At 41.1% G+C, this 72,089-nt stretch overlaps 1 long non-coding RNA gene across 1 annotated transcript; it reads right to left on the reverse strand.

Moving 5' to 3' along the window:
• Positions 1–14,489: 14,489 nt before the first annotated feature.
• On the reverse strand, positions 14,490–29,255 carry LOC116869281. Its single transcript, XR_004383019.1, has 3 exons — positions 29,100–29,255; positions 16,317–16,380; positions 14,490–14,624 (listed from the first exon to the last, which is right to left on the reverse strand). It is a non-coding gene; the product is annotated as an uncharacterized LOC116869281 (long non-coding RNA).
• Between the last annotated feature and the right edge of the window lie 42,834 nt (positions 29,256–72,089).

A 72,089-nucleotide genomic window follows, 5' to 3' on the forward strand; every position in this document is an offset into this window, starting at 1 on the left:
ACTCAAGGACATCCCAGTGGACGAGTGGAAGGGATACCTGGGACACAGTATGGGGAGCCGGGCAGGGTGGGCAGAGCTTCCATGCCTGCTCCCCGTGTGTGGTCTTTCCAGTTCATCAATGTGCTTTTCAACCCAGAAGCTCCCTGAACCCCATCATCCTGGGATTTTTATGGAGGTTTCATTATGTGTGCACGGCTGATTATATCACCGGCCATGGATAACAGAACCCAACTTCTGGCCCCTACCCCCACCCAGGAAGTCAAAGTTGTGGGTAAAAGTTTTAGCCCTCCAATCCCGTAACTCCTCCCCCAGGAGTTACCTCATTAGCATACAAAAGACAGTAAATTCCAAAGGTTTTAGGAGCCTTGGGTTGGAAGAGATAGTGGACAGAACCCAAATACTTTTTCATTATACCACAAAATCCCACTGTCAGTTAATAGTGTAGCTACATTTCAAACTCAGGTCTGCCTGTGACTGAATTCCATGTCCTTCTCTTACAACAAACTTCCTTCTGATGAATCAAATCTTTAAAAAATTGGAATGAAAGACTATATTAGTGCAAGATATTTTAGGATGTGCACCAAGTAGAAATATCCTGTGTCAAAATCACATCATCTGAAAAATGGTAATCAAGAAAATGAGGCTTGAGAAATTTGTTTTCCTTCTGAATAATCGAGCTCAGTGCTTTCATTGTCATATTTACCCTTCCTTGGCTAAAGCATGTCAAACAGGTAAGGCCTTTGTTCTCTATCAATTGTTGGTTTCTAACTGCAGGCTAAGGATCCAGTTGATACTTCACAGTAACTTTCACATTCATCATTCACCACAGATCCACCCACAGACACTCAATATTGGGGGTTTAAATACTGCACCTTGCAAACACTTACTTACAAAAAAGAAATAGGTTTATCAAACACACACACACACACACACACACACACTTTTAAACACTTAATGAACAATGTTCATTAGATCGATATAGACTGAGTTACTTGCATGCCAAAAAATACAGAGTGCTCTGTGTGGGTCTGTTCCTGTTAGCTGTAAAAGTGTATGGAAGATATTCTTGGGATGGGAACTAAAGCCTTTTTGTGGTACTCCATTTTCTAAGAGTTTTTGGTAGAATGACTAACATAGTATCCAGTTTAGCAGCGAAAATGGGTTGTAAATTTCCATTCCAAGTTTTTCAGCAACAATGTAATTTATACCATTTGTTGAGTTCCTTTGATGCCAATTACTAATAACTGCAGGCACTTTCCAAATCTTTAATTCTTGCTACCAACTCGGAAAGAGAGATGTCATATCCACATTTTACAAATAACAAAACAGACCCAAAAGGTTGAGAGGCAAACCACGTGGTAGCCGCGTCTTTTTACTGCAGCTTGCTAATTCTACATCATCTCCTTAAGAAATCTTCCCCAATCAACTTAAATGTCTTTTCTGAAAAAGGAAAAGATAGAAAGAAGGGAAGGCAAGCAAAGACAAGGGAAAGGAAAGGGGAGGAAAGGGGAGTGGAGGGAAGGGAAATTTTAGGAAGAGAAGGGAATGGAGGGCAAGACAGGGCAAAACAACAACTATAAATCAGAGTATTTGGAGAAACAGCTAAAATTTCTTGTCTGTTCCTCACTACAGAATAGAGGTCATATTGACACTGCATCTCAACTCATAACGTGCTTTGAAATATCTTGTTCATTTGATCACCACATTTACTGAGCACCTCCCTATATATTATAATAGGTAGGGAAATTATAGAAGCAATCAAGGATGGGCTGTCACCTTTATGGAACTCACAATCTAAGAGTCAAGAGTATAAATGCATGGAATAGTAGGAGACTTTCCCAAAAAGCCTTAAGGACAGATGTCTCTAGCTCTAGCTACGGAGCCAGAAGGTAGACATGTAGGAATTGGACAGACCCATCCATAGGACAGGGTCTTCCTCTTTAACCATTCTACCTCTGTAAAGACAGCAAAAAAGGACAATGAACACTGAAGGTTCTCTATTTTACATGGTGCTTGTCTACACATAGACTGTGGTAGATTCTACTTCGAGACCATTAAGAAAGTTGAGACGTTCCTCCTGTGGCCTCTTAGCAAGGTAGTTGATCTTGATCCTAAACACGTTGCCCTCACAGGATCCATACTTCAAACCCTGGATCCCTTGCTGACAATGAAACATTTTAAATCCAATCTTCTGCAGATAGATATACATCAAGAATGGATTAGTGTTTGTTTCTGTTCCCACAGCACAGTAGCAGGCACCTGGCAAAATGATATTGAGAATAAAATCATACTTCATTTTCATAAATGATTTCTTGATATTCCATTTCATGAAGCCTCCATATCTACTTCTAAAACCAAGGTGACAGACAGGATGCAGACATTGAAATGATAAACGGTTGAAATGAAACCTTCCCAAGGGTGTGCGGTAGAGTACCACGAAAAGGGTCCAATTCCCAGCCCAACAATGTCTTCCATACAGTTTTGCACCTGACAAGAATAGACCCACAGAGAGCTGAATCTGGCAAGGTTTATGTTGATATTTAATCCCCTAATTCCAAGAACAGTTGTGTAAGCCCATAAAAAGACATTTTTGTCCCCTTCAGACAAACACGAGTGATTTTAGTCATTTTAGATAGTGCTTTGAAAAATACTGCTACAGTCTGAATGCTTATGTCCCTCCAAACCTCACGTATTGAAATCCTAACCCCCAAGGTGATGGTACTCTGGGAGAGGATTAGGTCATAAGGGATAAAGCCTTCATGTAGTGCCCCTATAAAGGAGGCCCAGATAACTCCCCTGCCTCCTATGCCATGTGAGGATATATGAAAAAGTTGGCAGCCTGCAACCCAGAAGTGGGCCCTCACTGGAAATCAACCACGCTGGCACCTTGATCTTAGACTTCCAGCCTCCAGAACTGTGAGCAATAACTTTCTGCTGTTTTTAAGCCATCTGGTCTATGGTCCTCTGTCAGTGCAGCCAGAACAGGCAAAGACAGCATCCTAGTACATGTCTTGAGAAGGACCAGTAATTCCCTAAATGTCCTCGTGTCTCCTAGCATACAAAGAATGCTTCGTGATTGGTGCTATAGAGCAACATTACCATAGAGAAGGTGTCAGATAAGGTATGACACATGTGAACTTCACATTCATATATTGCCATAAAAATCCATTGAAAAAAGAAAAGTCAATAGGGGCACCTGGGGGGGATCAGTCAGTTAAGTGTCTGCCTTCAGCTCAGGTCATGATCCCAGGATCCTGGGATGGAGCCCCACATCTACTTCCCTGCTCTGTGGGGAGTCTGCTTCTCCCTCTCCCACTCCCTCTGCTCGATGTTCTCTTTGTCACAAATAAATAAATAATCTTAAAAACAAAACAAAACACCAAAAACTCAATGACATTTTCTGTTCTGTATGGACATCTGTAGGGCCATATAATTACACAAAATTCAAGGAGAAATTTCTATCTCCTATTACTCTGTACTAAATTACTATTGGTTCCCTTGGTACTTAAATAACCTGGAATTCATTCACCGTAAGGCTTAGCTGGCTGGCTCTTTGTGTACTAAAACAAACATTTATTGGATAGCTATTACAACCTAGGCCTTGTGCCCAGTGTTAGGACAGAGAGATGAATAGGATGCAGTTCCCACCCCACCTGTAGGTGGTCACAATCTAAAGGGGCTATCACACACAGGCAATTTTCAACACAATGTGGGAGACTCAAGTACAGGGTGATGTGCTGTATATGGTGGAGGGGATATGCTGGCAGACCAGCCTTAAGGGTAAGAAAAGCCTTTCTGGAGGTAAGTCCAGTACTGAACCTGGTCAGGGACTAAGGCAGAGTGGTAAGTGCTAAAATCAATGTGATTGACTAAGAAGTGGTAATTAAGTAAAATATACTCTTATATTTTTAACTAGTAAAATGACTTCTACAATAACTTCAATGGAGTCTTGAATTTATGACCTTGGTCATAATAACCTTGGCCAAGTAACTTAGTCTAAACTTCAGTTTTCTCATCTGTGAAATAGGGTTTATGATGCCTACCTCACAGGGTTTTTTTGAGGGTCAAGTAGAATTACGTATATAAGTCATTTGGTACACAGTAAATGCTCATTAAATCGAAGTTCTTAATTATAATTAACATTTATGAAACCCTCTTCTTGTCTTGATACATGGAAGTTGCCTGTTCAACTAAAAGCCTGATTCCAAGCTATCTCGATCTCAGTGTAGTTCCATTTTCCTCAAGCTCACTTAAGAGGAACCAGCTAATAACTCTCCTTAATGAAGAAAAGAACACTCGATCTTTTGTGTATGTGCTTCTGATGCATGCTTTTCCATAATATTCACGGAGAGATTTCTTTTTCCAAACACTGTGGCTCTATTCTTGTTGGCCTCCAGAAAGCATGTATTGTTTTGGGATGCACAGAACGGACAGGAATATAGAAAGCCAATCACCTATATCAACTGCCACTAGCCATCAGGGTAAGGGAAAAGATACCTCCCCTGCTCTGTAAAGTGCAGACTAATGAATTAGCCACTAAAACAGACCAAATGAAATCTGCTATCTTAGGTCTAAGCAATCAGCTATAATAAAGCTAAGTGGTCAGGGAAAACATGGCAAGGCAGTAATCATGCCTAAAAGTAACTAGAAGAAAAACTGAGCAAGTGTCTGCCAAATAGAGTCTGTGCTTTTTTCAAGAGGCCTAAGTTTCAGTTTGGTGGTGATTTATACAAAACCCATTCGAATGGACACACAAGGTCAGCCTGGTAATCAACTTGAAAAGTCTGAAATCAATATTTGTAATTCAGGAATGGTAAACAAAGGTATGGTACACAAGAGAAGTTAAACATGCCACTTTATTAAGTATAAGAAAATAATTTTTCTAGAAGCAACTGAAATTCAGCTCCTACTTAATAAAGGCCATGGCTGTGCGGCAGAAAGAAGGGAAGAGTTAATCCCTGATTGTGCCCACATGTGCAGTGGCAGCAGAAACTGGCAGAAAGAGCCCCAAACTAGCCTTGAGTACTATTCTTGTCTCCACGTTCTCTAACTGTGGGCTCCCTGCCAATAACTGCTTTTGTGAAGCCACTAGGAGCTGCTGACTGGTTGCATTTCCTTGTTCATCCACAAGCTATATTTAGAGTGACAACCCTAGGAGGTTTGGGGGACCCAGAGATGGGTCAAAGGATACTGTCCCGCTCAGATCAACTGTCACCTTGTAGGAAGCCTCTGCTGACCCAGACCAAGACTCAATGTTGGAGCACAGAGATGGGAAGATGGGAAGAAGGAAGGGAAAGAGGTACCTCATAGAGACTCAAAACTATGCCAGTACTAGAGGTAGGTGCTCCCACTTACATGACCTCATTTAATCTTAACAATTATGCAAAGTAGATATTATCCATTTTTCATGTCCTGAAATGCTGGGTAGCTTGGCTAACGTAAAAAATTAAGCAGAGATTGAAACCTAGGGGTCCAAAGTCTCTGCCTTGTCGTGCCACGTCTATGGCTCATTGACACTGCATAGAGCGCCCTCTGGTGGTGGGGGGGTACTTCTAGCCTGGAGGCCTTCTCTAGACCCTATCACCTAGAGACCCTGAAAAGACCTGTCCCACCTCCCTGGTTAAATAGGCCAGGAGACTGCTGGGTTTGAAAGGAACATTGAGGCAGCTGGGGATTTCTGGGCTTGCCTCAGTGGTTCTAAGTACCTTAGTGTGCTTGACTAATACTCCTATTTGTTAGGAATATGAATCCTTTCAGGAGGGTGGCTGTTTAGATAAATATAAATCATTCTTTCTTCATAATCTTTTCTGTCAAACAGAATTAGTGGGTCACATCCATCTTACAGTAATAAAACAGGCTGGTGGACAGTGTTTCAGGGAAAAGGAAGAGAAACATAGAACCTTGCAGTTTCCAAAGATATCAATTCACAGAACATAGTTCTCACAGAACTGGAGAAACAAATTTATTCCCATTTTACAGAAGCTGAAAAGATTCAGTGAATTGCTAAAGATAAAATGGTTAATAGGAATCATGCTTTGACTAGTTTTCTGACCTCAAAAGTTATGCCTTTCTCATTAAAATACCACTCTCTAATTATGTTAAATAAAAAACTACCACCTATACAAGAAGGGGGTTGGTGATATAAAATTAAGCCACTATCTTATTCTAAGATTTTGGTCATATAAGGTAAAATGGAGGAAAAAGAAATCATTTTACCCCAATGGAAGGAAAGACAGGAAGGTGAGTGGTCATACACAGGAAAGGCTTTCTGTGACATAAGTAGCAACTGAAATGAGTTTTGTGTGAAAGACATCAAGAGTTCAAATCAGAAATCAGGCAGAGGAGCAAAAAAGGCAGGTTGGGGGAAATCAGAAATCTGCCTGCCTGCCTGCCTCATTACAGATTGTAATGAGAACAAATCATGGAAGTTAGTGCTAGAAAACCTGACTAGATGAACTGGAATGACCAAGCCAGGTAAAAGCATTAGGCCTTTATTCTACCAATGATGATTCTGAGCAAGGGATAAAATGATCCAACCTGTCCAAGTCTGGCATTATTAAGAAGGGCTGGTTGAAATGGGGAGACATTAGTAAATATTTAGGAAAACATTTACCTCAACACAGGTAGGGCAAAAAGGGAGTTCTGGCAGGAGTGCAACACTGGGAACGTAAGGTAGGGAGAAATTACATATGCAGAAAATCAACAGAACCCTGTGACTGAGCCTGAAGGCTAGGTGGGGGGTTGAATTCAAGAGCTATCATAAGGGGTTGAAGGCAGCTGATATAAAGGATAATTGCAAAACTATGGAGGAAAAAGACAACAGGAAGAAAAACTAGTGTGGAAGGAAACACTGTTAGTCTTGTACATGCCGAGTGTAAAAAGTTTTGATTGATTATTCAGACTAAGATGTGAGGTAGATCTGGAACACGGGAAGAAAGTCAAAGCTGGAGACACAGGAGTCAAATCATGGGGTAGAAAGAAGTAGATAGAACAGCCACAGAAAGAAACAGACAAGAGTCAAATGCAGAAACCCAACAACCCCTAAAGAAAACGTGTTGAAAGAGGTAACGGAGTAACTGTCAGAGGAATAGAAGAATATGAAGAATTCAATGCCACAAGATAAAGCGAACAGGAAGTACCAAGAAGCAGCTGATGGCCAACTGTAACAGTTCCCACAGACATAAAGGAGGCTGTGGGTTCGGACTAAACTTATTAGATAAGTTTCTGGTGGTCTTTGAGAGCAATTTTAATAGAGCTGTGTGGGCTTACACCAGATTGAAAGAGGTTGCAGAGAGAGAGAGCGAGCAGGAAGTGGAGGCAGGGAAAGTGTAGGCTACAACTTTTGGGAAGCAGACAGCCTGAGGCTCATAGCCAACCATCTGGTTCAAAACTACCTTTCCAACTTTATCTACCATTTTGCTCCAAGAAATAATTTTCTCCATACAGCCTTGTCACTTGTCTATCACCTGACCACCCCAGACTCATTTTACACATCCTGCTTTTTTGCCCCTTCCACCCCTCTGATCTCCCTGCCCATGTGAGTCTTTTGCATTTTCCAAGACTCATGCCTAATGCCTAATGCTTCCATGGATTGTCCTCCATCTATTTTACCTTTACTGATTTCTCAGGTGTGAATACTACATTTCACTGTAAATAAGTTTATACTGCTACTTAAATAATTTGCAGATGAAGCAAGGGAAACTTATACGTCCTCATGGAACAGAAAGCAAAATCATCAGCCTTTCACTGTAAAATTTAGGCTCTGACAATGGAGTTGAGCAAGGGATGGAGGAGGCTTGAAGGAGAGATGATGAAAGAAAGGGGATTCCATCAAAAGCTGATGGAATAGGAACAAAAAGTTGATAGAACAGAAAAATACAGATTTAATTAATTATAAAAGTCATCAGTAAAAAAAATAAACACAACAGTACAATTATAAATTTAGATAGGAAGAAGTGGGGAGGTATGCTAAATCTTACTGCCATAGGGAGCAATAAATAATATATAATGTTTATTAATAAAGTGGTGAACACATTTTTTTTTTTTTAGTGGTGAGATCATAACTATCAGAAGAACTAAAAATAAAAGCAGTTAAAAGAAGTTGGCTCTGGGTAGTAATAAGACTGGAAGAAGGACCCAGCAGGTCAGGGAACTCTGTTTTAAAATTGTAGTCTATTCTGTTATCATGTTTGTCCTGCTTTATACCATGCACATGTAGTATTTTGATAATAAACTATAAATAATTTTGTGTATTTGCTATTTTCTAATGTGTCCTTCCTTCTCCCAGATTATAAACTCTTCCAAGGAAGAGATTCTGTCTTTCATATTCTTTACAATGCTATTGTGACACATAGTATAGAAAATAGAAGTTCACTCTGAGGAGTCCCATGCCACAAACCTTTCCAGGTATCTGGTATTGCCTTCTATGAGCCCTTGACTGCCATGGTCAGGCAGAACCACCTGGTCCAAACAGGCATCTAGCCCAAAAGTCAGAGCAGTACTTCTACTTGGGGCTTTTATTTGCTGTTCATGATAATTAGCTTATACACAGCTAATATACAGCAAAATCCAGTTTCCATGTAGTAAGATTCTGGTACCAACTTCCAAATCCTCCTTAGTAAAAGGAGGTTGAACCTTTAGGCCAAAGTATCTACAAATAGCATCTGCCTAGTCTAGTTCATATGGCTATTGGTTTTTTGCACTCCCAATCTGTTCTCATCCCACCAGAGAGCCTAGTAGGATGTTGTTTCTTTGTATCAGAGCTCAGACTGCTAATTGCAAAAATATTTCTCTGTCTCTGTTTGCAAGGAACAAAAGTTCCCATTTTAAATCAACAACACAAGTCATTTATATCACTAAGGAGACCTTGCTTTCCATCAAACCCATTTGAAAAATGCCATTCTGTCTCGTCCCCCTGTCTAGGCATTCTCTACTCAGCTACCCTGTGTTGTTTGTGCCACAGGGGTTGCTAGCAGGGAGATCTTCACTTGCTAGCTCTTTGGTGGGAACTAAAGCTTCCTGGTTGTATTAGAACTTGAAGCTGGCTTCCCACTGGGCTGAAGTGTAGCATCCTTGTGTTTTTCCTTCTTCACCCTCTAAACTCCACACCCACCTGCACTCCTGGACCTTTTCTGTTTGGCTAACTTGTGCCTGATGCCATGTAAGTTTCATGCAGAGCAGACATACAGATATGGGTTCCATGTATATTGACAGCAACAAAGAACCAAGATATAGAAAATGATCAGCCCACTCCCCCTACCCATATTAGTATTAGTAAATTGTTCTACACCAACTCGGATTCCATTTCCTGGAAACAAGGCAGAATTTCCAACATTGAAATGGATGTTTTAAAACAGAAAGAAATGCAACCCTACACTAGAGCAACAAAAAACTTTCAAGATACATTTAATTTAAAATAACATATATACCATTTGTTATACAGTGCAAGGTCAATGGTTGCTTGTGTTGTTCGTTATTATTTCTCTGTGTTCCATTTTGATAATCTGGGGACTGCACGTCAAGTTCTAAAACCTGTGGCAAAGACCAGTTAAGCACCCGGCCAAGGTAAGGCTTTAAAATCTGAGGGGCAGCAAGAGAGGAAGGAGGAAGATGGCAAAACAAAGCAATGGAGTGCTGTTATTTGTACAGGCAGCCGCGAAGGAGAGCAGGAGCTACAGATGTGGACGTCCGACCTTTCATTCAGAAAGAGTCTCACCAAGGATGGAAAATAGATCACCTCAGTCTAGCAGGAAGGTTTCAGACAGGTGCGTTGACGGAAGAAGGTCTGGCATTCAATTGCATAGGTAGCTGCACACCAGAAATACATAGCCTTTAAGAAAAGGGAGCAAAACAGTCAGGTCTACAAATAACTTTCTGGACCGCGGAATGGGATTGCAGACGTCAGTAAAGGACGACACGTTAAGAGCTGGCTTCAGTCATTGGGCTCTTATGGTGTGGTCAAGGGCACAGGTCTAGTCACACATAATTTATAGGTCTCAACTTTGCACGGTTCACTTTTCTGTCCCAAGGTGAATGATACCATCGATAAAAAATAATAGCTTTAATATAAAAAAAATTGACAGTCTGCAAATTACTGCACACTGGCTCGATGCAAGGAACTTGCTTTCATTATCTCTTTGAATTCTCAGAGGAATACTGAAAATAAGTTCATCCCATTCCCATTTTACAGACAAAGAAACCAGGCTTTAAGTCACTTATGTAACTGTCTTGCATGTCCCCACTCCCCAAAAGAAAAACTCAAATCTTTATCTTTCAGACTACAAAGGCAATGCTCTTTTAATGAAAAGAAAGACAGACAATAGAGTAAAATAAATCTGAATTTGCCTCCTGACTCGACTGCTTACCAGCCATCTGATCTTGGGCAAATCCATTTCTGTAATCACAACTACCCTATTCTGCAAAAAGGGACTATAAGCCTTGAGGAAGGGGTGGGTGGGGGGCATTCATGGAGATTAAACAAAGATCATTTATCTTAAAGAACAATTTGTAAATTAACTGGTTCACAGTACTCAATGAAAAACAGTAAATGAATGTTTTTTTCTTTCCTTTTCTTAAGCAATCACAAGAATCAAGAATTCTATTTTAGCATTTTAGTATGATTTTTCAGTGGCTTCAGTGGTAATATTTCAGTGGAAATATACACTAGGTATATGAAACTAGGTGGCTAACATATCAAGACAGAAGGGAAGTGGACTGTAGAGAACTTGTGGACTGTAGAGAACCAGTGAAATGCCTCAAACACAGAGAGACAAGACTAATCAGCGGGATGTCTTTAAAGAGGAAAAATGCAAAGCCACAAGGAATTGGTCAAGGGGAAAATAAGGAACAAAGGAACAAGTGCTTGGCACATTTTTCAAGAAAATTAGGAATTCAAATCCATCTGCTCAATTTCCAACAAAGTTAAAAAAATTCAACAGAAGGCTAGGTCCGCTTTAATAGCTGGATAAGAATTAAATACAAACTGGAAATACCATTTGGCATCCTAATACAGGCTAGGGTGACATCAAGAGAGCCAACGTGTGCCCAGAAATGAGGGTAACCTGAAACAAACCCCGGGGAAATGCTGGAGTAGGAGGTACAGTCAAAGTTATGGGGAAGGGATCTGCCATTGCCTTTTGAATACTGGACCCGGCTTTTTGTAACATGTTGAATGAGGACTGGACTCAACCACATTCTGCCCTTTGATTTCCATATGCCTGCTCACATGTCTGCTGCTTTTAACTGCCAAGAACATAAGCCATCAATTGCCAGGGAGAAAAGTCAAAGAAGGATCTTTTTTTTCTCCTGCATCTTTCAGTTTGGAGTATGCAGAAAGGAACTGATTGCTACAATTCACTTTTATTTTTGTTTGATAGAGGAGAATAATGGTTCTTTGCCCAATTCCTCCCAGTCCTTTCCAACCAGGAAAGAAAGAGAGGTATACCAGTTCTGACATTTTAGTAAAGTAAAAAATGCTCCCCCAAATTAAAAGAATCCTCATTTCTCTAGGTCTTGATGATGTACAGGGTTTTAAAAAACTACTAACTGACCATTTTTTTGAGCAGTCTTAGGTTTATGGAAAAATTGACCAGAAAGTACAGAGAATTCTCCTATACCTCCTCTGCTCCCTCCCAGCTTTCCCTATTATTAATATCTTACATTAATGTAATACATTTGTTAAAGCTGATGAGCCAATTGACATATTATTAAATGAAGTCTATAGCGTACATTGGAGTTCACTCTGTGCTGTACAGTTCTATGGGTTTTGACAAATAGGGATCATCACAGAGCACCACCGTGGTGTTATATAGATAATTTGAGTGCCCTCAAAATCCTGTGCCCCAAATATTTAACCCTCCTTCCTTCCCCCAAACCTTGATTTTTTTTGGTTACAGTCTTTATAGATGTGCCTTTTCCATGGCGTCATGTTGCTGGAATTACACAGCAGAAGTAGACAGGCTCTTTTCCCTTAGCAACAGGCATTCACTTTCCTCCCTGCCTTTCCATGGCTAGTGGTGGGTTTTTAGCACTCTTCACCTACACAAGCAGAGCTAAGTCAAATACACGTAAGTGCTGAAAGGTGGGCAAAGTTAGCTCTGACACTGAGGCTAGAACAAGCCTAAACCACAGAGACCTCTCAAGATGCTGCACATTGTCCTGCAGTTTCTATTTCAAGGGGTAATGATATCCCGCCAAAAACGAAAAACCCAACACCTTCCTCATATCTACCCTAAACTGCCAGAATCCACTTGGATTTCCATTAGAAAAGAGAGCTATTCTCTTTTTCTCATCCAACAAACATTTACTGAGCACTGTGCTTCAGACTTTGTACCTGGAAGCATAGGGGTTTAGGTCGTGATCCCAGAGTCCTGGGATCAAGTCCCCTGAGTCAGGCTCCCTGCTCTGCAGGGGACCTGCTTCTCCCTCTCCCCCTGCCTGGCCCTCCCTCCCCTCCTTGTGCTCTGAACAAATGAATAAATAAAATCTTTAAAAAAAAAAAAATGAGTAAAGACCCAGACCTTACCCTTAAATATCTAAATGTCTTTGTTCCACCTCAGTTTTCTGCATTCTTCCAACACAGTGTTTTTGCCTTGCCCATTCCCTTCCAGAAAAGCTTTAATCATTCCTATTTGCTATATGTATCAAGTCAAAATCTCATGCTAAGCACTGAAGGTTCTACCATATTAACTTACCTAATCATCTTCCATTATTTCTGAAATAATGTTACAATTCTCACACATTCATGTGATGAAGATCTTTTTAAATTTTTATTCTTTTTAATTAGTTTATTTTTTTAAATAGGCTCCACACCCAACATGGAGCCCAATACAGGGCTTGAATTCATGACATTAAGATCAAGACCTAAGCTGAAATCAAGAGCCAGACCCTTAACCAACTGAGACTCTGAGATGCCCTGAGGGCATTTTTTTTTTAAAAGGAGATCTAATTCCCAAGATGATGCTACAGCCATCCGTCTGCTAAGATATGTATATTCCTACATGATGTCTACCATCATCTTTCTTGTTCCAGCTGTGAAGCTTCTCCAGCTCCAAGCTCTTGGACCCCCACCTGCACCCACTGCAGGCCACTAAGGCAAACGTTCCGCTGCCCTGCACTCCATCCATACTGTGATGGATCAGGAACACTCTGAGCCTGCCCAGAACCACCAAGGCACCTCCTACAGCTCTTCTAACCTATTGCCCCAAACCATGCTGGCCCTGGCTTCTCTGTAAGAGCTCCTACCTCCTGGGCTTGATTTTCTGGAAAGCAGGATACCCAAAATGCAAAGTCCCCAAGACTGTTTAGTGGTATACCTGTGACTCACGATTGAAAATTCAAATACGAAACCCCAAACTGGAACACTGCTATTCTATCGTTTTGCATATTGTAGCAAACCAACCCTACAAGACGGAACACAAGAACTTCACTACTGCTTGAGGGGCGTCTGGGTGGCTTAGTGGGTTAAGCCTCTGCTTTTGGCTCAGGTCATGATTTCAGGGTCCTAGGATCGAGCCCTGCATCAGGCTCCTTGCTCCGTGGGGGACCTGCTTCCCCCTCTCTCTCTGCCTATTTGCCTATTTGTCACCTCTCTGTGTCAAATAAATATGTAAAATCTTTAAAAACAAAAACAAAAAAACTTCACTACAGCCTGAAAGGAAACAAGGCAAATTCAGCAGGAGTATGAAGCATAGTTATATTTCAAAATATAATTCCACTATACTTGATCTTAGCCAAAAGGCTGAGAAGCAATTATAATTCTACTAAATACGTAGAAAATTCTGTTTGTTTCTGCATTGGTAAATTAGGAAGAGGTTCTGCTGCATCGTGGTCAGTTTGGCTATCTCCAGTCACCCTTCAATGATACTATTTAGTTTCTCCTGGAACTACAGATGTGCATTACTTGGTTGGGGAGGAGTAGGTGGATATATTTAGAAACATTGAATAATTAAAATCACTTTCTACTTACCTTCTGCAAACACATCTTAATGATAGAGTTCCCTTCAATTCCATTAAAGCACAGTGTTAATGAAATCTGTTATCTCAGCTTCTTTTAAGGAGATATGTTCCCAGTAATTCTATTTTAAGGAGGGCTATCTTTTCTTTCCAGTGCTATTGAGAACACACACACACACACACACACACACACACACACACACTTTGCCGTAATATCTCCAAAAAGAAATGAAGAAATAGTAAAAGAAAGGGAGTTGGGTAAGGAAGGACACCTAAGGGAAGCCACTAGCTCTTTTCCAGTCCTCAGAAAAACACAGCATAAACACACCTTTCTTGCAGTATAATATTTAAATAACCTTAAACATTCCCAATTCACCTTTAGGAGCAACTCCTTGGACTTGTGGCCAGGGTCCCAACATCTGATGGACTCCCCTGCCCAAGGAGCACTAAGGTCACACCTCTACAATACTCTTTCTTGCCACAGTCTCAGCTCAAGAGACTGAGACTGACTGATGTAAACTGTTGCTTACCTTCTGAGAAACACAATGACAGGAAACCACAATGGCCTATTAACACACCAATGATGTGCATCATCTCCATTTCTTCATGTACAAGTTCTTGTTCACTAAGGGACACTGTCCTAATGATTTGTCAGCCCGTGGCGGAACCTCCTGGAGGTGGCAAGAGAAGTATAAGGGGATGTGGAGATCAGAGTTACATGACCCAACACACAGCTTACTGATGGTGATAGAAACTTCTGGGTTCTATCACTGCATATAATCATTTCATGCAATTTGTCCAGGTTCCCGATTCCCTTTGGACTTTGAAATCTGCTAAAAGTTTATGAGAAATAGATAGTGGTAGCCTTTTTTTCCTTACAGCTTGGCTTAGAAATTCCCGGGAGATGTTACTTGATATTAGTGGTGGTATTGGCAGCAACAACGGTGGTAGTAACAGCAGTAAAAAGAACACCTTTTACTATTTTATAAAATGAGCACAAGAGATTCTTTTATCAGATCTGAGATATATCTATCTACAATAATCTTCTACAAAGAAGCAAAAGCTCAAAAAGAGGGTAAGTGACTTGTCTGAAATTACCCCCATCAGTAAAGGTCAGGATCAGAATTCAAACCCAGACACTGGGACTCTAATACCCTAGGTGTTCCCTTGATTCTTCTATAATATGTAGAACCAGAATATTAAAAAAAAAAAATTTATCTCAGTCTCTGATTGAATATGCAGTCTGTTAAAAAAAAAAAAAGTAAGGCTGTTGCTTCATTAATATTTTGCCTGTGAAAGCACCACTCAGTAAATGACCCCACACCATCTAGCATTCGATTCTTGGTATTAGAAAACTCTGGCACAGAAGTTAGCATTAGACCCAGAAAACCCTCACATGAGTTACCATTTTTTCCATTCATATTCAGCGAGATTCAGATTTCTTTAACAAACATCTATGCAGCACCACCGATGAGTAAAGCAGAGTATTAAGTGCCAACACATACACCTTCTTACTTAATCATATTGGTGGATATGGTATGCTGCATTTTTGCCATTTGCCCAAAGTGGCAACAAAGAAAAAATAATATATTTATTCATCAAATAATTTATTTATTTAGCCAATATTATGTACCTGGCACCATGCTGGGCCCTGGAAATGCAGCAATGAAACAAGAGACCGAGACTCTGCTCAACCAAGGTGTAAGTCAAGAGAGATGCACAGTAAAGACGTCAGATCATGCTAAGTGCCAGGAAGAAAAACTACCCAACACAGGGATAAATATTGAGTGGTGGTGGTAAGGGTGACACCATTTTATAGGAAAGGCCTCCCTCTTTATGATATGTAAGCAGAAACATGAAGGCAGTAAAGAAGCGGATCTCTAGAGAAAGCACATTCCAGTCCAAGATGCATTTATTGGAAAGCACTAACTTTGTGCCAGTAGTGGGCTGAGTACCGCACACGTAAGGATTACTGTGGAAGGTCCTGACCCACCAGGAGCTTTCAGTCTACTTGTGGAGACACATCAAGTAAAGTATAGTATACATATTATTATTAATATGGCCAGAGCATTATAAGCAGGGCCAAGAATAGTGTGAGGCAAGTAAAGAACTTCATTTTAAATGAAGACAGGATAAGTAATTGGCTTTTCCTGTTGCCTGGTTTTAGTCCTGCTCTGCATGGCAGCCATTATGAGCATTTGTTTTTTACCCAGTTATCTGATGGTCCTGGGCTTGATAATATCTAAGTCTTAACGAATAGTGGGACATAGCCAAGTTCAGTGCTTTGCCAGAGGCATAGAGCCAGGAAGTGCAGAACAAGGATTTAAATACACATTTCGACATTCAAGACTATGGTTACCTACCTGATCAGAATCTCCTGAAGTGTGTTTGCAGAATAGTAAATCCACAGGATATTAATAGGTTTAACTGGAAAAAATGGATTTAGCAATCAAGTAAGTTTTGTGACTATTCAGCATATAAAATTTTTAATAGGTTTCTTTATTGCAGGACTTTTCAGAGCCTTCATGAATCTCCAGAAAAGAAATACGGTATACAGAATTTCGGGGGTGGAAGGGATTTAAACCAAAGATTTAGCCTTCTCCCTTAAGCCAATATAATTAAAGCAAACAGCAAATAACACCAAGACTAGTATTTCTTCCTTCCCAAAGACAACAAAGGGGCAAGGTCTGCAACTGAAGACCAATACAGATGTCACTTACTGTACATGTTCTATACGCCAGCACTTTACACATACATACATATAGTGTATATTATGCAATATACATTCATAGAGGTGGGTATATATATGCATATGTATAGGATTTCAACTTCATAAGCACCCTGAAAAATAGTTATTTCTCTTTTGCAGTAGAGGGAAACTGAAGGGCTTAAAGAATCTTAATCATTAGCCAAAATTCATGTGGCTCGTGAGTAGCAGACTCTGGATTTAGGGGCAGACTCGGACTCCAGAGCCTGTGCTCCTGACCCCTCCACCACGCTGGCGTGCTGAAGTCTCAGCAGTGTGCAAAGCTGCACCGAAGCCAGCTCAGTGTACCTCTGGTGGACTCGGGGATTTGGATAATAAATCAGAACAGTATTAATTCCAAGTGATTGGGGAAATAAGCCTGTAGAACAAAATGAAATATGACTGTGCTTAATTCTGGGTTTGGTTTGGTTGTTTGTTTTCTGAGTCTAGTGTGTATCCAACTATCTTGCAGATTTTTAGTAATTATGAAAAAATCTCTCATTTCCTAAGGTTTTTTCCATAGGCCATTCTAGCTTACCTTGCCCCCCCACCCCACTCAGTAGAGACTGAGTGGAAGAATCCTCTGTACCTTGAGTCCAAGAGGGTCAGAATTCAGGGTTAGACCAGCCTCACCAAACAAACACGCAACCAGAGACCAGCATGGCAGCAGGGCTGGTGCCAAGCCACAAACACTTGACCCAGTCAAATTTCTTCCATGCTCACAGGGGCTGACCTATTCGTTTGAACTCTATGAGCAACATGCATAAAAATACAAGATGAATATGGAAGGGAGACCCAGGTGGCAGATTCCGTGTGTTATTTTTAGTCAGACCGCCAAAATCTCTTCACCCTCATAAATAGAACGTATCTGGACTCAGCCTTATTCCTTTGGAGAAGCTGATTAAATAAGAAAGGAGTTTTGCCACTAATAGGCAATGCCCAGTGAAAATGAGGCTCTTGTGGCTCATCTCAAAAGGAAAAGCTACAAGAAAGCACTGAATTTGCAAAGAACTGAACCTCATAAATTGTGCACAAAAAGGTTTTGAAGATTCAGATAAAAAGCTCAGTTGCAGCATGACCATCTGTTATTTCTCCCTAAAAGAAGATAGCTAGTAGTTTATAAAAGCAATAAAACAGTTCCAGAGCTCAAAGGCAATAGCAAGGACTTCCAGTTACAAACCAGGGAACACGGAGACTGATGTCCAGCTGAGTATGCTTCCCTTACCCCTCACCTCCTCTCCAGACAGAAACAAAGATTCTTCTAGTAACTGGTATCTGATTCACTCTTTTCTTCCTCCCTCAAAAAGATGATGATTGGACATCAAACCGGCCTTCCCTCCTTTCTTCTGTCAATGTTCACAGCTTAATTCTTTTTATCTGACAATCTTTTCCATACACATTTATCATCTTTGACCTCTTCCTCATCACTGTGCCCCAGCCCCTTCCAATGCGTATCTAGTTTTCTTAGAAGATTCTCTCCTCTCCTGTTTCAGTGGTGAGCCAAGAGTGGAGCCAAACCCTGACTGGTCAGTATGAAAAGGTAACGATATGCTTGGATCAAAAAGAAGCAAGTGGAACTGTGAACCAGAGGCGTGGACTCCTGAAGCTGAAACACAGGTCCTCCTTAGCATCTCCCCTGAGCCTCTGCTCAGCTCCTTCACGTAGCATTACGGTTAAGAGTGTGGCCAAAGACTCGTACTGTTTGGACCACCATCCTGGCTCTAAGTTCACCAGATGGCTGGGTGAGGCATCTGACCTCCAGAGCCCTCAATTTCCTCAATGGTAAATTGTACATAATAATGTGCCTTCCTCACTCAGTTGCCAGGATTAAATGAAAGGATTCGTTTAAAGTGCATAATGCAATGCTTGATATATTTTTAAGTCCCAATTAATGTTATTTGTCATTATTAGCAGAAGCAGCACCTACATTTTTCTCTAATTAAACTGTTCTTATTTGACCTTACCATCCTGTGGTAGTAATTACTGAGATCACAACTTTATTTTTCCTATTGTATTTTTAAAAATACACACTGGCATTGCTTGGCCAATGATCATGTCAAAGGAGGTGAAGCAAGCGGGAGAGCTACGCTCCCTGGTCTGTCTCTGGTTCAGGAACTGACCATTAGCTTCATGGGCTCTTTCAAAGATCTGATTGTTGTCAGCTTGCCCAGAATGGATCCATAGCTAAGGGGCATAACTGACTTAATCAAACAAACTCAGGAAACATTTCTAGAACTGCAACACCTACGTTTTTTAATTGACATAGATAAATGGAATCATGGCAGGGCGAGAACACTTGTGAGGCACGACCACAGAAGCCTCTACCTACAGGCGGACTTATATCAGAAGCCAAATTTTATAGCACTGGGTGTTATATGCAAACAATGAATCATGGAACACTACATCAAAAACTAATGAGGTACTGTATGGTGACTACCACAGTCAAAAAAAATTTTTTTGAATATGCAAAAAGACCCCAAACCCCCTCCCACCTGTCTCCCCCAAAACCCCCAAGAGACGTAGCTGATGTTAACCGGATCACAGAAACTAACCTGAAGCATCTCTCTTCCCAAGGGGGCAGCCTCCTCAGCGTTCATTAGCTAAGCTCCCCGACCAAGCACAGAACCACCTTGGACTCCGCCCGGTGGCTGCTAGAGGCACTCCTTTCTTAGTTCTTTCAGGACTAAGACCCTTCCATCTTCTGTCTTTCTCTTTTGGTTAACATCTTATAGGCCTGGGCCCTATATGGCTTTTTAAAGCAAGCTAGCTTCGCGTATCTCTGGTCTGATCAATTTTATACTAACCTTGCAGTTGTATGCACTGAGGGACATTTTCTTTCTCTCATATACAAGCTTTCAGGATAAGCCTCAATGTACTGACAACATTCAGTCATTCCATTATATTACATGAAAAACAGGCATGTGGGAAGAGGGGCGCTGCTGAAGATGCAATAATGTATCACATTATTTTAAAAGAAAATTTAAATATATCGCATTATTTTAAAGGAAAATCTCAGGTTCCAAGTAAATGTCTTCACAAATTTATCTGGCACTTGCCCTCACCTCTTGCCTCTTTTCATAATACAACATCATGCTAATTTCACTCTCAAGGAAAAGCACTTCTATTCCAATACGCTTCTTTTTAATGATAAAGGAGCTCCTTACAATTGCTCTGGCATCAATGTGGCTCCAAAAGGTAGATACTTGTGTTCCCCACATTTGCACTGAGGAGACATTAATAACATGAGAAAATCTTTATTTTAAAGAGAAAAGTGAAAAAATTAAGCTTAAAAATAATACATGCAGAATGTAAGCAGTATAGCACAGGATTGAGCCATGCTGAGAAACTTCGTGCCTGAGACAGACAGACTCCCCTGCCATGTCCTAGAATAGATATTCAAGCAATGTATCTTCTTGCCTCAGTTGCTTTATCTGTGCAATGGGAAGACTACTTATCTTATAGATTTGAATGAGGATTAAATGAGTTGGTATTAATAAAGCATACAGTACAGGGCCTGGCGCGCACTAATCATTTAATAACTCTGAGCTTGTTATTATCTCCACCATTAAAATATACCTGAAAAACCAGGAGGGAATATATCCAAATTGTGTTAGTATCTGCCGCTGGAAAGTGAGACATGGACACCTGTTTTCTTCCTTTTTATAATGTCCTGTGTTTTCTCCAAATTTTGTTTAATAACCATAGATTAGATATCAGAGCAAGAATAAGCTTTCAAAATGAAAACAAAACAAAACAAGGAACATGACTTTTTTAGGTGGTGACTCTTAGCCTTAAATAATGTTTGTTCAAAAATCCCTTTAATAATACCATTTGAACTCGCTGCCATGACAAACTGTCAAACAGTGGCTTAAAATGCCATATATTTGCTATCTTTTGGCTCCACAGGTCTGAAGTCTGACACAGATCTCACTGCACTAAATTCAAGGTGCGGACAGGGTCACATTCCTCTCAGGAGACTAGACAGCACTGATTTAGACTTATTTGTCCAATGTGGTAGCCGTTAGCCACGTACAGCTATCTAAACTTAAATGACTCAAAATGGAGTAAAAGGACAAATCCAGTTCCTCCATCACCCTAGCCCCATTTCAAGTGTGCAACAGGCACGTGTGGCTACTGTCTTCTTATCAGATGGCAACAACAGAAAACATTCCCATTGCCGCACAAAGCTCTACTGGACAGAACAAACCCACAGGTGAGACTTGTCCCATCCTCCTGACTGGTTGTCCTCCTTGAGCCCTGATGGCCAGCACGGTCTTTCCAAACACAGACTGGCTCACATTCATTCCCTGCTTTAAAATTTTCTTTGGTCTTGGGGTGCCTGGGTGGCTGCTCAGTGGGTTAAAGCTTCTGCCTTCGGCTCAGGTCATGATCCCAGGTCCTGAGATCAAGCCCCACATCGGGCTCTCTGCTTAGCCCGAAGCCGCCTGCCTCTCTGCCTACTTGTGATCTCTTTCTGTCAAATAAATAAATAAAATCTTTAAAAAAAAAAAAAAGTTTTTTTTCCTTTGGTCTCTATTGCCTATAACAGATTTTTTCCCCAACATTTCAAGTTATAAAACCTTAATCCTAACCGTATCTTCTCTATAAATCAGAAAATGTAGCTGCCCCAGTTGAACATGGAGACCTCCACCCCCCACGCACCCCATCCCAGGCCTGGGATGCTCTGAGGAAGCCAAACAAGGATAAAACAAAACACCTCAGCATGGTGTCAAAAAACCCTTCATCTAAATCCAGCCTGTCTGCTCCTCCCCAGAGGGCCTCCTGCAAGCTGCTCACTTTCACTTCTTTTTAAGTTCCTCCACGAATTCCTCTACACTGTGGTGTCCTTTCCTCCGTTCTATCAGCAAGATTCCTCTTCAACCTTCAACCTCCAATTTTGTCATCATCACTGAAGAAAGCTCCTGTTGGAAAAGCATCGTCAGGGTCCCCTAGGCCTTTAAAAGAGGACAGGTGCTCTTCATCTGAGAGCAAACTCCCAGTTTTAGAGGATGTTTCTGTGAACCCCAAAACTACATGCATAATTCTGTGAGGGGGGGGCATTTGGATGGCAGATGCTCCCTGGGTTTCCGACAATTATCAATTGGTTCATGACCCTAAAAGTTTAAGACCATTGCCAGAGAATATCAGGATTCAAACAGGACTCCTTTCAGCACTGTATACTTCTTCTAATCTTGATTTCCAAATATACTGTATTTTTAATTTCCTTGCACCAATATATGACAATACATTTAATTCATCAGTTCTACAGTCTTCTCTACAGGTTAGAAGCACCTGTCCACTCTTCTTCACTCTTTCATCATCTAGAACGCCGGGCCCTCCTACACACACTCTCTGAAAGAAAAGAAGGTGAGGCAGGGCACATCCTGGAGCTAGGAAAATGGCTCTACCATTTTCTACCATTATCATTACCACTGATAATGATCTACCATTATCAGTTCACACTGCGTACCTAGGAATTCTTACTAGCATCTACAGAGCTCCTACATGGGCCAGATGCATTACTAAGTAGTTTACACACAGTACCCTAACGAAGACTCATACCCTTTGAGAAGCAAGTATTATCCCAGTTTTTACAGATGAGAAAACAGCTAGTGAATGGTACAATGGGATCGAAGCCCAGGCCCGTGGGTAAGTGGGTACTGAGATCACTGTGTTCTGGTAGTGTTCCTAGTTCTACCTGAATGATTCCTGCAAAGATCTCACCTAAAGTGTGGTTTGTGATGATCTAATCTGGAGGTCAGGCAGAAAACTGTGAAGACTTGAGCCTAAATGTGAGAAGTGTTCCCTTTAAAAATGGAGGGCAAAGCCAACATTAGCTAATGACTATATTTTTGATCAAAATACATTAGGATTCTATAGATAACGTTGTCACTCTCTAGCTATATAATGTTGGGGATGGTCCCTAAATTCTTTGGCCATAATGTCCTGATCTGTAAAATGGGGATTGGAGAAATACTTGGGTTCTTGAAGAAAAAGTTAAATAACACAGACAACATGTTTAGTGTGGTTCTAAGCACTTAGTAATGATTAAATACGTATTAGTAATGACGGTTATTATTGCTGCTGGAAAACAGGTGGGATTCAGTGTTCCGACTGATTAGTCTCCCTAAATGAGCCAAGAGAGCTGAGATGAAAGTAGTTAGACCACCTAACCCCTCTGCTTCTATACAAGAAGGAGATGAGTCAGAAGAGGAAGACCCTTGCTTTAGATATAAGAGCTTTATGGGAGAGTGACCAAGGACGAGATTGTTTTTATCTGACAACCAGGAGTTTGTGGGCAGGAGGCAGATGGGACCATAAAGCATGTGAGTCCCCAAACAGATTAGAGTTGCTACAGCTGGCTTTACACCCACTGGACTGGATCCCAGATCCAGCTCAGCTCGTCCAGCTCTCCCCAGCACTAGACACATGGGAACCCAACCAGCTAAACCTCTGTTCCACAAGGAAACACCAACACTGTGTCTGATGTCACCATATCCATTCCAGGAAACCTTCCATCCTGGGGCTGGGAAAGGATAATGGCTGAGCGACAAACAAATGTCTACTCTTTCCCTTGGGAACGTGAACCCAACAAACGGTCTCACTTTCTGGTTTTAGGTGTGTGGCATTAAAGAAAGTTTAATGCAGAAGCACTGCACAGGCTAAGAGGAACTAAAGTGTGTGGCTTTAACCTGTAAAACCAGTCCATAAAAGACATTTTACAACTTCTGAGTTAAAACGAGACTGTCCTGAAACTTCGAATGAAGACTTTTCCATACTTACATTCATGCTTGGCATTTGAAAGCAGTACTTAGTCATGAAACACACCTTCCATTTCACCACATTGTCTCCCCAACTGTCTACTCACTGTTCTAAAAACATACTGAACTCCTTCCTGACTCCTAGATTTAGCCCATGGTTGCTCCCTTCCCCACCTGGAATATTCTTCCTCCTTTTCACATATTTACAACTTCCCCAACCTTCACATTTTATCCCAATTCCCATCTTATGTTTAATGTTAAGACTTCCCCCATTCCTGTCATTTCCAGTCACCTTGCTCATACTTGTATATATTCCACAAATACTGAATAGACTCTGTCTGCCAGGCAGGGTGTGATGCACTAGAGACACAAGAGTGAACAAAACAGACAAGTGGTAAAAGAAGACAGAGCAAAAAAGCCTAGAAAACTAAAAGGGAGATTTCCATAGCAAAAGGTAATATCGTAAGATTTCAATCTAGGAAGGACTATCAGAATGAAAAATGATCTCACCAGGTTCCCTGGGAGCAGGGGTGATTCAGGATTGGGTCAGACTTCAGGGTAGAATGTCCTTGAAAAGAACCAAAGTTTGAGAATGTAGTTACTAACGCCCAGTGAAGGAAGGACAGAAATAAACCATGAGTTTTCATGAACACACACACTTCACATGGGTAAGTCTAGAGCTCAAGTAAAGACTTTCTTGTCCTCTTGAGACTTGGCACCATTAAAGATATACATGCCTAACCTTGCCTTCTTTATAAAATGGACAGGTGCTTTAGGGTTCTGGTAGCTACGGTTCTTTCAGTAAACTCTCTCAGTACTAACAATACTTTATCTTCAAACAGCATGGAGTGAATTTTGAAGTGTTTTATTCCGATGATGTCCCTTCAAAGATATCCAGTTATTAAGTTTCTCTCAGGTCATTTTCAGACTCAAGTCCATCACCCGTAGATGGAAGTGAGGACAGCACAGTTGGAAAGAGGTCTAAAGCTGTTATTGTAGACAAACAGCTAGTTATAAGTGCCAGTAAGGGAGAGCTTTTCCATTCATCTTTCCCTGCATACCCTGGTTTGTCACCACAGCACTCATGTCCCTAATCTGATTAGCTAGAGGGGTGTCCAGAAATCCCTTAGCTACAATAGTCACTTGCAAAATCCAAATACATCAAAACAATGATTAATAAAATATATCTATAAGCGTGTTTATAGTCACAGGGGGTTAAGAGGGAAATGAAACAGCAGCTATTGCAAGCTCCTTTCCCCCGGAATTCATAATTTATTTACCTTGTCTGTCCTGCTCCCGGTGTGGCTGCAATCAATTGCATTCAGTGTCAGCTCCTCGTACAACAGTCTACTGTGCCTGCATTTCTAGCTCTACAAGCTAAAAGGTCTACAAATACTTTTTTTAAAATGTCACCATGTACATTTTAGTTATCCAGGTTAAATCTAATTGCTAGTAGAAAATGAACTGGGGGCCTAACCCCACCCTCCACTGAAAGTATATTTAAATAGAAGTGTATTAGTCAGGGTAGGCTAACTGGTGAAAGAACACCAAAACCTCAATGACTTCACATAACGAACATTTATTTCTCATTTATGCCAAGTCCAGTGTGGATACCCCAATCTGGCAGCCCTCCTCGGTGGCACTCCTATAAGTTACAAACTCAAGGATTCTGTTTCCTTCCAACTTCTGGTGCCTGCATCTGCAACATGCAACATGGCCCTCCAGAATTTCCAAGAACTAACAGTGAGAGAGTACTGGGCATGACCTATCAGACACTAATGAACTTCTGGGCATGATCTATCAGATACTTATGAATTTCTGAGCATTATCGATCAGACACTTACAAACTTCTTCCAAAATTGCACAAATGATTTAGGCTCACATTCCATTAACCAGAAAGAGCCACATGATCTCAAGTTAGACACAAGAGCCTTGGGAAAGAAATGTAAACCCCAGCGAATGGCGCTTTCTAAGTCTACATCAGGGACGGAGAACCAGGCTGGTCATCAGCTAGCTACTCTGGCCTGTTGACCAAAGCAGACATATATAAAAAAATCCACATGATCTCCTACCAAATGTCAACTCGTACTGATACTAAAGCAGATATCGATGCACAGCTCCTAAGTGAGGGATCCCAGTGAGACGGCACAAGGTACAAGCTTCAACATAGGAGCTTGGGAAATAGACCTAGATTCAAATCCTAGCCCATCACTTCGCAGCGGTGTGACCTTGTGCAGATAACTTAACTCTGTCTGTGTCTCATCAGGACAATGGAGACAGCAGCAATATTTTATTTGTAGGGTTGTTATGAGGACAATGAACATAAAGACCATGTGAATTAGAACAAAGAGAAGCTTGCTATAGCAAGGAGTTGATAGACATCATCCCTTATATTTAGCAGAGATGCAAAGATAGGCAGGGAGTGAGAGAGGTTTAGAAGGAGAAAAAGAGAAGGCTTCAAGTAGATTTGGCTGGAGGTTGCTGGCATGGGGAGGCTGGAGGTGAACTAACCAGAAGAAGATATTTACTGATTCGTTTGAGAAGCACATTTGACTGTCTCTGGGCGATCTTGAATTGAAAGTGGGGGCAAAAACAGGACATCTGGCAGTCACTGACCAAGTCCTGACTTTAGAGAGCCAACTGCCTAGGAGGCTGTGGGTCACGATTCCATCGTTATATGTGGTCTGGCCACTGTCCCTTTGCATGTTCAATCTCTTGTCAGCTATTATTCTTCCAAAGCAGACAGGAGGCCTACTCTTCTTTCACACTAACAGAGATAATCTGCCCGGGTCTATATGCTTCCAGAAAAATCAGATTTTTTATGTGAGAACCCTGGGATAAAGGGTGAGGAAAATATGGGGAAAAAACTAAAAAAAATATGAATAAAGAACTAAGGTATAAAGGGTGAGGAAAATATGGGAAAACAGCTTTATGTTCTCCACTCTCTGGCAAAGCCAGGTCTACAGTTCCACTGCCAGTGCACAGCAAACCTCTCTGTAGCCAGGTGAAGCCATTATTACAGGGCGGTCATGTGCTCCACAGAGCCATGAATGGATGGGGTTTCCGGGAGGCTGGAGAGCCGAGGGCAAGGGGACACAGTTCAGAAAGGCCTTCACACTGACTGCCTTTCTCCCCCAGTGAGGATGGAACCCTCTGACAGGAACTTACAATAACCAGCAGAGCCTAGAGTTTGCAGGTATCCCCCTAAAATAGTGGGGCAGGGAGATTTTATGGATGGTGTAAATTCTTTCTGAATGGAAATGAAAGACATTATAGGAAGTAACTCTGACCCAGCACAAAATTAAGCTTCTTGGCTTCTGCAAGACCTTACCTGAGGTGGACAGTGTTACTGGATGCGGCTTACCCCTCCCCCGCGGCCCACGAGAGATTCCTGGGAGGCAGGGAAGCTGCTGGAAGATAGCCTGCAGCTACTCAGACTCTAGGGACTGGGGATTTTTTATCATTAATACAGAGACCTGCAACTATGCAAGTGCTCTGGTCTGACCACAGGTGGTGCCCAGGCTCAGTCACAAACCTTAAAAACGGCATGAAGTGCATTTAAAGCCAGCCAGCAGGACATGAGGCAGATGCAAACGGATGTCTTAGAGGTATAAAGAGTTGAAAAATGAGTTGAAGAAAGGAGCTGGAAAAGCTAACTTCATGCTAATACCACCGTCCAAAAACTGAGTGGGTCTCTCTGGGGTTGAGAGGAGGGAAGGGAGTCAGTTACTTCTCAGACCCTGGAAACACACCTAACAGATACTATTTTTGAAATGTTAATTGACACCCTTCCCCAATCCCCAAGAGTTTCCTTTTCCCTTTTAACCGTTTCTTCTATGTTGCCTTCCTCGCCAAGATGCCTGTGCTCACTGCCTCAGGTCAGGGAAAGGAGGAACAGAGAGAAAAATGGAGCCCTTTCTTACATTTGCATTCCAAAAGCCCAGAATCTTCAGGGAAAGAGAGGGGGTAAAACACAAACAAACAAATAATCACCCACCACACTAGACAACAAAGCCCTCTTCTAAGGGAAAAGCTCATGACAGACACAGACATCTGTGGACAGTTGTGCATCCCTTACCTGCAGGCAAGAACCAAGTCTGCCTTTGCAGATGGTCCCAGTTGCCCTGGAACAACGTGAACACGCTGTGTCTCAGGGTGCCATGTGCTGCCCGCTTCAGGAACCCCAACAGCAACACTCGTGGGCACAGTGCAGCCCAGTCAGAGAAGAGCTCACTCAGACCCCACTTTGCTCAGCCCAAGAGAAAACTCTCTCCCACTACAAACTTATGAGGTCCTGGACGTTGTAAGCTCCAGGGATTAAAGGGTGGAGAGTAGAACCCTAAACACCCAGCAAGACTGTTGGTGCTGAAAGAAAAGGTTATACTTTGCCTCCCTCTGACCCAAGAGAATAGAAAACACTTGGTGATTACACACAGGCTTGAACAATCACTTGGCACAGAGGTATGCAGAAAGCATCTCATTAGGGGTCTTTATCAGGGTTCTCTAGAGAAACAGAATCAGTACAGCATGAGAGACAGAGAACATGTAAGTGTATGTGCATGTGTCTGTAATATAAGGATTTATTATAAAGAACTGGTTCACACTATTACGGAGACTGACAAGTCCCAACATTTGCAGGGTTGGTATATAGTTCCTGCCCAAAGGTTAGCAGCCTATCTTCTGAAACATTAATATCATTCAGAAATACCCTCACAGATACACCCAGAGTAATGTCTGACAATTATCTTGGCACCCGCAGTCACCAAGTCAAGTAGACACATATCACCAACACAAGATCTCCATGATGTGACATTTAAGGCCATTTCTAAAACTTAGATCCTAGGGGCGTTTCATCAAGGCATCGGGAGCTTAAGAAGAAAAGGCAGGGATGGGATTCGTTAAAGTTTATGCCCAATCTTTTTTTTTTTAAGATTTTATTCATTTATTTGACAGACAGAGGATCACAAGAAGGCAGAGAATTGGGGGATAGGGAGCAGGCTCCCCGCTGAGCAGGGAGACCAATGCAGGGCTCGATCCCAGAACCCTGAGATCATGACCCAAGCCAAAGGCGGAGGCCCAACCCATTGAGCCACCCAGGTGCCCTGGCTTAGGCTCAGTCTTGCTGGGGGTTGAAGTTTCTTGCAAGGAATGTTTCAGTGTAGCCAGTCTGTGTCTGGGTCCAGTGTAGCACCCAGGCATGGCACAGTTTTATTGTTAAATTATCATCCACCGTACAGCATAAAACAAGCTTTTTAGAGACAAGAACGGCAAAACTTTTCAAGGCTATACAAATCGTGCTTCTTCCATATTTTCTGCTATGCCAATAAGGGTTTGGTCCTAGTTAAGTCAGTACAATGTAGTGATTAAAATGTGTTCCAGACACAAAGGCCCAAAGGCCCAGGTTCAAACCCAGGCTCTGCTTAGACCTACACAATGACCTTTGGTTATTTAATTCTTTGAACCTCCATTCTCACATCTGTAAATGTGGGGATGACACGGCTTATCCTCATTAAATCACGGGATGCCAGTAAATGACTTAGCTCAAATACTTAATCTACATAGTAAGTAAGTGATTATTATAACTTAAAGTTCTTTGAAATGTGCTAGTATCACCCTGAAGTCTTTTGAAAAATACTTACTTCACTCTTCCTTTCTCTTTCTCTTCCACTCCACACCTTAGTCACAACAAAACTACCACTGATTTTTGAGGTTAACAGAGACACTGCTGGTAGAATACTGAGTGATAATTTCCTCAGAAACCCAGGAACTCCATTCAAGGGCAGGACTTTGACTTGAGGCCAAAGAGTTGGAAACCAGAAAACAAAGATAAATAATCCGATTTCCTCCTTCAAATTAAAGCTTTGTGTGCAGGCATGTGCACCAGAAAATACCGACTTAATCAGAAGCATTCAATTAAGATTAGAAGAAGTAAAATACAGCATCAGAACTACGGGACGCACAGTAATCAAGTAGTTATTTCCAAAAAACCCAACCTCATGACAATGCTCAATATTGCTGATGTGTGGATATAAGCAATTCCAGAAGGAAAGATAATTACACTATTCGACAGTAATGCAAATTTTCTCTCCCTATGTCACTTTATCTCCAGCTGTGAGGCCAGAATTTTCCATAGAGAGGACACTCAGGAAGATTCTGCCTTGCCTACTACTACACTTGATCTTAGTCAAAAGGCCAAAAAGAGATAACTATTTCTAAAGATATACTTCTTAATAAATTTTTATATGCAAATTTCGAGTTACATAAAGAAAGTAGGGTTAGCTACAGTTTGCTAAAATTACATTGTCTTAAACCTATACTGGCTTCAAGCAAGGGCTTCAAGAGCCAAATAATTTTGAAAGGGTAAAATAGCAACTAGTTTCTTTAGAGAGAGTTTGTGGATATAATAAATGGAGGAAGATGCTATTTGACTAAATATAATGACAGATTCCATATGCTGTGTCAATGTGGATTCCACAAAGAAATAACACCTTTTGTGCACAAGGAGTTTAAAAGGAGTTCAAAATACTGTGTGAAAGAAGTTACCCAAAAAATTGCATATACTATATGCTCCAATTTACACAAAATTCTAGAAAATGCAAATCAGTAATCTCTAATGACAAAAAGCAAATCAGAGAGGTCTCCTGGCAAGGGAATAAAGGGCACCATGGGCACTAAGCACCATAACAAATGGGCACTAGAAAACTTCTGGAGGTGATGGAAATGTTTTGTTTTCTAGATGTGGTGATGGTTTCACAGGCGTGTATGTTATGCCTAATCTAACTCCTACACTTCAAACACATGCAGGTTATTGTTCTCTAGCTAAGCATAAAGACCAAAAAAACAGAGAATTATGATAGGAGCAGGCACCGTAGCAAGTAGATGCTCCAAAAACGTTGAATATATAGGACCCTCCTGGGCAGAGTCTGCCTACTTCTACTGGTTCTGTGTTCTGTGACTGTTGTATGTGTCCCACATACTGGTATATAAATGTGTATTCTCTGTATGTTGTAATTAAGGGATTTGGATGATCCATGTTCTTCATTAGTCTTTACCATACAATTTCTGATTTCTATGTTCATTGTGTCATATTTTCCTCTATGACTATTTCTTCCTCTGTCCCGTATTTCTTTCTCTTCTTCACAAAATGCATTACAACTGCTGCTAACAGCATCTTCATCTCCCTCTGAGGAATGGCTAAAACTCTTCTTCAGCCTGTGAATCAAGAGTTGCCTTTATATTTCTACCTGAGTGGTGAGAATGTAAGTGCAAACCATGGACAGGCATCTGGCCCTGCTGAGGGGAGACCTACCTAAAATGGAGCCATCACAGAGGAGAAATGGAGCAATAAGTATCATGTAAATCCCCAAGTCCAGATGGGCTTGTGGTTAGGCCTGTCTCTGCACTTACAGTTCTGTGACCAATTTCACTTTTCAGGAAGCCAATGTCACCTGGGTGTTCTGTCTTCCGCCATGTGTCCCCTATGTCCCCCACAAAAGACCAGTGCCATCTGTGGAAAAGCATCATTTGGTGGTCTGTCCATCAGGGAAAGATGCACGGGAAAGTTTAAGTGTAAAGAGGACCTGAAACCACTAAGTGGGCTTCCGTAACTATGAACGTTGGTGTCTCCAGACAAGTTGACAAGCCGGAGGAAGGTCACAGGCATGGTCCCCTCTACTAAACATGTCTGAAATCAGTCTCAGGCAAGATGCGCACAGGAAGCAAAATAAGTGCTACCGGCTGCGTGACTTTAGCCATATTTCTGGAGCTAAGTCTCACTTCCCTCATTTTAAAAGGGGGCTACCGTATGCTCTGCTTCTTGGTTTTCTAAGACAGTTACATTGAGCTATACACTTCAGTCCTTAGTTCAAGGCCTGGAACCGAGTAGGCCTCAAGAACTACTGTTTGTTATATTACTGTCACTAAGACGTCATTAATATTCATCTACACCACAAAGCCATTATGGTTCTCTCCCTTCTCCTCCTTGACCCAAATCCTGTGCCTTCTTCAAGCCCCACCTCCTCCTCCAGGAAAATCTTCCTGGATTACTTCAGTATATAATGCATGGATTATTTTCTTATCTGAATTTCCAAACCATTTATTTTGCACATGTGTCTGATGGCGCACCATACTATGTCATAAACTGAATTCCCAGTACTGGGCTAAAGCCCGTTCATTTCAGCTTGTGAGAACCAAGTGTTAAATTTTCAGGGATTCTGAGAGGGGGTTGTTAAACACAGCCATTTTTAAAAATTCAATTTCATAAAAGTATAATTAAGTAAGTTTTATTAAAAACAAAGGTACTACACTCAAAGCACAACACTTCCCAACTGGTTATATCACATTTTACCATCATCTGTGTTCCTGAGGTTACTTAGGTCTGTGATGTATGTGGGGAGGAAGTACTATAAAATGGAGGATTACCACACATCTCCTTCCAACTCCGCACGCAGTGACATCGTGTGGGTAGCATGCAATCAGTCACGGTGGGAGAATTTACACCACAGGAATCAGCAAACGCCAATCAGAGCTCTCTCTCCACTCCCAGCCCACTGAGACAACTGTTCAACATTTACTGGCATACCACTGGTTTCAACTTTCTCATATTTGTCAAGTGCTCTGAGTTCATTAGCTCTTTGACAACAGGAATGTTTCACATTTCTCTTTGTTCTCTGTGTTGCTCAACATAGCCTTCTAGACACAGTAGGCGTTAAACATTTTGCCACTTATTAGAAGCCTAGAAAGAGGCAATCACTGCACAAAGACTACTATGGCTACATCTATGTGACCTAATGTGTTTAAAAATACACCTTACACAAAAACCTTGTAGTTCTACCACTGCTTGAGTTATAAACAATGAGGAAAAGGCCAAACATGAAAGCAGAGTAAAAATATTATAATGGGACAAAGTAAATGTGCACTGACACACTCCTACCCCGTAACAAAGAGTGAGATCGCTCAAACTCATGTCATAGGGAATGGTCAAAAAAAATCAGTAATGCTCCTCTTAGAGAGCGGAGAAATTGTAGGTGCACAGAGGGTAATAAAAATGTCTTCAAACAGCTGAAAGGTTATCACAAAAGAAAAAGATTGGATATTTTCTGTATTGCACTAGACAATAATACCAGAATCAATGTTTAGATGTTATAGAGACACATTTTGATATGATGAGGAAGAACTGTCCTACAGAGACAACTCAAGACGGATGGAAGGAGAAGGGATGAATTCCCGCTCCAGGGATACCTGAACGCGTGGACTGATCACAGGGCTTGGCACATAGTATTAACTCACGAATGAATAAGTTAATGGGCCAGCAGTGGTTCTCAACTGGAGGCCACTACTGTTCCCTAGGGAGTAACTGGAAATTCACTGAGTCACTTAGTGAAGGGGCAGGAGAGCAAGGCAAGAGATGTCCCCACACAACAAAGAATTCTATTGCCCAAAATGAAAACTGTGCTCCCACTGAGACCTAGCATCTTGGGCAAATCCTGGAGGGGATGTTTTAAAGAATCATGCAGCAAGTGCTCGTCGGGCAACTAAGTTTCAAGCACCCTACTGATCTTTAGGCCTAGCTGCACAAACTGAAGCTTCTTCTTACAAGAGGCTCAAGACTAATGGAGGGAGATGAGGAAGTAAATGCCCAGTTTCAAGAGTGATACATGGCTAATCTAAAAATGTGACTGGGTACTGAAGGAGCAGAGGGTTCTTCTCACTCTTGTAGGACAGGGTCATTTAAAGGGTGGGGAAGGCCTCTGAGAAGTACTGGTGCCTTCAAGTTGGGTTTTCTAGAATGTGCACAGGAGCCCACAACTTGGAAGAAGGAATTCCAGGTGGAGAAAATAGTATGTATATAGGAACAGCAATGTGAGAGAACAAGGCACTAGAAGTCTGGTGCCATTAAAAAGATTTTGTTTTTTGCAACAGTTACATTTGGGCACCTGCTTTGTTTTTTAAACATTTCCCTCAGATGGCACTGCAAGAACCTAAGCATGGCTTGCGTGAAGGTTGAGTACCAGAACTGTTGAGAAAAAAGACTGGGTGCTTTGGGAAATGTCCCTTCCAACCCTGAGAATCTTTGAAACTTTCCTGATGTAAGAGAGGAGAGCTATTATTACCAAGATACCCTCTGATGAGCAGAGCCCTAGACCCTCACCTTACTGTACTCTCCTCTTTCCCCCCATTCCCTCCGCTCCAGCAACATGGGCCTTCTGTCTGTTGCTTTATCACAAGGCTAAGCCGCTCCCCACCTCAGGATATTTGCACAGGCTCTTCCCTCTACTTGGCACACTCCTTCTCAGATACATAGTGGGTTCCTTCTCATCCTTGAGATCTCAACTCAGCATCACCTCCTCAAAGAGGCTTTCCCCGTCCCGCCTTATCGGGAAAGGTCTCATTCCTTTAACTGACTATAGTCTGTCCCCACCACTAGAATTTCAGTTCGAGTGCAGTATCTCCTCTATCTCACTACCCATGTACCACACTGCTAGTATCCAGCAGGTTATTTATGTGCACCTGGGCTCCCATCCTCTAAGAGATAATATAACAGTCAAGAGAAGATAGAGGAGAGCACCTGGGATAGCTGCACTGACAGAAAGACGGCTGGCATGTGTACTTCCGGTACTCCGGGGATGGGACTAGAACTAGGAAACCGTGTCTCTAGAGAGAAAATTATAGGGCCTGAGATACTCAGCTTGGTGAAAAATCCTCTCAAAAGGTGCATATTCTTTTCAAATATCAGGAGAGCATGCCATGGAAAGGGGACCAGAATAACTGAATCAATCCCCACGGGGAAAGACTACGGGACAGAAACCACGTAAGAGAGACTCTGGCTTCACATGGAGGAGGGCAGTTAACAGGCAAAACAAAAGTCAAGGTTCAAAAGGGCGCTCCGGAAGGTTCAGGGTTTCATCAGGGGAGTTTAAGCAGAAACTGCCCAACCAACCCAACAGAGACAAAAGGTCCAAGCCTCAGGCGGGAAAGCAGACGAAACAACTAACATTTGTACATCACCTACTGCCAGCCAGGCAAATTCTTCCAGGTACAGGACAAATATTAACTCATTTAATCCTTATGACAACCTCAGGAGGCAGGTGCTATTATCATCATTTTACAGAACAGACAGAGCTGCAGAAGTCAGCTCACTTGACCATGCTCAACCTGCCAGTAAGTGGCAGAGCCAGCTTTTTATTTTTTCTTTAAATGACCTTTAATGCCTCTTCTAAATTTCACAGTAATTCCTTTTATGCCTCAACTAGAAACGAGTTGACATCCTATTTTTATCATCTCCAGGGAAAACCATTACAGAATGTCCAAGTGTGACCGCCTGACACCACAGAGGTTAAGACGTCAGGTGAACATAACACAGCCTGTGCTCAAAACGGACCTCCAGAAAGTCTGTGCCTGGTGAGGGCGGGGCTCGGCCCTGTCATAACCCCCATATTTCCTTTCATTGTCTATCTCCCCTTACCCTCCCGACCCACAAGGGAAGGGATTTTGTTTTGCTGAGTGCTATATCCTCAGGTGTTAAATAAATACTTATTGAAAACGGAAAGTAAAGCAAAGCAGGGAGGCAGGAAGAAAGTCCGCATCCTCATGGGTCCTCCACCCTGGGCTCTGCACATTTGGCTCTTTGTGGTCCTGTTCATTTGAACCTACCAAGAGAAAAGAAGCACTAGGAGCCTAGATCTCAGACAAACTAAACATGTAGCCCTTGTGTTTTCACAAGAATCCTCTCACAGTCTGGGTTCCACAGTTAAAAGAAAAAACAAAACCAAGCATCTTTCAAGCAAGGTAGCTGAAGATAAAACTTTAGAGTACATCTCTGGGTCACTTTCAAAATCCCATTCTGATTAAATGTAATAAAACAGAGTCAATACTAAAATGTTAATAAAATGCTGTTTTTTCCCTAGTCACTACCATCTAATAAAGGTGTTTTGATCCTATTTATGAAATAAATTATATTACTTAGTACCCACGGGAGCTATTTTGGCTGTGGGAGGTAATCATATTCTAATTTAATGACAGAGGGGAAAAAAATATGCATGACTAAAATAGCTATAACACAGGCTATCCAGCTTTAAGACGACTACATCTTGTAAGGGGCTACAGACATGCCAGTGCTTGTGAAAGTATTAAAATTAACATGTTTAAATTTTTTCATTTACTATATATTCAGTTTTGCCTTCTTCCAGATCCCATAAGCCCACACTATCTTTCTCATGAATATTTAATTTTTTTTCCCTGGGAAGTCAACTCCGCAACCACCCCTCCAGAAAAAGAACTGTAAACAAGGCTGGAGGGAAAAGTGAGACAAGGGAGATGAGGCGAGAGCAAATGCAAAAGGACAGATGGCTAAGAAAAGCAGAGCGTCCCAGAGTCACCCTCCAAGGAAGAGAGAGACAATTAGAACCCAGAAGTGAGCAGATTCACTGTGGAGGCATTTAGCGCTCTAATACCTTATCCAAATGGAGAAGTGGGTTCTATTTTGAGGCAAAGGGGAGGCTTATGAATACTTTATAATGTTTGCATTAGACAGCCTATGTCAGCACGAATAGATTGCATCCTTTGGGTGAGTAAGCCACTCCCTGGTCAGTGGTTAAAAATTTTAAATGTCTTTCCTGAAGCAAACTTCCTGGGGGCAGTTGAGTCACCAATAAGGTGATTTCAAGGCAAATAGAAAACCTTCTTTGGAGTAATAATGAACCACTTCGTAAACACCCATCAGGCCCAAGAGTCTACTGGGCCTCCAAACAGAAGTGAGCGAGCGGAACACCATTAAGTGCAGCCACATCTTGAAGCCGCATGAAGACATCCGTGGAGGGGCCTACAGAGTGAACCCTCTCCTCGCCCACACCATCCGCATCCTCTACCTTAAGCTGGGATGGGGCTCCTAGGAATTGATTTGGTCAGAAAACAGGGGTCGGTATGATTTATTAAAATTCAAACTGCTGAATCAAAATATCCAGAGAGAAGAACATCCATTTCTCACACCCAGGTACCATTAGTGAGGCCAGGCTAGTGCTGCCCGATTCCTGGATTCGGTGTGGAAAACGCGTGCTTTCCCTTCAGATTGCTAAGGGCTAACTAAATTCCATGGTTTTGTTGGTTTTGTTGGAATGGCATTTGGTCTGGGGATATTTTATAGTTTAAGGTTGCCCCCCAGAAGTAGATGCAGAGGTGGCTATCAGCATGTAAGTGGGAGGCAATCCAGGGATATACCAGTAAAAATGCTGACAGGGGGGAGGGGAAGAACAGCAAGAGAGGGGTCATTATTAACAGGTCACCAGGAGAGGCAAAGGAATGTAACCCCACGGAGGAATGTGGGAAGCCTCACACCCCACCTGAGGAAGGAGGAGCCTGTGTTTTCACACGCCGCTCCCATCACAGGCTGCTGCATGAGGTGTGGGGTGAGGAGGAGAAAAGAAGAAAGGCCTCAGTTGCCCAATCTTCAGGGCCTGCTGTGTACGGCAGTGGGGCTCTGGAGCAGGCTCCAGCATCCAGAGGGGTGCCGAGGGGATGAGGAGCAGGTGCCGACACTGGAAGTCAGGCCCAGGGCGCAGCGATATGGCAAAGGGCTAGCGAAAGGGCAGCAGTAGCAGCTCTGCAGCAGGAAAAAAAACGTCAAAAAGGAGGTGAGTGCCAGCACCTTGAGGTGGACAACAGGGAACCAGAAAACATGGGCTATGAGCATCTAACACGCAGATACTGGCCTGCGTTGCTGGTTCCAGCCACAACGTGAGAAAAGTGACTTCTCTCCATTTTTTAATGTGGGGAAAGTATGTGTACAAACAATAAATTTTTTCTCTCCCTGTTCTTCAAAATCTTCAGTAAAAACAACACTATTTACCAATGTTTTGGTATGAGTTGACCCCAGGGACATTAGAATGCCACTGGTCTACATCTTTTCCAGGCAGAGACTGACAAAGGGACAATTGCATCCAGATCATAACCCTGTTTCTAGCACGTTCTTAGAGATCAAAGTTCTAAAACAAGTGACCTGCAGGCTAATTCAGTCTCAGATATAGATGTTGCCCCACTTCCCAAATTTTTAAAAAAAAACTGGTTGCCAATATTTTTTCATGTGACAGATTTCACGTTAAAATTCTGGCCTCCTGCAAAAATTTATCAGAAGTTATTATTCACAGGAATAGTCACCTAGCAACGAACAGCCACATAGTATGCATTATTTAGATTGCCACAATCCCCACCACTCTTTATTGTTCCCCAAATACCACACTGGTACTTATTTTTGCTAGCAAAAATCTATCAACCAGAAATGGAAACAAGTCAAAAGGTAAAAAGAAAACATCACAGGGCACCTGGGTGGCTGAGTCAGATAAGCAGCTGCCTTGGGCTCAGGTCATGATACGGGGGACCTAGAATCGAGTCCTGCATCAGGCTTCCTGCTCCGTGGGGAGCCTGCTTCTCCCTCTGCCTCCCTCTCTCTCTCTCTTATGAATAAATAAAATCTTAAAAAAAAAAAAAAAGGTACAATGCTTGATTGAGCAATACCAGAGAAGAGCTTACTATTGTCTAGTAATCTGTGACCATCTCCTGTATTAACAGGGAATTAAGGTGACTTTCATAAATCTGCATGTAACTTCCTTAAAGGGGAGTAAAACTTCTAGAAAAAACCTGGAAGATAAAATTGCACTGGGAGGATCTGTTTCATAGCTGATTAAAATAGAGAATTATTTCTAAAAAAGAAAAAAGAGAAAGGAAAGCTATCTAGAGTGCAGCATGATTCTAGGAAAAAAAAGGAATGCATACTACTCTGTGGAAGTGAAGAACAATCCTATGTTTAAAACAAAAAGTGTGCATTAAACATGAGGTTTCTAGAGTCCTTGAGGGTGACCTTTGTGCTCAGAAAAGATTAGTCTGATGGTACTTTGGTTTTAAACATAAATATTTGATTTACTCAAGTTACAAATTTAAAAGCCTAGTTTTTCCTTAAGCTTCTCATTTCAGCTTACAAATTTAATTCTATTTATAATCTAGTAAATTTTAGCAACTGCTTCTAAAGGGACTTAGAGGAATATTTAGCTCCATTTATAAACAGTTATTTGAAGCTCTTCAAACATTTTAAAATTCATTTATAAATTTAATTTATTTGATTTAAGAGATTTATTTAATTACTCAGGAAGGTTTTAAGTCAGACAATTGAAGTACTTAAAGGAAATCAAATATATTAAATTTATAAATGTAGCAAATCAAGTTGTTTTAAATATTCCAACACTGTAGATCAATTTAGTAATATTTCAACCTAAAAGCACAAGTCTAAATCAATTACTCAATTATGCATTTTAAATTAGAATTATAAGACTGATTTGTGACTCTACCATATGAAATTTTCTTAACATATTACAAAAACTTTACCAAATAAACACAGGTTTCTTTTTAACAAGAAAACATGTTATGATTCTTTTAAATATTTTTCTTTAAAAAAAAAAAAAAAGGCTTATTTATTTGAGAGAGAGAGAGAGTGAGGCAGAGAGGGAGGTAAGTAGATTCCCCACTGACCAGGGAGCCAGTCATAGTGCTCAAACTCAGGACCCAGAGATCATGACTTGAGCCAAAGGCAAGTGTCGATGCTCACGTGAGTGAGCCACACAGGCCCCCCTTTTAAAAATATTTCTATATTTAAACTAAAACTGTGTCTGGTTAGAAGGGATGAATACTACTTTTCTAGTTAATAAACACTGTTATTGATCTCGACCAGTAGACTCTAGACTCAGGTTGGGAAAAGTGATGGCACATCCTGAGCCTTATTTATGAGGTTCTTCAAACCAAAGTCAGTGGTCACATACCAGGGTCCTAGGATTTTAGTCACATCAGTACTAAATTTCAAACCAGATTAGAGTCTATAACTGTCACTCAGGCGGCTATGTACTTTGATTGGATTACATATTTCTTTGGCACTTAAGATAAACCTCTCCGCCTTTTAAATCTAAAGACCTGTGTCCTCATGGCAGAATACTCATCCTTTTCCTACACTTCCTATCTCTGTCCTGCCATTCTAATGGACTTTAAAATGTATAAAATTTATTAAAATGATGTCCAAATGTATTCTGGACATTTCACATACGCTTCTGTGGATTTGCTCAAGATGTCCAAGGTAATTCTACTGCAAGTGCCAGGTGAAAAGATTATAGCAGGCTCCCCTGCTCAGACATCACAGGTAGGAATTTGCTTTGGCCATGTGGTACATTGTGAGGTGTGCCACACTATGAGATTAAAACCCCAAAAGCTGTTAACATGGATCCCAGGCAAGCTGTAAAAACCCTCAAGTTAAAAATAGAGAACAAAGGGATATATTCTTTATTCTTAACTTCTTAGGAGTCACCAAACTTTGAGAGAATCTGCTAAAAGTTACAGACCCTCTGCCAGACAGACAAACACACAAACCCTTTAGCTCACAATTTCCAAGATTTCATGTTTCCTCTGATAGTCACCAATAGATACCAGGTTAAAAAACAACAACCCTTAGGGGAGCCTGGGTGGCTCAGTGGGTTAAGCCTCTGCCTTCAGCTCAGGTCATGATCTCAGGGTCCTGGGATCGAGTCCCACATCGGGCTCTCTGCTCAGCGGGGAGCCTGCTTCCTCCTCTCTCTCTCTCTGTCTGCCTCTCTGCCTACTTGTGATCTCTGTCTGTCAAATGAATAAATAAAATCTTAAAAAAAAAAAAAACCCTTAGACTAGATGGATCTTTAAAGTCGTTTCCCAACATGGTCTTGATAACCTATCTATCAGTGACATATCACAGAAGTGATATCAGAAATTTAGTTCAAAGGATTGGTTTTCAAAATGAGTAATCTAGAGAGCTCGTCAGAGTGAAAGTAGAGTAGAGTTCAGTAGATATTGGCTAGGGTAATTTTCTTTCTTACAAAAGAAAATTTTATAGTCTGCCCAAGTTTTCATTAAACATGTATGTCAGAGGTAGGGTGTAGTGAAAAAACATGAACCTGTAAGGCTAAAAAAATTTTTTTTTAACTCAGCTTTCAGAAGCAACACTGAGGAAGATTTCTGTGATGGGTTTTCCAAATAAATAAAGAAGGGCTTTCAAACTAAAGGAGGTAATAAGCATGCACTCCATTTTTCTATAGTGTCAGGACATGGTACCACATGGTTTGTGGGGGTATTTTGGTTTTTGTTTTTTTGCATGAGTTATTAAAGACAAAATAGAAACAACTTCTCTGGAAGTCATAACCTTCAGCATTCCTAATCTGGCTAGGATAATTAAGGATTACTAAATAGTAAGAGGAAGAATCACATGTTTTATGAATAACAGATGAATGAATGAATGAAATCTTATTATTCCTTCCAAACCCATAATCTGACATATGTCATGGCAGATCACGGGGTTTTCCATGAGCTTTAGCAGTTGTTTCCTCCATATACACTATAACATATTGTTTATTAAACAGAAATAATTCTACCTCCTATTATTGTATGTTTAGAGTCCATATTTTATCTAGTAATGTCAGTCTAATTGAGTTAAAACTCCACATTGATAGCACAAGCTTAAAGGAAGATTTATACTACAGTACTCTCTTTGTGTCCTCTATGTGCTAAAAGCCAAGGCAAACTTCTAACATGGTTTTTTACCTTCTGGACTATTTTTAGAGGTACTGCCCCCAGAGCCAGGGCTCCTGCATTGAGCACATTCAAGGCTTACATTTAAGCTGCCCGGCTTTTAGAGTAACACAGAAAACAAAGCTCTGATGCATGATGCTATCAACTATAGCAACATGCTTTCTGTAAAGTTTCAGTTCAAGAAATGTATGCCTTACAGAAAAGGTCTTTTATTTCAGAAGTTGTTTTTTTTTTTTTCCACTCAAAAGCTCTCATTTCAAATTATGTTTTTAAAACTATATATTTATTGTTGTTTGGTAGAGATGGGAATCACCAAGGTGCCTACAGAATGATGGGGTCATAGCGAAGGGAAAGGCAAGAGGCTTGAACTCTGCAACCCTGGGCAATCCTTAAACCTCCATGGCAGAGGTGGTGAGAATAAACCTAACAAACAGAGAGTGAGGGGAAGGAGCGAGCATCGTCAGGTTTTGGACAGCTACCACAAATGTCTGGTTCCCCAGGAGTCAGGCCTCCTCCAAAGGTATTCAAATTTGAATTTGTAAAAATGCAGTAGAAAAGCGGTCCATGAAGTGGATGAAACCCAGGGATTCAAAGACGGAGTGAGGTGCCTTTGTTACCTCCTATTCAAACACTGCTGATCAGTGAAGAAGTTGCAAATATGCATCTTTCTCCTTTTAGGAGAAGTGGCCTAGAGGTAAAAACTTCTGCCAAGATTCCTCAATACTGTTGTAGCCAAAGCTGTCAATATCTTAGGAAATGTTTCCATTTTACCCTCACTTCCTTTAGGGCCAAGTCCCTTCTTTCCACATTGCATATTTTTCTTTTTTTAGATTTTTTAAAAATTTATTGATTTGAGAGAAAGAGAGAGAGTACAAACAGGGAGAACAGCAGAGGGAGAGACACAAGCAGAGCAGGGAGCTGGATACACGGTTCAATCCCAGGACCCTGGGATCATGACCTGAGCTGAAGGCAAACGTTTAACTGACTGAGCCTCCCAGGCACCCCACACATTGCCTATTTTTCACATACCCCTTCAGTTAGCAATTTGAAACAAAATGGCTCATGTTTATGTTGACGTAAAACATACCATATATTAGAACCTAAAATCAGGATATGCAAATCCCTAAAATGACAGCAAAGTGACAAGCAAAGATATATTAGAAGATGTGTTTTAGTCCAATCATATATAAAATGCAGAAATGATACTAACTCAGCAATCACTAAAAAATGAATTTATTCATCTACCCATTCATCTAATTATCCATTCACTCATTTATTCATTCATCATATACTGAGCCCCTATTATGTGCTAAGCACTGAGGGCAAAAAAAGTGAACAAAACAGACACTCTTTCAAGGAGACACTGCCTGGAATATGGTAGACACAGAGCATTGATCATAAGATAACGCATTAGAGCATTACAGATGACGTTCTGGGAGGAAAGAGAAGGCACACCCAAGTTCAGATGAGGAAGGGGGGCGGGAGCTCTAAAGGCTTCTTGAATAAAGTCTTCAAGAATAAGCAGACATTAGCTGGGTAAAATGGAGAACAGCATTTTAAAGTTAATGGCTTTTTTCACACTTAACAACAATACATTTCTAGTACATGGAAGTTTTCCAAGGCTATTATACCCACATGAGGCTCAGATCTGGTCTAAACATAACCGATCAAATTATATCTCCTTGAAGCTCATGGAAGTTGGTATGAATTTTCCTAACACAGGCCCACAATTCCTCTGACAGTACAGTGGACCTAGAATGCAAACCTGATGGCATCTCAAAGAAATACAGCTAGAAGACAGCAATTACATTCCAATCCCTCTTGCATGCCAAGGGTATGCACACACAGCCACACAAATATAAGAGCCCAAGAATCCAAAAGCTCCATTCTAGCAACAGAACGTTCACAGTCCATTTCAGCGGGTGAACTAAATTTAAAAAAAAAAAAAAAAAAGCCCACAAAGCCCCCCTCCACACACAAAACCCAAAAACCAAAACCAAAACAAAACAAAACAAAACAAAACAAAAAAACAAAACAAAAAAAACCCAAACATTAAAAAAAACATGGAAAAGTATCTTATAGAAATAGTTGCAAATTAACAAAGGAGATGAATTCTTGGGCTCCCTTGCATTTTCCAAGTGAGCCGGAAGAGCTGCACTCCCTCTTTCCTACTTTGCTGAAGTCACTGTTGTTTTCAGCTCACTGTACTTTTATCAGTACTAATTGGAACATACTTCCTGCCAGGGTTTAGCATTTCCAGATTTTTTTTGTAGGTACTGATTTAATGGCGCTGACATTAAGGTTTCTATCCACTGGGTCACATAAAAGCCAACTAAAATGGGCTGCAAAAGGAGAAGACTGTTGAAAATCAAAAGGAGTGGGAGGGCAAAAAGAGAACTGTCGATGTGCTTAGCCCGCCACAGAGACATGATAGCTGCTGCTGGCTCTAGTTATTAGCACAGCATGATGAAGGTCTACTGAGAGTTTCCACTGAGCCTCCTCCTGATGGGAAAAAGCTCAGAAAGGAGGAGAAGGCTACAATCTATCTTCTTTGATCTCACAGACAATGAACCAAATATTCCCATTTTAGTAGAAACAGACAAACAAGCCAGTCCCCAGATCAGCTCTCTGAGCCTTTCCCAAGGGCTGTGGCCAGTTTGGTCACCCCAGTGAAACTCAGGATTTGCAGATTCACAGCTCTTTCAGGAAAGAGCAAAGGCACAAGGGAGCCACCAAGACTTTAGTTTTTCAAAGCCCATCTTGAATCGTTGCCTAAACCATGTCAGAACCAGACAAATAATTGAGGGGAGAAAGAGAGTGTGGGTGTACCTAGGGGGGGGGCAGGATTGGGAAAAACTGGGGAGTCCAGGCCCTATCAAAGGGGCACCCACTGTTCCACTTTAGCCCAATGTTCTGCCATAACAGCATGGAGTCTTCTGATAGTTTAAGAGACATGGAAATAGAAATTTAATGTGAAATTCCAATTTTGAAACGTTGGCAAACAAATGTAAAACACATCCAGGTCAGACAAAATAGGCCTGGTGCCAGACACAGCTGACAGATCAATGGTTTGTATCGTCTGATCAAAGTTTTAAGGCAAGAGTTTGGAGATCATCTCAGCAGCAGAAAATAAGACAAAGCAGACACCTCACTCGAGCTTAGGTCCCTGAACTACACTACTCTAACCCAGAAGGGCCCCAAGAAGCATACCAGCTAGCCTTGGACACAAATGCCTTTTATGTTTTCTCTTCTTTTCTCAAAGCAAACTTACTATTAGGTTCAAGATTTCCTAGGAAGAGAAAGACAGAGACCTGGTTTTGATGCTGTGGCATTCTTTTGCAGGTTTTTTGTGGCACTATCAGACAGTTTGTATTGGATCTCTACATTCAGTCTTTATTGAAATAAATTTGCCAGTTCGCTTTTCTCTGATTCTCAAGATGACTGATTTTCACAGAGAGGAGAACTGAATAAATCTGAGTCTTCTGATTAGTTTTATAGACAAACTGAGGGCTTTTCAACCTGGCTTTCCTCAGCATTTCAGGGACTGTAAGAACAGTCTTCAATACACAAGGGCATCCCAACTGAATTTCATGGTGGTCAAAAGGAGTTCCGAGTTAAAAAATCATGTTGTAAACCTGATAAGGCTTCATAGCCACGGGTCTATTTCAGACTTGCTTAAGCAGTCTGAAATAGAAAGAGTCGAGGGGATTCATAGGTCCATCAGGGAAATATTTATTTAATGCCTTCTACAGGCCAGGTATTGTTCTAGGGGCTGACGACTAGCAGTAAATTAAACATATGTACAGACACCATTAAAAAAGTCCCTCAACAAATAAATGTATATTGTACTATCAGAAAATGCCAAGTGCCACGTGAAAGAAAGGAGACAGTAAATGAGTCATGACAGGATAATAACAGCACGTTTTTTCTAAGTCACAGGGAGCATTTCCTGGACACAGGAAGGAGCAAGAAACATTTCCACACCTCCATTAACATCTATCTCCCTTCACTTGCAGGGAGAAAGTGCAATTGGAAACCCAGCCAAACTAGTTAAAACTCCTCTCTTTGGGCAGACTTGGGCTCTCCATGCCTCTCTTTCCTCATCTGTAAGATGGGGATAATATCAGCCACCCACCTCAAAGGATTCAAAGTGGATTACACGTGGCCATGTCACAAGACTGTATGCAAAGATCACTGTGTCATTGTGATCATTATCGTCACTAGGGCGAGCACAGCATCTGCCTCCAGGCAGTTCCTCAGTGGACATCAGTTCCTTTTCCCTTTTCACACCCCTTAGAGTGGGGGCGCCGAGTGGGTGTGAACACACACGTGTATGTTCCAAATAGGATTTCTTATGTAGGAGTGTGTGGTAGATTGGATATGCCGGGGCTGAGGGCAGCTTGAGTTCTTTTTGGACCAAAGGAAGGAGCAGAGTTCTGATTTCATTGCTCTCTTCTCTTCTTTCCACACAAATAGTCAAACTCTACACAATAATGAAGAACTAGAAAGCAATTTTCAAAAGCATTTTTGGACTCTTTTACAGAGTTTTTTTGGTGGTCAATACAAATACTTCCTACTTCCATTAAAAAAAAAAAAAGAAAGAAACTTAAAAAATTAACAGTTGTGTGAAACCAAATCCTTTAAAATGGTAATGCTAGAATGGAACTTTGATTTGTATGGATTGATGACTGCCCAAAAATTGCATAAAATTTTCTAATGCAAAAATAAGAACTTTTGTGAAAAGGATGAAATGCTCCAAAAAATATATTTGATGGATCAATTCTAACACTAGTTGAATACTGACTGTGAGATTTTTCAAAGGTTGTTGAAAATGGGTCCCTTTTGGCAATGCAGGTGAGAGAAAAGTTGAGAAATTGAATTCAAATTAAATTTGCAAACTTAATCCCACAGCTGCTTACCTACATTTGCCCAGATATGAATTTAATAGATTTTTCCCACTCACCATTTAAAAGGAAGTATGTGTTAGTCTCTTGAAAAACTGCCCCTAGGAATCTACTTGAGAAATAATAAAAATAAAGAAACAACCATTAATTTATGAGAACAATTAATTTCTAGATGTGCTATGTACAGCATTACAGCCAGCATATTGGTAAATTTATTCCAAATCTTTCAAATTAATTAAATGTATTAAATCAGAAGCTGCCTAAATCACAATATATTATAAAAACTAATGTTTATTTCTACATCTAATATATCTGTGGAGAAACCATGCCCATTAATTTCCATGGATTGTCATAGACAGAAGAAAAACAAGACTGGCATAGCTTTACTTGAAACAATGAATTTGTTTTGCCATCATCAGTTTTCACTGTACAGAAATTACAGGTCAAGTAATTAGGCCTAGCATTAAACCTATCACACAAACTCTTCATTGAATTGTATTCAAACTTTCAGCAATATCCATTTTCCTAAGTTCAAGTAAATCTGATCCTTTTGACCACTATATTTAATAACTCAATGTCCCTCCCCCTGACTTCCAATGTCCCTCATCGAATTCTCCTTCGAATTCTCCTTTATCCACAACACTTATCTTACTTCTTCTTTGTGTGTGTGTGTGTATATATTTGCACACATTTTACATAATACCAATGGCCTAATTTCCCTCAGAACACTGTAACATCTCCAAATGTAGGAATCTTAATTTGTCCCACAACAGGACCCAAGCACTTAGAACTGTGCCTGACACAGAGTAAGCTTTCAGTTAATGTGTGTTGTATGGATAAATCTAAATGCTTTTAAAGAAGCTCATTATTTAAGGCACACAATGGTGGAAATTTTTTTTTGTAAGATGAATTCTTCTTCCATTTAAAAATGTACATTCATTTCCTACTTATGAGCCCATGTTTCTCTCTGCCAGGTGCTCTAAAAGAATAAACTGCAGTTTGTGTACCAAGGAGAAAGACAGAAAAGGTCACTAAACCACAATGTGGTTACTTACATCCTCATAACCAGTCATTCTCATATTTAACAGCTCCAGGCCAACAATGTACAAATGCCAACATACCAAAATGTAACCATACAGACATGGTCTGGCCCAGAAATCAAAAGCATGCCATTGAGACATTAATGTTAACAAAAGCATGCTTCCTGCAGGAGACCACCTTCATGTCAGGCTCATCATTCAGCTACAGTCACAAGCTCATCTATATTTACATGCACCTTATTTTACTCCTTAAAGGCAAAATGCAAAAACACTTAACGCTGAGTACTCCAAAGTATCAATTCAATTCCAATGTACACAGCTCTCCTTCAAATGGCTAGCCAAACACCTTTTCTCACTCATTCTGAGTCAATCATCAAATCACCTTTTTTTTTTTCAGGTTTCCTATAAAGAAATATGTACTAAAGTCTGAGATATTAAAAACAACCCTTTAATATGATCTCAACATTCACCAGTGGGATGTTCTTGGGTATAACAGTTACATTCTTGGAGTCTCAGTTTCATCATTTTTTGAACAAGGTCAGTGCCAAGCAGAATTATCAAGGTTTAAAGGCAGTGAATGCAAAAGTCTTTTGAGCATGGTTTCTGGCATATAGTACTATGGCACAATTTTTATTGAGTTAATAATCTGAATTCTATTCATAGCTGTAAGAAGCAAAATCATGAGCAGTTATTTTGTTCCATTATAAGAATATAGCTATGTCTCTGTGATCTGACTTCTAGGGTCTTACTTTGGGCTTGAAAGGGGCAGCAGGTGTCAAGGGAAGAGAGGAAGGTTAGTCTTCCTTTTTTTTTTTTTTTTTTAAGATTTTTATTTATTTATTTGACAGAGAGAGATCACAAGCAGGCAGAGAGGCAAGCAGAGAGAGAGAGAGGAGGAAGCAGGCTCCCTGCCGAGCAGAGAGCCCGATGCAGGACTTGATCCCAGGACCCTGAGACCATGACCTGAGCTGAAGGCAGAGGCTCAACCCACTGAGCCACCCAGGCGCCCTGGTTAGTCTTCCTCTGAATGAGAAGGCAAACAGTATGCCCAAAGACATCTTCCAAATGAGACTATGTGGTACCTAGAAAGGCTAACCAAATTGTTACTTAGCACCTTGATGAATGATGGCTATGTCTAACTCACCTTAAATGAAACAAGATGGGATCAGAAGGAAGACAAACCATAAGAGACTCTTAATCTCACAAAACAAACTGAGGGTTGCCAGGGGGAGGGGGACAGGGAGAGGGTGGTTGGGTTATGGACATTGGGGAAAATATGTGCTATGGTGAATACTGTGAAGTGTAAACCTGGCAATTCACAGACCTGTACCCCTGGGGCTAATAATACATTATATGTTAATAAAAAATTCTTTTTTAATTAAAAATTAAAACTTAAAATGGGGAGCGCCTGGGTGGCTCAGTGGGTTAAGCCTCTGCCTTTGGCTCAGGTCATGATCTCAGGGTCCTGGGACCGAGCCCCACATTGGGTTCTCTGCTTGGCGGGCAGCCTGCTTCCCTCTCTCTCTCTGCCTGCCTCTCTGCCTACTTGTGATCCCTCTCTGTTTACAAAAAAAAAAAAAAAAAAAAAAAAACTTAAAATGGATCGTGTTGGGGTGCCTGGGTGGTGCAGTCACAAGTCACAGTCTGACTCTTGGTTTTGGCTCAGGTCATGATCTCAGGGTCATGGGACTGAACCCCAACTTGGGCTCCACGCTCATTGTAGAGTCTACTTGAGTTTCTGGCTCCCTCTGCCCCTCCCCCCATGCTCTCTAAAATAAATACATTGTTTTTAAAAGATAAAATGGATCATTACTATAATGAGTCAGTGACAACCAATACAAATAAGAACAAGGACATTTTCACAAAATGTCAGATTGTGTAAGGCATCCAGAACTCACATAATACCTTAGGAAGATCTCCACTCCAATAAAATAATTGGTGTTGGACATCTATGACTTTGGCAAGTAGAAGTTTAGATCAATTTGAGCTTTCAACAATGAGGAAATACAACATTTATGCATCCAAATGTTACAGAACAAATTCATACCCATTATTCAAATGGGATGTCCCACATTAACTCCATGGAGGGACTTTTCGCTGCGTGAGGGGGTTGTGGAAGTTTTTTGTTTTGTTTTTTTTTTAAGATTTTATTTATTTCTTTGAGAGAGAGAGAAAGCATGAGCAGGGCGAGAGTCAGAGGCAGAAGGACAGACTTCCCACACTGAGCAAAAAGCCAGATGTGGGGTTCGATCCCAGGACACTGAGATCATGACCTGAGCTAAAAGCAGACGCTTAACGGACTGAGCCACCTAAGTACCTTGGAAGTATCCTCTTTTTATCAGAATGGTATCAGGACATCTTCAGCATTGCTGCATCATGTCTTCAAGGCCATAGTACATTTCAACATCTAATCTGTGGGACACAGCCCTGGGACACAGTCACTAGCTGCTTTTTTTACTAAGGGAGCTGCAACTCCCCTGCAAAGCAACTAACCATTCTAAACTCAAGCCATCAAAGGAAGCTTTCTCCTTAAAATGAACTTCAAAAAGGTGAGTCACTCCTTTTCATAGTCAGTAAGTTACCTGCAGGTAAAAGGACAAGGGATGGTCACTTATGCTTCAACACTGAAAATATGGGTTATGAAATGCTCCTCTGGATGCCTTTCAAAACAAAAGGACTTGAGTAACTGCAGTCACTGACGTCAGGAGGCACTCCCCAGGGTGACCACATAAGCAGCGGCAGCATGGAAATGGGAAGCCCTTAACTGAGAGTTTATTCACGTGCCAGCCACGGCCCTAAGCACTTCCTAAGCATCTTCTCATTCTGTCCTGACCACAAGCCACTGATACTATTATCCCATTGTTTACAGATGAAGAAATTCAGATTTAAAGGGATTAAATGAACTATTGAAGAAACAGCTAGTAAATGGCAGAGCAGAAGTTTCTGAGTCTGAGTTCTGATTCAGAGGCACTAGTCAGGCACCTGAGTCAGAGGAGCACTGGACTGTGGCTTCTCTGTCAGGCCAATCAAATCCCAGTCATCAGCCAGCTGTCCTATCTTTTGTTCTTATATCCCTTCTCTTCCTAACACTGCAATCAGCAAATCTTCTATCCTAGATCAGCCAGTATCTTGGGGACAAAAGCAAAACCCACACCAAATATCTTACCAGAGAGAATGTAATGTAAGGAATTAGTTAAGCAGGCGCAGTGGGACTGAAAAGGTGAACAAGGAAAACCATGGTAACACAGAAATGAAAACCAAACAAAACTAACACCACCCCTAGGGAAGAAACAGAAGAGATGGAGGTAATTTGGATCTGGAAGCTTGGAGAAGGGACTCAGAAAAGCTGGGTGCAAGCTTCTGAGAAGTGGGTGCTAACCAGCTCATGACCAGCCGTGACAGAACCAACCAACAAGAGACTGAAACTAAGGGCCACTGCCAGGGTGGTGAACAGGAACAGCAAACACACAGGAAGGAGCACAACCTTCTTTCACCTCAGGTCATGATCTCAGGGTACTGGGATGGAGTCCCACATCAGGCTTTTTGCTCAGTGGGGAACCTGCTTCTCCCTCTCCCCTTGTCAGCTGCTCTGCCTACTTGTGATCTCTCTCTCTCTGTCAAATAAATAAAATCTTAAAAAACAGCAACAAAAAAACCAACCTTAAGTACTAACTAGCACACACCCTACCAGGATGCACTGGTAGAAGGAGTCAGCTCATCACTGACAATCCTGTCCCTCGGCTGATGATGAGGTGTGACCCATAAGAATGCCAAGTGAACACTGTTCCCATCTGATCTGGCCTCCAATAAACAGCTTCATGAATGAGAGAAAATCAGTCAGCGTTTGTGCCCACAGTGTGTAAATACTGTACCGAGAATCTGATCATGTGCATTTTTATATTCAATGTTCACACAATAGTCAGTTCTGCTATAACTCAACACGGCATTCCCCCAAATCAGCCTCCTATGCGAAGAAACACAATAAAACCACAAGACTTGTGGAGCAAAGTCAGGCTAGGGGTGCAACACTCACAAACTTGTCAGTGACATAGAGGAATCTAATAAAAATAGTACACAGTTTTATATGTATTGATTAAGAAATATATTAGGTACTACAATGAATAGGTATGGAATTCTATGAAACTTGACCTTGAAAACACCTCAAGTTTGCTTGTGGAAATGAGCATCAGACAGGCTGCAGGTGATGAGTTATTGAGATGTGGTAGGAGGAGGGTCACCTGAAATCAGAGGGACAGTTTTAACACCAGCTGTGGGGATGTGGATGGGTGTGGCTAATGGCCCAAAGAACTGAAGTAGGTGGTGGATGTCTGAACTGTGAGTGTGACCTGCATATTCCTACACAGCCCAGTTCAGCTGGGTATCATTTTCTATATTTACCCAATGTTTCTTGCAGTCAAAAGCCCACACAACTCCAAACAAAATACATTTTGTGATGAAAATGTTCCCTAATACACCAATATTAAAACAAATTAATGGTTTCAAAATAATTATAGCAGAACTGATTATATTCTGTAGGCCAGGAAGTATTAACTCCAATATTACAGATGAGAAAACTGACTCAGGAAGATCAAACTTCTCAAAAAAAAAAAAAAAAAAGCTATATTTCTTGGGGCAGCACTGTATTTCCTCATCTAAGATATATCACTTGACACTATGAGGTCAAAGCAGTCAAACCTAAGGGCAGTTTTCAGCGCGTTTTGCTGGTCACCTTCTCCAGGTGGGTGTAAGGTCCCTGGGATGGAATGGCCAGTGATCTCAATCTTCTTTAGATCAACGTTTAAAGCAGAGGTGCTGAGCAAAGGAATTCACGTCTCTCCTTCACTTTCTCATAAATGAACTTCTAGACCTCTGTCACAGTGCTACTCAAAAGATGTTTGACAAAAGTTGAAACCCACGGAAATAAAACATAACATGAATGTCTAAGTTTATTGTTCATACTCTGCCTAAGTATCTTTCTAAGATGCGTAAGTCAATGTTATTCCCAAGGTGAATATTCTTTGATGGTTCCCTAATGCCTAAAACATAAGGCCCCATGCTGTTCAGCATGGAGGGGTGGCTACAATTCTAGATATCCAGCATCATCTTAAATACACTTACATATCCAGCTTCATCAACAACTAAGCACTCACCTAAAACCTGGGCTCCAATCAGCTGAAAGGTTTGCTTTTCCCACACACCCACGTTCATTTCAGAGCTACGTAAATCTGCCCACACTAATCCCTCAGTTGAATGCCTATATGCTCTATGCCCAACTTCTGAACACCAACCCACTTCTGCTTACAGCTACTTGGATGGGATCCCCTCCCTATATCATCAGGCAGAATTAACAATTTCTTTTGTTGGGACCCTACTCTGTCCTACACTGACTCCTATCATAGTACTCTGCCAGGTGTATTTGTATGAAATTTGACTCTTTTCTTCTTCTTTTTTTAAAATCACAGCCATCTATAGGTATTGGCCATGTCTGAAATATCTCCACATCCCTAGAACCTAACTCAATGCCTGGTAACTAAATGTACCATAAATGTTTAAGGACTGAATGACAAAAGGTTGTTATCATAACAGAAAAGAGATAAAGCTATAACTTTTTCTTTCTTCACCTTAAATCTGGAAAGGACCCTCAGCTCCACTAAGTTTCTGTGTAGGGTAAAACATACTGATTTTTGGGAGGGGGGAGGAGAGGGGCAGAAAGAGAGAGAGAGAACCTTAAGCAGGCTCCACACCCAGGGCAGAGCTGATATGGGGCTCAATCTCACAACCCTGAGATCCTTACCTGAGCTGAAAACAAGAGTCAGGCACTTAACCAACTGAGCCACCCACACGCCCCTAAAACCTACTAAATTGATAAAGGCAGATGTCATGGATTAAATGTGTGTGTGTCCTTAAAATTCATATATTGAAGCCCAATGCCTGGTGTGATATCTGGAGATGGGACATTCAGGGATGGGAGGGAGAAGGGGGCAGGTTTAGATGAGGTCATTAGGGTGAGGCCCACCTGATGGGATTAGTGCCCTTACTAAAGGCAGACAAAGAGAGTTCTCTTTCTCCATGCACCTGCACCAAGGAAAGGCCAAGAGAGCCCATTATCAAGAAGGTCACTGTCTATAAGCCAAGAAGCAGGTCCTCACTAGGAACCAAATCTGTGGACACCCTGATCTTAGACTGTAAGATATTCCACAGCTGTGAGAAATTTGTATTGTTTAAGCCACTTAGCCTGTGATATTTTGTTATAGCACTTCAACCAAAGTAAGATGACATATGATAGCAGATACATCAAATGATTTTGCCAAGATGAAGATGGCCTGGGTCCACCATCTTATATAAAAGTATAAAATTCTTGAGGACACAAAATGCACAGAGGTTTCACACAAAAGGCCTACTGAAAATACAGAGAGTATCAAGAAAGTGAAAATTAAGACAGTGGGAAATGCTCACCTGGGTTGAGTTACTAAGTGAGGTACCTACCCAAGAAGCTGTGGAGGAAAAACATAATTTTGAGTGCTGTGGAAAATCAACACTTCATTATAGAATCTGAGGACTGTAAGAAAACTGCCCCACATCCCACAGTGGGAGGCTGACAAACTCTGTTTAACCAGAGGCCAGTCACCTGGTTCCACATTGAGGCCAACCTAAATCAAATACCATAACAACTTTGCAGACACCAGATCTAGGACACTGTAACAATACAGATTGTTCAGTGGCTTCCCTTGTGATTTTCTGGATCTGCATTCTTCAAGAAATCTCCTGTACTAACGGGTGGAAAGTGGAAATCTCCTGTACTGATGGGCAGCAGTGGAAAAAATAATAAATCACGTGATAGTATATCCAGTCCCAAGGAATACTAGGTGTGATATTCTTGAAAATGCATATTCTAAAAAAAAAAAAAGTATCCTCAAAACATCGTTTTTTTCCCTCCATTTGGGCCATGCATTTCTTATCATGAAGAAATGGTAAACCCTGAAAATCATATTCTTAAATGGATATCAGAAGATGAAAACAGGTATATTTAAAGGCAGGTATCATGGGTCCTCATTTAGAAAAGTTGGCCACACTGAGGTTCTAGGTCTGTTTTTCCAAATACCGAAGGAAGATTTCCACAGTATATCTAACAGTTGCCTCAAATAATGCCTAAAGCATCCTTCTTTGGTCCCTTTCCCACAAACATGCTGACCTGCACCACAGCCCTGTTCCTCACGTTGGATCATCAGCCCAGCTGGATTACCTAGTTCAAATCCTCAAACTGTCCTTCACTACTCCTACTTGTCTCCTCTGTTAATAAAATCTCGTCACTTTCTCCTTAAAGTATTAGGGACAGGCAAAACACCTAAACCTTTTCCTGACTAGGCTTTGGAACCAAAACTTACATTCTGGGATTGGCTACAGTGCTGTTGGGAGGTAGCTGCCCAACCAGTGGGTCCATTGCTTAGCCCCAAAGTGTGACCAAAGGAGTTGGTTCCAGACCAGGGAGTGTGAGCAATGACAGGCGCCACCTCCAGGCCAGACTCATGGAAAACCCCCTCATGGTGCTCCTTTATACCTGTCCCTTCTCTTCTGGCAGTAGTGAAACCTGAGGTCTTGAGAGATCGGGGAGCCACTGAATGGAATAAGCCTGCATTCTCTGTCACCATGTGAGAGAAAGTTGCCCTCTGTCCAACAACATTCCACTTACCGGATACATCAAGAAATGGGTTTTATTTTAAGCCACTGAAATACTGCAGTTTGCTATTTTACAGCACAAAAAATAAAAATTCTAGAACCATATAAGGTTAAAGCCATCTCCGTGTATGTGATAATAAGGGCTATGGCACTGCCCTTGATTATAGGATTCTAACCTCTCCTTTTTTGGGTGTACAAACATACTGATTCAATAATTCTATACATAACATTACTCAATGCTCACCACAATAAGTGTAGCCAAACACTTGATTCAAACCTCAGAGTGATTCAAACCTCTTAAAGTTTACTACTATTTTGTGAAAATAATTGTAATTGTACTATGTATCACATTAAAAGGAGTCACCATTTATTGACCTCTTTCTGCATGAGAGGCAGGGATGATACTATGTGTTTTATGTATTTTAATCTTATGAACAGTCTACAAAGTAGATATTGCTAACTCTGTCACATTTCACAAGTGAGAACGCTTAGGTCCAGGGAAGGTAGCAGGGACAAGCCTGGGTCACAGAGCTAGAGCAGAACTCAAGCCCTATGCGGTCCTTCTCCAAGGCTCCTTGACTGCTAGCTATCCAGCCTTCTTTAAGATAAAACCAAAACAAAACAAGGTAAGAATGTTAATGGCTTTCACTCCAGTTACCACGTGAGACCCTGTAATTCACAATGTGCACGTGAATTTATTTTCTGCCACACAGAATAAACAATCTTGTATTTTAGTTAACACTACTACAGAGTCCCTCAAGTCTCGCTCAGGGACGCCCAGCCTGATCTTGGCAGCCATATAATGAAAGGGTGGTTTTCTGCTGCTCATCTCCACTTGCCCTGTATGCCGCCAACAGCATTGCACAATTCACCCCGTGAGAACCTCACATACCTCATGTAGGTGCCTCTGAAGTTATGCTTGTATCATTTCTGACCATCTTTAAATTCAATCACCTGTCTGAGAATACAGATTTCAGGCCTGGTTTCCAAAACAGTAGATCCTCCTTAGTAAAAACAGTAGTACCTCCTTAGTCGGTTTATCAGACTTTCTTCCTCTAAGAAAATCCAGAGGACAGGTAGCTTGCATCGTGCCTTTGAACAGTCTTGAGAACTGAATCAGATCCCTAAATGATCCACTACAATGAGTTGGATTTTGTAACTAATTAATGATCTTTCCATAAACTGCCTTGTTTATGACTGACTGCCTTCCAAATTACAAGCTTATAGGAGGGACACTTATCAGTCATGGAGTCTCCCTACAGAGAGCAACTTACGTGACCAACTGTGACTGACAAAGCCTCTCCCAGCAGACAACAGGGAAGCCAATTTGTGAAACAGGATAACCAGGCATGGCTGAGGTCATCTCTCCAAGGGCACTGACCTCCTAACCCACAAGAGATTCCAGACAGGTATTTTATGCATCAACCTTGGCACAAAACGTAACTTTCTGAGTTAAAATGAAGACAAAGACAAATTAGGCACTTCCATGAGAGTACTGATTTTTTTTTTTCCTATTGCTATGGTAACACCACTCCATTTTAGGAGAGGGAAAAGAAGAGTGGGCCTTAAAAACTGAGCTATACAATTTGTCAATGATGTATCAAAAAGGACTAAAAAGATATTTCTTTTAGTTATTTCACTGCTAGGAATTCATCCCAGAGAAACAGTCTGATAAACGTGTACGTTTAAGAGACTTAATGACAGCACTTTATTAAACAGTGACATTGGAAAAATCAAAAATGTCTAACAATTAAATAAATTATGGTATATCTGTACAGAGCATTATCAGCCATTACGAGTTAGGATGCGGAGATACACTTACTGACATGATACATGTTCCCTTGTACCTTTAAGTCTTCACGTTAAGTCACAGGATAGCATATAGCATTTGACTCCATTATAAAAATTTCCCAGGGAAAAATATCTGAAGTTATTTATGTCAATACACTAACAGGAGCAGTTTTGTCTAGTGAGAGAAATTTGGGATGATTGGAAAGGTCTGCTGTGTGCTTTTCAGCATTTTCTAGGATGACTTTTCATTATTTGTGTTATTAAAAATAGGGAAACATATAACCATGGCTACATGTTATATTGTAATTATTTGTAATTGTATTATTTATTCCAAAATATTTGCTGCTCCTTCCTAGGGGCCCTGGCCTGCTATCTTCTTTCATGAGAAGAACAGAATTCTTGTACCTGAAGACATCAGGTTAACTATGTATTTTGCTTTCACTAATAAGAGATAAAACACGGAAGGCCATGTGTGACTCCAAGCAAAAACTTTAATAGCTATTATGTGTTTCCACCAATTTTTATTTTCCTTCTACCCTGACAAAAGAATGTTCCAGATAGGTTGCTTCCTCTGCCTGATTCACAAAAGGAGAAGATGTAAAACAGATCTGACCAGACTTGCAACAGTCCTAGTATAAGTGAGAACTAAATCTTGGGTTGTCATAGCCACTGAGACTTTGGAGCTGTTTGTTACCATAGCATAATAAATTGAGCTGACTGATACATGAACTTTTTCTACCACCTTCCCAATAAGACCAAACTAAGATTTAAGTATAACAGCCCCTTTACTACCTATCTCTGATTAATTCTGGAGTTTTCATGTTTAACGTAAACCTCCCTGTTAATGGTATTTTTAAACTGTGATAGGCGGCAGAGTTTACTACACCCAGGCTTCCCTTTATCCTGTCTGCTTCTCCACAGCCTCTGTGCATCATACTGATTACTCCTCTGCCTTTCATGACCATTTCTTTTAGGTCTCACTATTTTCCCTATAGTGCAGGCCTTGCTCATTTCATATCTACATATGGTGGCCATGGACACTGACACTATCCTTCAATGTTCTTCATACAGATGTGTAAGATTTGCCTTCCTTCACCAATGCCTTACAATTTACCACCATGGGCATACTGAACCTTTAGCCTGACTTCAGGCCACTTCATAATTCCTCAAACTCACTACCCTCCTAACACAAATCCTCAGCACTGGCCAAATAGCAATTTGTTTTTTTGTTTGTTTTGTTTTAGCAAGAGAGAGCTCAAGTTGGGGGTGGGGCAAAGGGAGAGAGAGAATCTCAAGCAGGCTCTATGTCCAGCATGGAGCCCAACACAGGGCTCAGTTTCACAACCCTGAGATTGTGAGCTGAGCTGTAATCCAGAGTTAGACATTTAACTGACTGAGCTACCTAGGCACCCCATCAATTTTGTTATTTTCTGTGCACACCTAACATATTCCCAGAATCAGGGCTACCAGCCCAACATTACAGTTATGATATCAGCAAACTAAGCCCTGTGGAGAAAGGGTATACTGATAGCAGAATGAAGGAATAATTTCATGGGTGATTCTAATATATGTACAGGTAGTGTGCCCTTAAGGTACAGCTGACAGAGTGGGCAGAGTGAAAGGCATGGTGATAATCTTCAAATGCGGCCACCAATGACTCCTCATACCCTGGAACACACATGACCTATTTCCTTTCTCTTAGAACTGGGCTGGCTTTGTGATGTTTCCACCAATAAAATGTAGTACACATGATGTTCTGAGACCTCCCAGATCATAAAAGATCTGAGGCTTCCCCCATCTCAGAGCCCAGGCATTAAGCTGTAAGGAAGTACAACACAGACTACAGAAGGATGCGAGTCATGTGGCCAGGGACCCAGAGAACTGGTGGCCACCTTGGATTTTCCAGCTCCTGCCAAGATCCCGGCCAAATGCAGCTATCTAAGTAGCCCCAGGCAACAGTCACTACCTAGTTGAGCCCAATCAACCTAAACACTCATGGGGACGCCCCCCCCCCCCCAAAAAAAGGATAGTTTTATGAAACTGTTTCACAGCAACAAATAACCAAGACAACAGGCATTCTCCTTACTTCTGCCCTGAACAGAACACCGTTCCAGCCTCTTGGTGGATGGTGGTTTATGAAAGTTTACACAGCAGCAAGAGGGTACCCTCAGGTGACTTACAGGAAGTGAATTTAAATAGTGGAATGAGGGCTGGGGGTGCAGATGAAACGGGAGAGGAAAAAGATGGCAGATAGCACCGAAATCTTGCTCACAGACTGACCTGTAAGATAGAGCTAGATGAAAACCCAGAGGTGGTGGAAGATCCCCACTGAAGCTGTGGCAGGAGCCAGTACAGTGTGTTATTCTTTCTGTGACTCTGTTTCCTCAGGCTAGTAAGGACTTGGAAAGAGTCAGGAGCATTAATAACAACTCATTCTATACACGTCCCTAATACCCACCATGCTCTGGTTATCAGCAGAGAACCTAAGTCCATCATGGGCAGAAGCACAAACCTGTCAACATCAGAGCATTCAAGTCCCAGGTGGCAGAGACGGCCAGCTGATCACCGAACTCATTTCCTCTGGTTCTGGGCAAACAGGCCACATTCTCCGGCCTCCCTTGCCTCTAACAGTGGCAGTATGACTGAGTTCCAGCCAAGAGAATGGAGATGAAAATGATGAAACCACTTCCCAGCCTGCCCTTCAGAAACCTCCATGTCTCCCTATTACACTGCCACCATGGAAGGCACACATCAACGTATAGCCCCAAGAGGGCAGATTCTGGGTCTCTGATCCACTGCTTGGAGGAAAGTCATCATCCAAACCAACACACTGATTCTGGTGACAGAAAAGGTGTTATATTTTATACCCTGCTAATATATCCTAGTTGCTGCATGGCAACATCCTATGTGAAAATGTCCTTCAGTGCAAAGATATCCACAAGAGGTTTCCAGATACTGTGAAAAACTGCAATATAGTAATGAAAATCTTAAGTCTAAAATCGAATCAGCATGGCAGGGCAGGAGTCGATGTGAAATCATGATTCTAAAGGTGGTCTAGAACAGATCTCTTGGTAACCTTTATCTTTTATCTTAAGGCCTTCAAATGACTGGATGAGGCATGGCCAGATTATGGAGGGTAATCTGTTTCACTGAAAGTTTGTCATTTCAATGTGAACCACATTAAAAACAAACAAGCAAAAAAAACAACAAAAAACCCTCAAAGCAACATCTAGACTGGTGTTTGAACACATAACTGGCATTTGACTAACCCTAGCCAAGGCAACAGCTAACATTAACCACCACACCAGAGAAGCTAAAGTCTTATTGAGCCTCTAAGAGCCACTGCCCTATAGGACTATGAAGCTATACAAGCTAAGAGACGTAACATCAGCTGACTGCAAAGAGTTTTCAATTACAATGACCTCTCTTTTTCCTTATAGACCTTTTTATTTTTAATCAACTAGGAAAATTAGGTTCTTACACCCCCAAATATTTGAAAGTTCTGTGGTTGCTTCCTAAATTCAAATAAACAATTTCTGGAATCGTCATTTTATGTGACCTGAGCCTCCTCTTGATCCTACAGGTATAAAACCCAACAGTTTAGTTTTGGTGGTGAGATCACCATTCTCATTAGACAGACATGGACACTAAAAGTTAGTGTGGTGTTCCATCCACCCCTAAGATTCCTCAGATCTCCATGGATCTGTCTAGAAACCTGAATTTTAAAATTAATGCTCGTAGGTATTCTGACCAGGCACTTAATAATTACATGTTACATAAACATGAATAATTTTATATGTTGAAAAGTTGGAAAATGATGATATAAATGAAATGCTAATTATTCTCTTTTAAGAGAGTTGTATCCTACTAGGATTAAATTCTTGCTTTTTTGACACATTTTTAAAATCTGCACTTCACAGCAGTTAGGAAATAGCAGAATTTGGTTCTGATTTAATCATATGAGAACTAATTCAGCTTCAGGCCAAAATGACACTTGGTGGGAGAGGTTGGGAAGCTTTCACACTACATTTATTTAAAACACAAATTTCTTTCACTCTTCCCTTGAACTTTCACTCTGCTTGATACTATTCCTAGATTTTAATTCCTAATTCCCCAAAGGGTAGAGAAAGCCATCTAATGTATTATAATCTAAGACATCTTTAGTTTAAATAGAAAGGTTTTAGAATATTAGAATCAAATAAGCCACTTTTTAAAAAATCTGATTTTGGCAAAGAGGACAATAATATTTATATACAGAAACACATATCATTTTGACCAAAGTCCTTTAACACCAAAAACATTTGAATATCCCTTAGCTACATTATTTCTGTGTTTCACGAATTATGCTCCACACAGATCTTTGTAATAGGCATTAGGAAAAAAAATCAATCAATCAGCTGGAAGGAAACTCTAAGTTAAACAGGTTCCTTTATTCTAGAAAGTCTGTTTTTTTTAAGATGTTAATATATGTGGTGGTTAAAATGCACACGTGTGCATACAGATGCACAAAGTATGGGTGGTTTCCCAAACTTACTTGCTCATGGGCAACTTTTGTTCCCCACTCAGAGCATCTCTCAGGATTTAGGTTCTACTAAAACATGCTAGAAAATGGCCTAAAGATGCATCCAGGAAGAACTGACACTAACAACTATAACCTTTCCTTTAACGACATGCTTATAAATTTCAGGCTCTCCGTACCTGACTCAAATCCAGTGTCAGTAAGCCCCACTCATCGGCTGAAGGACAATAACGGAGTCTAACCTGAACAGCAGCAATGCTTCCATTGTCCAGCATTCCAGAAAACTGATTTCCCTAAAAAATACTGACAGTCTTTCAAGCCAGGGTGGATGAATGGTAGAACACCTGCTGGGACAGGGCCCAAATGCAATATGATAAAAGAAGTCAAGATTATCTGTATCCCTCATTTCTAGGTTGTTAAAGTTATGGGAGGTTTTTTCCTTTGTGCTGTTTTAAGTATTCTAAATTTCCTAAAATGAGCTATAACTCTTCTAATTAGAAAGTAAATTTAGGGGCACCCGAGTGGCTCAGTTGGTTAGGCATCCAATTCTTGATTTCAGCTCAGGTCATGATCTCAGGGTCCTGAGACTGAGCCCCGTGTAAGGCTTTGCACTGGGCATGGAGCCTGCTTGAGGTTCTTTCTCTATCACCCCTTCCACCCCTCCCACCTCTAAAAACAAAAACAAAACCGAAAAAACAAAGAAAATAAATTTAAATATCATTTTTAAAATATCACTTTAAAAGATAGTCAAAAATATTGCTTCTCAGGGCAGCTTTTTTAACGTAAATATTTACAACAACAACATTTTCATCTTCATAACCATTAGACTACAGAAAACCTAGATCAAAAATTAAAACTAAAACTTGAAAAATGACCAAAAACTGCTAAACCTGGCTTTGTTTTTTCTGTCAAGGTACCTGAGCTGCCCTTCAGCAAAAAACTTGCATTAAAAGATGCAGAGCAGGGGCACCTGGGCAGCTCAGATGGTTAAGCATCTGCCTAGGCTCAGGTCATGATCTCTAGGTCCTAGGATCGAGCCCCGCATCCAGCTCCATGCTCAGTGGGAAGTCTGCTTCTTACTCCCACTCTGACACACCCCCTGCTTGTGTGCTCTCTCCTTCTCTCTCAAATAATCTTTAAAAAAAAGAGAGGAAAAAAAAGAGAGAGAGAGAGAGATGCAGAGTCAACCACTGGAAAGACAGATTTTGCCTAACTAGAACTCAGATTACAAAGAAAAATTCAGCACTACAGTCAGTAAATCACTTCCAGAAGAGTCACTTTCAAAATAGCTCACATGCCTGTGGTAGGCTGAATAATGCACACCCACCCCCAGAAGGTACCCACACCTTCATCTCTGAAGCCAGATCAGGTTTCAGACTTTCAGCCTCCAGAGCTGTGAGAGAATAAAGTTCAGTTTTCTAAGCCACCAAGTGGGTGGTACCTAGTTAACAGCACTCATAGGAAATGAATGCAATGTTCCAGTCTTAAGGAGGCAAAGAGTCACGATGTATACCAGGCTACAGGAGACTCACCCTCTGGCTGACCAGTTCCTGAGGGCAACCCTCACTTTGGGTGGTTGTCCTTTAGTCTTGATTCAGGGATGATCAGGACACTTGTGTGCAAGCTTTGGAGCAGCGGCTTTGAGTCACACATTATTAAAGTGAGTTATCTCTAGGACACAGAGCCCAGTCATGTGATTACTACCTGGGATAATGTGGATTTAGTATTAAATACATCATTTCCTGAGATCTTTAATGCGTGTTTAAAATCATCTCCCTGTCTAGGATATTATTAAAACATGCACCTGACACAATTATATACACACCGATAATCCTGATGTCCAACAAAAGGCCCCACAAATCTAGAAACCAGCAAATGTTTTAAATAGGAAACAGGTGAGAAGGAGACATTTCACTTAACTTAGTTATTGATTAAACTTTGAAAGAATAAAACATATACTGAAGAAAGAATTGCTGTACTTGTAAATCAAATTCATTCCATTTAAGAGCTCCATTATCTCCTAGTAGTACCAAAATTGAAAAGAGGTTATTGCTTTTAAAGGTTTAATTTAAATTTGGGCCCTGCAACAGCAAGTTCAATGATTTATCACACTGATTGAATTCTAATTCTCTTACTATGTTGAATTCCAGAAAGCCATTTCCTTCAAACATTAGGACCACTGAGATACAAACCAGACTTACAGGGACTCCTTCACCCTACAAAAAATAATGTAATTCAGACAACATTTAATTGAACAAGACAGTGTTACTGTCACACAGTGATTAAAGTAGTGGTGCAAGGAATATGAAGAGGCATGGCTCTTTTTTTCATGTGGCCTTCTAGAAAATCTGGTTTTGCGAAATGATAAAATATTGATAACTTAGTGTGTCCTGAGTATGAAATGAATGATACACAACTACTAGAACACAGAGATAATAAGCTAAACAACTCACTTGTCTTCAGGAGGAACTTCATCTCCCTTCCCTCGACTCACTCCATACCATACTCTCAATAAGTGGCAATCTCAGTGGAAAGCCTTGGGAATTCATATCTGAACACAGATCAAGTCCAAATAAACGTCATGGTAGAGGCCTGTTAACTATTCAAACACCATTCCCATCTTTCTCCTGGAGGCCTAGATAAACAGATTTCCCAGCCTCTCAGGCTATTATTACTGTTGAACATAGGACCAACATCTGGCCAATCAAATACAGCTACAGTGATGTGCATCACTTCCAGACCCGACCCCTGAAGCCCCAAAATGACCCGCCACACTCCTCATCCTTCTGCACCAGCCTTTGGAGCTATGTGTTAAAGAAGGCTAGCAGAGCCACAGAATGGAAGGAGCCTGAAGGAATAAACTATTGTCATTGATTTCTTGAAGCAGCTAGCATTAGCTTAACTATACTGTGGTTTTGCTTGATTTGTTAATTTATGTGTTGATTCAGTTGAAACAAGAATACACTGGCTGCTCCACACATGCCAGAAAATAAGGAAACAATGACTCAACCCAGAAAGCTCCCCAGTCAAGGAAATAACACAAGTAGAAAAAATTCCAACGGTGCATGGTCCTAAATCCTATGAATGAAATACGCACAGAGATCTGAAAGTTTTTGTGGAAACTGGAGAGCGGCACTAGGGGAATATGGGCCAGGATTCCCAAGTTGATTCTTGAAACACAGACATGGCAGGTGCTTCTCCAATCACAGGGGGAAAAAAAAAAAAAAGAAAGAAAAAGTCAGAAACTATATGGGGATGGAGACTGCAGGGCCTGTGGAGAATGGAATGGGGAAAGAAGAAGCGGGGAGTGATAACCATAGGCCTGGTACTGTCTGCAACACCCTCCAAAGTTAATACCAAATGATGTTAGTAGATTCCCTAAGAAGAGTGTATTTTATCCTCAGACAACGGGAAGTCACTGTTAGTGTTTATGGTGAGCACAGGCAGACTTAAAAGTCTAACCTGGGGGAAAACACCCATATATGAAGTAGACGGTAGGGTTTTTTTTTTTCCCCCTTTAGGAGATGGTGTGATTAGAAAGGGAAGGAATCAGCAATAAAGGGATCAAGTTTACAAACTACTGGAATTCTCATATTGAAAATCAAAGGTTCTGCATGTGCAGAGTTCCCATATGCCCTTTCTTTTTTTTTTTTTTTTTGTTAGAAATTTCTTTATTCTTACTTTTTATTAAGCACCAGCTTGGTTTTTTTGTTGTTGTTTGAAATTCCATACGCCCTTTCTGCTGTATCCCACATACAGCCTCCCCTAAGGTTAACATCTTGCATTACTGTGGTACATCTGTTAAAACTGATAACCCACTATACACACACAATCTAAGGTCCATAGGTTGGTTACATCAGGGTTTGCTCATTGTACTGTGGAGTTTTGATTCGACAAATGCACAAAAACGAATCCACCATTACAGTATCATAAAGTTCATGGCCTTAAAAATCCCCTGTGCCCCGCCAATTCATCCTCCCTTTCTTCTCTCCGCCTTAAACCTCTGGCAACCACTCATCCTTTTCCTACCTCCCTCGTTTCACCTTTTCCAGAAGGTCATATATAAAAATCATAGAGTTGTTTATCCTTTTCAGACTGGCTTCTTTCAATTTCTAATATGCAAGATTCTTCCAAGTCTTTTCATGCCTTGATAACTCATTTATCCTTATTATTCGATAAAAAACTGCTATGGTCTGAACAGAGCAAGAGTTTATGGTTTCACCTGGTAAAGGGCATCTTGGTGGCTTCCAAGTTTTGGCAGCTATGAGTAAAGTGGCTACAAACATTCCCATGTGGGTTTTTTGTGTTTTTAGCTCATTTGGGTAAATAACTAGAAGTGCGACTGCTGAATTGTATAGTATGACTACATTAAGCTTTATAAAAAAAAAGTGCGAAACTGTCTTCCAAAGTGGCCGTACAATTTTGCATTCCCAACAGCAGTAAATGAGTGTCTGTCACTCCACATTCTCACCAGCATGTGCGATCAATGTTTAGGATTTGTGCCGTCCTGTTAAGTGTGTAGTGATAGATCTTGTTGTTGTTTAAATTTGTAATTCACTAATGACACATGATGTGGAACATCTTTTCATATGCTTATTCTCCATCTGTAAATCTTCTTTGGTGTCTGTTCAGATCTCTTACCCATTTTTGAATTGAATGGTTTCCTTTTGTTCAGTTTTAAGTTTGGGTTTTTGGTTTTGTTTTGTCTTTTTTTTTTTTTTTTTGGGTATATTTTGGATATAAGTACTTTATGAGATGTGAGGTTTTTCCAAAGACTTTCCCCTAGTCTGTGGCTTGTCTTTTCATTCTCTAACAGCGTCTTTTTCAGAGAAAAAGCTTTTAAATTTAATGGAGTCCAAATTTTCCAAATTTTCTTTTGTGATTCATGCATTTGGTACTGTATCCAAAAAGTCTTCACCAAACTCAAGGTCACTTAGATTTTCTTCTAGGTTATCTGAGAATTTTTTGAGTTTGCATTTAGGTCTATGATCCATTTTGAGCTAATTTTTGTGAAAGGAGCAAGGTCTGTGTCTAGATTCATTTTTTTGCATATTAACGTCCAGCTGTTCCAGCACAATGTGTTGAAAATACTATCCTTTCTCCATTGCCCTGCCTTTGCTCAACTAAGTCAAAGATCACTTGACCATAGTTGTTGTTGATCTACTTCAAGGCTTTCTTTTCTGATCCACTGATCTATGTGTCCATTCTCTCACCAGTACCACAGTGTCTCAATTATTGTAGCTTCACAGTAAGTCTTGAAGTCAAGTAGTGATTTTTTCACTAACAAAGAGAATTAAGACCTGCCCTTGCAAGGTTCACAGGCCACTTGCTGCATATTTCTAACTCGGGAGAGAACAGAGCACCTGGGAGAGATCCAGACTATTCAGCCGGCCTGGACCCCAGAGTAAGGATCACATGGGGCAGAGGCCTCAGCTAACCCATCATGAATCTTATGCATAAGTGGGAAGAAGTTTTTGCCATTTTTAAGCCAATGAAAGTCCTGGGGTTTTTTTGTGTGTGTTTTTTTAAGACTTTATTAATTATTTTTTGGAGACAGGGCAAGAGCAAGCACACATGTGCTTGAGAGAGGGGAGGGGCAGAGGGAGAGGGAGAAGCAGCCTCCCTGTAGAGCAGAAAGCCCAATGCGGGACTCGATCCCAGGACCTCAGGATCATGACTAGAGCTGAAGCAGATGCTTAACTGACTGAGCCACCAAGGAGCCCCAAGTTCTGGTTATTCTTTTAATGCCACATAAGCTAGCCTATTGCAGGCACCGAAATTTGGACTGGGAAGACAGTTTCACAACTTTAATGAAGAAAACTACTTTGATCTCTGAATCCTTCATCACAAACAGAACAGATCAGCACCAAAAATGCTCCTGTTAAGTGTAGTCACATAACATTAGTCATGGCTCTCTTAAGAAGAAAGAAAGAAAACCCTCAGCTTCGGCAGATAAAGATAAGGCTCTTAATAGTAATAATTCAGACATGTCAGTTCATCTGTAGTCAGTGTGAGCTTCAGCTAGGCATGGAATCTTACCACCCAACAGAGTGTAATGTGCTTCGGCTCACCAGGGCAGAGAGGCTGAAAGCACGGGCAGGAAATCAGAGCAGAGAACAGGTAGAGCTGCCACACTACAGCACACAGACAGAGGTGCCTTGACAATCAGGGACTCACTGCATGTATTATGCAGAAGAGACTGGACTCAGTCCAACTGAAGAGATAATGTACCTGAAGGAAGTTGTGATCAATTTCATTAGTGAAGACTGAGAAACCCATGCAATGAAGGGCACCTGATTCCAGAACAGGCTTGAAGGGAAGAACAAGGACAGAGGAGGAAAATGAGCAAGACACAAAAGAGGTACCCAGACTGGGCCAAAAGGAGACTATTTTAAGCCACAGGATATACATTCCCACCAGAACCCTTGTAAGAGCCGTAAATTCCTATCACATCCTCTGAACTGCCTGAGGATGGGGCAAATTTATAGGACGCATTTTAATAAATGAGAGCAGATGCTGGCAAACTATAGTATGCAATCCACATCCAGCTCTTATAGTAAATCGAGTCGTACTGGAACCCAGCCACACCCCTTTATTTCTGTAGTGCCTCTGCCTGTTAGAGAACTACCGTTGCAAAGCCGAGGAACTTTAACAGAGACCATACTGATTGTAAAGTCTGAAGTATTTGCTACCTAGCCCTTAACAAAAAGTTTGCTGATGCCTGATCTAGAGTATAGATTTAGTCATTCAATAACTCTTTTTGTTGTCTTTGGGAAATTTCAAGTATTAGGGGCACCTGGGTGGCTCAGTGGGTTAAGCCTCTGCCTTCGGCTCAGGTCATGATCTCAGGGTCCTGGAATCGAGTCCCGCATCGGGCTCTCTGCTCAGCAGGAAGCCTGCTTCCTCCTCTCTCTCTCTCTGCCTGCCTCTCTGCCTACTTGTGATCTCTGTCAAATAAGTAAATAAAATCTTTAAAAAAAATGTCTACTATCTTTACTTTAAAAGGTCCTACTGGACCACGAATGTCAATATTTTCTTACCCCCAAGAAAATGACAATGGCACTTGCTTTAAGGAGATGACTGGGAGGGTATGGAAGAGAAACAGTTACTTTTCACTGTATTCCTTCTCTTCATTTAGACTATTTTAGCAAAAGCACATGTTAAATTCAATTTCTATGTATATCCATGCACACATTCTTTTTACTTAATTAAAAAATGTCTCTAGCAACTAAAGTTATACGGATTAAAGGTTTTATCAAGGTTCATTTTATTTAACTCTTCAACTGTAAAGGGGAAGAAATAACCTCAAGAAAAAAACAGAGCATTGAGAGAGTGTTTATAAGAGTAGAAAGTGGAAACCACTTAAATGTCCAATTTCCCAAAAAATGACCAAGGAAAGGGGATGTTATGTAAACTGTGGTATATCCATTCAATGGAACTCCACATTGCCATTACAATAGTGAATTACATATGCATTTACTCACATGGAAATATGTTCACAATGTGGTACTGAGGAAAGCTAGACAGAGCACAACATAAATCTCAAAATACACTTAACGTGCGTATGTAACCACTGAAAAGGATTGGAAGGATATACATCAAAGTTAAAAAATTATGTATTTAAAGAGAGTGTGTTTTTCTTCTTTTGCTTTTCTGTACTTCTAAAATCTTCAACAGTGAACATGGATTCCTTTTCATTATTGAAAAGGAAGAAAGTTTTAAAATATTACTGAGTAGAGGGAGTATGAGGGGATGCTGGTCATGTTTGGCTCCTGACCTGGAGGCCTGTAACATCACACGAATGTTCACTATGTGAAAATTCATCAAGCTGTACACTTACATACACTTTTTGGGTCGATGCATATATATGTACACACACGTAATATTACAGAGCCCAAAAGGGAAGGGGAAAAGCACTCATTTGCCATCCCTTACAGAATTTCATTCACTCATTTAGTACCTATCAACTATCTCCCACAGACTGGACTCCATGCAAAGTATTAAAATAAAGACACACAGAATATACATTTATAGAGCTGGGTGGAGTACACAGGCACACAAAAAGTCACACACTTACATGTACATAAGTTGTAGGATTCAATTACAGGTTCATAAATCTTTAAATAAACTAGCTTAAGCAAAAAGGAAAGTCACTAGCCCAAAGAATGTGAAGCAGCACTGAAAAGGAAACTAAAGGCAGAGTAGCATCTAGGCCAGTGGTTTGCAGACATGATTTTGCCCCACCCCACCCCCAGAACCTTTGGCAATGCATGAAGACATTTCTGGGCATCACGACTGAGAACACTAGTGGTGTCTAGTGGGTAGAAGCCAGGGATGGTGTGAAACATCCTACCACGCACGGTGGTAGGACAGTCCCTTGCAAAAAAGAATAATTTGGTCCCAAATGTCCAAGAGTGCCAAGGTACTCTGAGAAACCCTGAGGCCTTGTTACTATAGACATGGTCTACTGAGCAGCAGTTCTAACCAGCAGCTACAGAAGCAGGTCAGAAATTCAGAACTGGGGTCCCAGCCCAGATGATTTAAATCAGAACCTGTGCACGATCCCAGGTGTCTCGTAAGCATCTCAGGATTTGAGAAGTACTACCCTCAACTCCTGCAAAGAGAGTTAGGAACTGACTTTGCCAGGCAAGTGGCTCCCTGTGTGACTTCCCTTCTTTTGCTGACAGTGAGATTCTGCCTCATGCAGAAATCCTGGCTGCTATGGATTCCCAAGGCACAAGCCTCATAGTTCCTCAGGTGCTGGGCTTACCAAGTCGTAGGTGGCTCCTAGCTACAGAGGAAAACAGAGTCTCATAAGAGAACTACCTGAACTTAAGATCAAGAAAACCCACACTGAAAATTCAAACGCATTTCTGAAAAACAAGGACAGTTAGCAAGACCAGATATTTGTTAAAGATTTGCTAAGCACCTATAATGTTTCAGACACTGCTCTGACTCTGGAACTAAAACAATGAAAATGACCATGTCCTGAGCCTGCCTCTGAGTTCGAGCTTACATTCTACTGCACAGAAGCAGACAAACACAGGAACAGAGACAATGCAATTACAGAATGCAAGGCACCCTAGGACGTGGAGGGAGGCAAAAGTTCTAAAAAGTAAGAGATGAAGTGACAGAATGCCTAAGGCACAAGGACAAGTATTTTAAGGATTCTCCAAATGAGGTAACATTTGAACTGATCTGAAGGATAATTAGCCAGAAGCAGCCAGGGGCAGGGCATTCCATAAGGAGAGCTCAGAGACAAAAAGGCCCTGAGGAGGAGCCTGGTAGGCTCACAGATGAGGGCAGGGTTGGTGGTGAGGAAAGTGGGCAGAGAAAGGAACTGGGGATCAGAGGAGGAGGATGGGGATGGGGCAGCTGAGAAAGGGACAAAACTGATGGTGCAGAAAGAGCGAAATATGGTACTGTTGTTTACATTAATTAAAATGACCCACCTTCTGAGGCAGGACAGGAGCTGGCACAAACTGATGAGGGCTCCAGGCTCTGGTAGCCTTGGAATCTGGCCTCCACCATTTATTACCATTTATTAGAAATGTGACTACCTCACACACTTATATATTAGTTCACATATTTCAAGTAAATGTGAAGATGACTTGGAAGAAGCCCACTGCCTGTTTTCATATGGCCTATGAACTAAGAAAGTTTTCTTTTTACATCTTTAAATCTTTACATTAGAAATGGTTACATTAAGTACTTGCATTATATCCTGGATTTTGCCCTTGGTCCACAAAGCCTAAAATACTTAGCACGTGGCCCTTCACAATAAAAGTTTGCCACAGAACCAGGTGTGTGGGCAGCAGGTGCTCAGAGGTGAGAGAGATTACTGCCCTCTGTCATCTTGCCAGATTAGGTGGATCCCCAGAGGGCATGAGCTGAGGCTTTTTTGTGTAACACCTCCTAAAACAACCATTTGTTTGATTTACAATTAAAACACAGTCAAGTAATTTTCCAAGAACATGAACTTAACTCTAAGTCTTGAATTAAAATCTAGTTCTTCATGTTCTCAAACCCATCATCTTTCAGATGACTGTGGGAACTCCATTATGATTAAGGCTTTATTTTTGTTTATAAAGATTTATTTATTTGAGAGAACAAGAGAAAGCACAAGCAGGGGGAGTGGCAGAGAGAGAGAGAGAGGAAGAAGCAGGCTCTCCACTGAACAGGGAGCCGGAGAAGGGCTCCATCCCAGGACCAGGGGATCATGACCTTAGCCAAAGGCAGATGCTTAACCGACTAAGCCACCCAGGTACCCCCAATTAAGCCTTTATTAATCTGTTTTCCAAGCCAGACATGTTGTTCCAAGCACGTCTGACACACAGACAGTTCAGATGGATCTGCATGTGGGCGCCTGGGTGGCTCGGTGGGTTAGTCCGCTGCCTTCGGCTCAGGTCATGATCTCAGGGTCCTGGGATTGAGTCCCACATCAGGCTCTCTGCTCAGCAGGGAGCCTGCTTCCACCTCTCGCTCTGCCTGCCTCTCTGCCTACTTGTGGCCCCTCTCTGTCAAATAAATAAATAAAATCTTACAAAAAAAAAAAAAAAAGATGGAACTGCATGAATTTTATCACTTTGTTTACTGTATGACCAAAAAGGGGGCCAGGGAGGGGAGGAAATAATTGTTTTTGAGGGTAAGACTTAAATCAATTTATTATCCTTCTTTTTACTTTTCTCCTTTTCCAATTTTCTGTAAGTGTGTTACTTGTGTAATAGGTAACTACATTTTTTTAAAAAAAGAAAGCAAGCAGAAATAATCAGTCTTATGGGAAGTAACTATATTGTACTTTTTAAAGACAGCACTATTTTGACAGCCAAAAAAATACATTTAGGAATGCAGCATTACAAATTCAAGATCATGTCTTATGAACTTGGCTTAAAGAAAAGCCCTCTGAAAAAATACAACCTACCATCTGTACAATGTATTAAAAAATGATTAGCATAGTATGAAAAAATAATGCTGGAATAGCAGAAATTTTTTCGTATTTTAAGAATGCCCCTGGTTCAAGGTTCTTTTCAGATTTCTCCATGAGGTATAAGCAAAGGCAAAATGGAACTTCAAGTCGAGAAGAGAGACACAGGAAGTAAACAAAGATGG

This window comes from Lontra canadensis, unplaced genomic scaffold (assembly GCF_010015895.1).
Source record: "Lontra canadensis isolate GAN:19392208 unplaced genomic scaffold, GSC_riverotter_1.0 scaffold19, whole genome shotgun sequence".
In the NCBI taxonomy this organism is placed as follows: domain Eukaryota; kingdom Metazoa; phylum Chordata; class Mammalia; order Carnivora; family Mustelidae; genus Lontra; species Lontra canadensis.